The sequence below is a fragment of the Chenopodium album genome, chromosome 4 (assembly GCF_948465745.1).
Source record: "Chenopodium album chromosome 4, dcCheAlbu1.1, whole genome shotgun sequence".
NCBI lineage: Eukaryota > Viridiplantae > Streptophyta > Magnoliopsida > Caryophyllales > Amaranthaceae > Chenopodium > Chenopodium album.
In genome coordinates this window covers 77,936,930-78,009,018 of record NC_137837.1, presented here as the reverse complement: position 1 = coordinate 78,009,018, position 72,089 = coordinate 77,936,930, and the positions used below count along the sequence as shown (strand labels likewise).

The following is a 72,089-nucleotide window of genomic DNA, read 5'->3' as shown; positions in this document are numbered from 1 at the left end:
CCATTGACTTTACACATAATTCATGGTGCACAACTTTGCAATTACTACTAACTTTAATTATTCATATAGTTTAAATTTTTTAAAAGTTTATATTATAAATACTACCTCCGTTTAATTTCTTTTTACTCTTGATTTATCCCTTTATCGTGTAAGACAAATACTTTTATACCATTATACCCCACTACATGATCCAAAATTATATAAACTATCGTCTAATAATATATTTAAACAAATTTCTCTTTTTAATCTAATTCATCTGTTATGCCCTATATAAAAATAAGAGTGTCAATTTTAACAATTGATACATTAACTTTTGACATTATTTATGTAATACTCCGTATAATTTAGCTAAAAACCGAAAATAACCACGTTTGATCATTTTAGTTTTGTTTTCCATATGTAATTTCAAAAACCAACTTTTTATACAAGTAAATTTAAATAAAAGTAAAAATTTGTTAAAGATAATATAGTTGAATTTATGCATAGACAAAAATGTTAACTTAAAAAGTACATAAGAAGTAAAATACAAAATAAAACTAGGCTTCTTTACGTATATTGTTTTATTATGAATGATTGATATAAAAATTATTAAATAGCAATTCTTGTTTACAAGCAGAAAATTTTTGTGCACAAGTACTGGAAAGACATCCAGAATTAATCAAAGGAGTAGATAAAGAAGGATCTACAATAGTTCATAGTTGGATAATAAGTGACAAAGAATGGCTATTTAAATTCATATTGGAGAGCAAGTGGAAAGATTCGTTTGTAAAACTTGTTGATGTTAAGGATTACAATTATCAAAACAATCCTTTTCATGTTGCTGCGAAGACCACTCATGAAGCAACAAACCAGATTGTACGACTCATTGTTGAAGCTTACAAAAAAAACAAACTTACTTGGAGCGTAAATGATATCAACACATTGCCGTGGTTTGCAAAGAACAAAGAAAATGAAGGAGCTCTACACTTGGCATTACGCAACAAACGTGAAGATCTTGGACTATACATATTGTCACTACTTCGGGATGATCAAACTGTGGATAAACTGCTTGATTATTACAAGCCAAAGCACTCGACTTTGTTTCTTGCTATACATAACAATTGCTCTCAAGTAGCCGAAGCCATGTTGAAAAAGTTGGATAAGAGAAGCAGGACCAAATATCTAAAAGATTCCTCGACTGGTCGGAATATACTGCATCTTACCACAAGCTTAACAGGTATTATTAATTTTTCTTTCCTTCATTTAATATTACACATAATTTTACAAGATAAAGGTGTATATGTTATTGCATTTGTTGCCCATCAGTTGCTACTTTGTGATTAACTGATACTTCTAATTTAATAATACCTAAAGTTACAAATAATATAAAACTGATGTAGTATTTTAAACTTTGCTTTATTCTATTTATGGTAAGAAAATATCCACTTTTACTACTCTTTATCCACAATATTATCCACATAAATTAAAACTATATAATAATTCCAATTTTTTACACAAACTTTTTCTCTCCTATCTAAATAGTAATTGAAAAAAAGGGAGGGATGCACTTACTATTTTATTTTACATAAACAGACTAGTAAATAAAAAGATAATAAAATAAAAGGACAAAGGGAGTATATGCATATAGTTTCCCCATTCTCAAATTATTGTGCTCTTTTTTAAAACTTTACTTTTAATTTTTATTTTTTTATCCAATTCAATTGGAAAATGACAACTTTAGTTAAGAAAAGACAAGTCAAAGGAAATGAGATTTTTATGAAGACAAACTTAGGCTCATGTCATGGGATGTGACGAAGTTTTATACTGGCTGTCACTGGCCTACCGTAACCCTCCTCCTTTATCCAGGCTTGGGACTGGCAGCGGGAAACCCACTGGTAGGGATCGGAATAAAACATGATTCTTATATTTACTTTTTTTTTATAAACTATGAAATTAGATGAAGAATTTGGGACATGGCTAGTTAATGAAGCGCCATAGTTCATCACCGAAGAGGATATCAATGGACAATCACCATGGGATACAGCATATGAAACTGGTCGTGCATGGTTTATAAAAGCTGTACTGAAAAAGGACCCGTCTGTATTCAATAGAGCACCCCTGGCTTGGATTAAAGCATGTGAGCACGGTCATGTCTCGGCTCTTCGTGCCTTCATTGACCATAATCCAGCCGGTTTTCGAGATCTTTGTATTAAGCACAAGAATACTCCTTTGCATCATTTGAAACCTTCAAGTTTAACAGAATACGAAGAGCTTCTTACGATTCCACGCATGAAAGATCTAATCAATGTTCAAAATTCTGAAGGGAAGACACCTTTACACTTAGCAGTACAAAATCGAATATTACCCTTGATAGAAACATTACTCGGCATGGAAAAAATAGCCTATAACATCATGGATAAAGACCAACACACTCCCATTGATTTGTTGGAGCAAGCTTGCAAAGACGACAGTGAATGGGTACGCTTTTCAATTTTTCTACTTTCTCCATTACATGTTAGTTGCAACTTTTGAATTTTTTTATATCTCACAAATAATATCCCAAAGTTACTTTAAGTAAATAACGTTAAATCTGTTGTAAATTAAGCAATTTAATTAATTGATTTGGAGAGAAAGTGTTCTGCAAAATACTTCATTCATTTTCAATTAAAAACTAGCCATTAAATAGGCTTTACAATAACAAACTCTAGCAATAAAATAGGAAATGATAATGCTAAGTGGGTGAACATGGCCCACATAATACTCCACTAAAATTGACTAACTACTACTGCTGATAACTTCTTAGTCCTAGGATACTACTTTTATTTAGGAAAATAATCTTCCACTAAGTTACTAGATAATAACGACTAACAACTTAGTCCACTAATTTTGGGGCATTAACAAACAAAATCACAATATATGTGTACGTGTTGTTATCAATTTTAACGCAAAGCATGTGCAGGAAGAAATGTGCCAAAGAATCGGGTTTAATCCATGGATAAAAACATCATACTTCCCGCGCAGGACCAATTTGTTAGAAGTACGAAATTCACTATTTGTGGTGGCGGCTCTATTAGCCACTATTACATTTACTGCTGGGTTTACACTTCCAGGTGGATTAAATCAAGAAAGCGGGGAAGCACTTTTAGCCAAGAAGGTTGCTTTTTTGGTGTTTCTGATGTCAAATACATTGGCTATGTGTACTTCCATGTTGGTGTTGATTTGCCTCGTATGGTCCATGGTCCAAGACTCGAGTAATAAGTCATTATTGTTGATTGATCGAAGCATGTGGATACTCATGGTAGCGTTTTACTCCACATTATTGGCGTTTATGACTGGAGTCTATGTTGTTATATCCTCAAAGGTACTTTGGGCAGCCATCATTATCATCATAATGTGCACTCTGATTGGAGTTTCGGCAAACAGAACCCTTTTGTACAAAGTACTACGGATCTCTTCAGTGAAGAAGAAGCAAAATCACAGAGACCCAATGTCTCTGCTTGAATTGGTGAGCTCTTTGTCGAAGATAATTTTCTTGTTATTTTTGTTTATGTTTTTAACTATAACTTTTAAACAATACTCTATAAAAATGTTTTGACATCTTTAATAATTTTAGTGGATTATAATTATGCATAACTTATTTGATGAATCCATGACTTTCAGGGTAAAGCTTTTCCATGTTGCGAAGGCAGTAGCAGCCAGAAAGTTGAGTGAGCAGCAAATAAATTCAATAAAATTCTTCTTGTTATATTTGGCTTAACGTATTCTTGTGATGTTTAGCACTTATCATGAGTACTTGTATGATACATATATATATCTTCCAAATAAAAAAATGATACATACTCGTATATATTTATTAATCATACATTATTTGTTTTCAGTGTATTATTGATTTATCATATACTCTGTATGTTTTACTTGATAAAGACATTTCTCCTAATTTATCGAAAGCATACAGTGTACTTAATATATCGATATAAAATACATGATGTTGATTGAATTGATTTAATTTACATGTATATTCATAAATCATGTACTCTGTACTTTCATGAATTGTTGATTGAATTGGTTTAATTTACATGTATATTCATCAAGCATACAGTGTACGTAGTATCAAATTTTTGTACTCTGTCCTTTTTTTACTAAATAGTTAAGATATGCATTGTAAAAGTTACTCATTGCTATTTAAAGTGTTGCAATTTTTACATGTATATTTGATGTAGGTGAGGCCTGAAAAGGACCAACTCACTTTAAAAATCCTAAATTTGGGCGATTTACTCTGAAGTTCTAAATAACCCCAACTTTGCAAGTTTTCTTATAATCCCACCTTTTTAGTTTGCCTCCAGCAAGCTCAATCTATCTCGATCATGACTTGCTGTAAGACCCCTTTTGGGCCATGCGCGGCATGGCGTGCCTAGGCAAAGGCACACTGCGGCTTGGCTATGGTTCTAGGCCTTGTACATATTATTGTAAGACCCTATGATGTGGTTAATAAGTAAATAAGGGCATATGGTTGCCTCTATATGTTAGCTTGGGAAGCTAAGGTTGTTTGGATGGGCATTGGACCCAAGGGTTGGGGCCAATAGTCCATTATTGTGTTACTGTCACTGGCGTGTTCACTAGTATTATAAGCGCAGTACAATATAAAGCTCTTTAGGGGAAGGGTGTCAGTCATGGCTTGATGCAGCCATGGACGCATCATTGGCTAGGGCCATGGTGCATGGTTCTAAGGATGGTGTGGGCTATCTAGGACTTGGACACAAGGTTGGCTTGATACTTGTGGGCTAAGTGACTTGGGTGTGAGCAAAGGCTCGTGGCGAGCCTTTGTCAGTTAATGCTTAGCGTTGGCTGCGAAGCAACGCGTCGGTTGGGGAACTGGCGTCATTGCGGAGCGTAGCAAGCCAACGACATGGCACAGCGAAGCGATGCGTCGCTTGGGCCATGGTGCGGTTTGGTGAAGCAACGCAACGCTTGACTAACGAGGCGTTGTTGCAAAACAACACGTCCCTTGGACTCTAGCACGGTGCTGTGCTTGATGGCAGTTGGCACGGGTGTTGGGAGTTAATCCTTATGTGAAGAGATGCGATGGGAATGCGAAGCAAGGCGTTGGTTGGAGCAAGGAGCAGTTATTCGAACGGTTGCCTTATGTGGATAAGGATTGGATGCTCAGCCAAGGCGAAGTGACACTTCACATTATGGATTGAGGGCAAAGGCATTCTGGATGAAGCGAAGAGACACGAGTGATAATGGTGGAGATCCGCAACGATTGGCTAGGATTGTTGATGGTGGCAATCCGCGACGGTTGGCTAGGAATGCTATATGTGATGCTTCGTTAGGATTGCTGACTTGTAATAGTTTACGGTTAATTATTGCATGAGTGCCACTTGGCGCTCATGTGTGCTTAGTGTCTGTTTGTATTGGAGGGGGTTTTCCTCCTTTGCCTATAAATAGATGACTTTGGGGTTTGTCCAAGGCATCCAGAAATTACCGTGTAAATATGTTATTAATGATATTAATAAAAGTATGCTTTGTGATATATTCTAAGTGTTCTATCGTGTTCTTTATGTTGTGCATTATTATATAAGTTAGTGAGTGAGTTGACTAGTTAGTGAATCTAGCATCATCATAGTTAGTGAAAAATTAACTGTGACAATTTGGTATCAGAGCCGGTTTTTACGATAGACTTGCTGCATTTTTAAGTCTCCTCCTAAGAAGATCGCTAAGAAGGTTTCCCGTCCCGTTGCTCCTTACTTATGAGAAATTAGGAGATTGGAGAAGGAAAAGTGTCGTCGTTACAAGGCACTTGATTATCAATTCAAAGACATTGTTCAAGAAGGTTTGGATTTTCTTTACCCAGATCATTGTGGTTATTCAATTCATCATCCTATATACAATCCGATCCCGTTAAGTGTGGTTCCACCCCCACAAAGTCCTGGCCCTCAATCTTAGTCCCATAAAACTAGCATTCTTTCGAAAACTTTTATTACTTAGCAAACGTAAGAAAATGGTGAAGTTCTCTGAAGAAAGCAAGGCCTCCTTGGCCAAAATCGAAAGGTATTTGGGTTTGGGAAATGATGATCTTCCCCCAAGTACGGTGCGTGAATCGGTTCAGTTACTTTCTGAACAACTGAACGAGATGAATGGGATGATACAGAATTTGGTGGGAAAACAAAGGGAGATGTTTATCCCTAACGGTACTCCTTTGTACAAGGAGAAGGCCAGGAGATTGAAATGGAAGCGGAGTTGAATTATTTAAGGGAAGAACTTTCCCTTATTCGAAAAGCGGTTGAGGAAAAAAGTTCTTCACATTCGTCCGGAGATCGTGCTAAGGTTCCAGAACCGAAAGCATTTGATGGATCTAGGGATTCGAAGGCCCTAGAAAATTTCATTTGGGATTTAGAACATTACTTTAAAGTGACAAATCGGGGAGATGGTGACAAAGTTGATTTGGCCGCGCTGTATCTTTCCGGTGATGCAAAGTTGTGGTGGAGATCTCGTCAAGAAGCAGACAGATTCGCCAGAAAAGACCCCATAACTTCATGGGATGTTATGAAAGATGAGATTAGAAAGCAATTCCTTCCCAACAACACGTCTTAGGTTGCAAGGGATAAACTGAAAGATTTAAAGCACACCAACACAATTCGTGAGTATGTAAAACAATTCATGTCTTTAATGTTGGATATCAGTAACATGTCCGAGGAGGACAAATTGTTTCAATTCATGTCAGGTTTGAAGCCTTGGGCCCAAACCGAGTTTAGAAGACAGAAAGTCCAAGACTTGAACGCTGTGATCGTTGCCGCTGAAGCATTAGTTGATTGGAAGTCGTCCGGTGTTGTTGACAATAAGGGCGGAAAGGAAAAAGGAAACGATCGTGGAAAGAAAAGGAAGTTTGGGAAAAGGAAGGGCCTCAAAAGTGGTGATAAGTCGGGTCAAAAATCCGACAATAAGAAAGAAGATAATGCTTCAAACAAGAAGACTCGATTCACTGACGGGTGCTTCATTTGCAAGGGTCCTCACATAGCCCGTAACTACCCTAAGCGCCAACAACTTTCCGCGTTGTTGGGTGAATCAAGTAGTGACGAAGAAAATTCAAGGGAAAATGAACAGGAAGAAGAAGACGTCGCACCACGAATGAATACTATGAAGATAGTATGTGCTGCGATAAAAGGGGAATAAAAGGAACTAGTCGATGGCCTTATGTATTTTAGGGTTACTGTTAATGGTTCCGAGATGTGGGCTATGATAGATACAGGGGCTACCCATAATTTTCTGAAGGGTGGTCTTGTTCGGAAGATGGGGTTGAAGGTTCAACCTTCTTCGCATATGATTAAGACGGTGAATTCTGCCGCTGCAGACTCCGTCGGTATTGTGAAAGATGTCTCCGTCAAAATGGGGGCATGGAAAGGAAAAGTAGAGTTGCTTGCTGTAGAAATGGATGATTACGAATTGGTTCTTGGTAACAAGTTTTTCAAGCAAGCAAAGTTGATGGTTGGGCCCCACTTAGGCGGTGTTGTGATAACCGATGAGGCATATCCATGCTTTGTCCCTGGTAGGTTATCTACTGCTAACGTTACTTCAACTGATAGTTTATTGTCAGCAATGCAGGTTAAGAAAGGTATTAAACGTGGTGAACCTACGTTCTTGGCCGCTTTGGTTGAAATAAAGAAGGATGTGATCGTTGAAGTACCAGATGAAATCGCTGATCTGTTGAAGGAATTTGAGGGTTTGATGCCTGAAGATCTGCCCAAGAGACTTCCACCAAGGCGTGAAGTTGATCATGCAATAGAATTGGAGCCCGGTACGAGGCCACCTGCCAAGGCACCGTATCGGATGGGGCCATCAGAATTGGCCGAATTGCGCAAGCAACTTGATGGTTTGTTGGATGCTGGTTTTATCAAACCATCAAAGGCTCCATATGGCACGCCAATGCTGTTTCAAAAGAAGGCTGATGGATCGATGCGTATGTGTGTCGATTATCGCGCACTGAACAAGGTAACAGTGAAGAATAAGTATCCCATTCCAAGGACGGAAGATTTATTTGATAGGTTGTCAAAGGCTACTTATTTCACTAAGCTAGATTTACGCTCTGGTTATTGGCAAGTTAGAATAAAAGAGGGCGATGAGCCCAAAACTACTTGTGTAACTAGATATGTTTCATATGAATTCCTTGTAATGCCGTTTGGGCTAACTAATGCCCCGGCTACTTTCTGCAATTTAATGAATAATGTTCTGTATGAGTATCTTGATATTTTTTGTGTCGTTTATTTAGACGACATTGTAGTGTATTCGAACAGTTTAGATGAACATGTTAATCATCTTAGGCTAGTTTTCGAACAATTGAGAAAGTACGAGTTATATGTGAAAAAGGAGAAATGTGAGTTCGCAAGAACAGAGATTATGTTCCTTGGTCACAAGATTAGCAAAGGAAGAGTTCGGATGGATGAAAACAAGGTGAAGGCAATCGTGAATTGGGAACAGCCAAAATCGGTTCCTGAGTTGCGATCATTTTTGGGTTTAGCCAATTATTACTGAAAATTCATTAAGGGTTATTCTCAAAAGGTAGCACCGCTCACTGATCTTTTGAAGAAGGGTCAAGCGTGGGCATGGTCAGACAAGTGTGAAGATTCTTTCAAAGGTTTAAAGTTAGCCATTTCATCCGAACCAGTGCTTAAACTTCCGGAGTTTGATAAATCGTTTGAAGTACATACTGATGCTTCGGGAAGAGCCATTGGTGGGGTTCTGGTCCAAGATGGACATTCCGTTGCTTTCGAAGGGCGAAAGCTCAAAGAGGCGGAGGAGAAATACTCTGCACATGAAAAGAAATGCTGGCAATTGTTCATTACCTTCGTACTTGGCGCCATTATCTGTTGGGTACAAAATTTACAATTTTGACGGATAATGTAGCGAATACATTCTTTCAGTCACAGAAAACGTTGTCGCCAAAGCAGGCTCGATGGATGGAATTTCTTGAGGAACACGAATTTGCTTGGCAGCACAAACCAGGACGCCATAATTGTGTACCCGATGCACTAAGTAGGAAAACGCAAGAAGTGTTTGCGGCCCTTACTAGTGTGCAGTCTGATTTTACACAGCGTGTGCGGGATGAGTGTAAGGACAATGCAGAGTACGTGAATTTATGTGAGTTAGTGAAGGAAGGTTCTGTGCGAAGGTATTGGCTAGAGAACGGGTTGTTGCTAGCACAAGGAAGGCGTTTGTATGTCCCATCTGGAAAATTGTGTCAAGAATTGTTAAGGTCAGTCCATGATGTTGTGTGGGCTGGACACCCAGGAAGGGAGAGGACGCAAGCGTTGTTGGAACGCAGTTATTTTTGGCCTAGAATGCAGGCGGAAGTGAAGGCGTATGTGAAGTCATGTCATATGTGTCAATTAGACAAGACTGAACGTCGTAAAGAAGCAGGTTTGTTGCAACCATTGACTATTCCAGAGAAGCCATGGGTTTCGGTTTCGATGGATTTTATTTCAGGGTTTCCCAATGTTAACGGGCAAAAATCTATCATGGTGGTGGTAGATCGATTTTCGAAGTATGCTGTGTTTATCCCGGCTCCTAATGCGTGTCCTGCCGAGGAGGCAGCAAAGCTATTTCTTGGGTATGTTGTTAAATATTTTGGTTTACCGCAAGATATTGTTAGTGATAGGGATACACGGTTTACTGGTCGATTTTGGGTTGCTTTGTTTAACTTGTTGGGTTCAGAATTAAAATTCTCAACTGCCAATCATCCACAAACGGATGGGTAGACAGAACGGATCAATGGGTTACTAGAAGAGTATCTAAGACATTATGTCACAGCCTCCCAGAAGAATTGGCTGGAGTTGTTGGATCCTGCTCAGTTTTGCTATAACCTCCATAAGAGTTCGGCAACGGGAATGAGTCCCTTCGAACTTGCTATGGGTTGGCAACCACTTACGCCACATGAAGTCATCAAGCAAAGTAAGGATGTGGGCTGCCCCGCAGCACATCGGTTTGCTACAAATCATCAAGAGTTGATGGAAGAGGCGAGAGATAGCCTAGAAAAGGCCTCTCATCACATGAAGAAGTACGCTGATAAGGGAAGGCGTCCGTTAGAGTTTAACGTTGGGGATAAAGTATTGCTGAAACTGACTCCTCAGATTTGGAAAAAGATTAGCATCAAAACGGCGCAAAGGGATTTGATCCCAAGTTATGATGGTCCATTTGAGGTGTTAAAGAAAGTGGGTGTTGTTTATATCGGTTGCAATTACCTAAGAGATTAAACGTGCACCCAACCTTCCATGTAAGCTACTTGAAGCCTTACTACGAGGATGCGGAGGGTCTGCATCCCGCCTCGAAGAGGAACCCACCAACGATCAGAAAACAGTTCACTAAGGATGTGGAAAAGATTTTAGATCGGAGGGTGTTGGGCCAGAGTAAAAAGAATCGTCGAGTTGAGTACTTGGTGCAGTAGAAGAATTGCCCCGAAGCAGAGGCTTCGTGGGAACGTGATACTACGTTATGGCAATTCGAGGGTAAGATTGAAGAGTTCCTAACGAGGGCGTCAGGATCTTCAAGTGGGGGAGGTTTGTAAGACCCCTTTTGGGCCATGCGCGGCATGGTGTGCCTAGGCAAAGGCACACTGCGGCTTGGCTATGGTGCTAGGCCTTGTACATATTATTGTAAGACCCTATGGTGTGGTTAATAAGTAAATAAGGGCATATAGTTGCCTCTATATGTTAGCTTGGTAAGCTAAGGTTGTTTGGATGGGCATTGGACCCAAGGGTTGGGACCAATAGTCCATTATTGTGTTACTGTCACTGGCGTGTTCACTAGTATTATAAGCGCAGTACAATATAAAGCTCTTTAGGGGAAGGGTGTCAGTCATGGCTTGGTGCATCCATGGACGCATCATTGGCTAGGGCCATAGTGCATGGTTCTAAGGATGGTGTGGGCTATCTAGGACTTGGACACAAGGTTGGCTTGATACTAGTGGGCTAAGTGACTTGGGTGTGAGCAAAGGCTCGTGGCGAGCCTTTGTCAGTTAATGCTTGGCGTTGGCTGCGAAGCAACGCGTCGGTTGGGGAACCGGCGTCATTATATTGCAGAGCGTAGCAAGCCAACGACATGGCACAGCGAAGCTATGCGTCGCTTGGGCCATGGTGCGGTTTGGTGAAGCAACGCAACGCTTGACTAACGAGGCGTTGTTGCGAAACAACACGTCCCTTGGACTCTAGCACGGTGCTGACGGGGAAGCACGTGGGTGCTGTGCTTGATGGCAGTTGGCACGGGTGTTGGGAGTTAATCCTTATCTGAAGAGATGCGATGGGAATGCGAAGCAAGGCGTTGGTTGGAGCAAGGAGCAGTTATGCGATCGGTTGCCTTATGTGGATAAGGATTGGATGCTCAGCCAAGGCGAAGTGACACTTCACATTATGGATTGAGGGCAAAGGCATTCTGGATGAAGCGAAGAGACACGAGTGATGATGGTGGCGATCCGCAACGATTGGCTAGGATTGTTGATGGTGGCAATCCGCGACGGTTGGCTAGGAATGCTATATGTGATGCTTCGTTAGGATTGCTGACTTGTAATAGTTTACGGTTAATTGCATGAGTGCCACTTGGCGCTCATGCGTGCTTAGTGTCTGTTTGTATTGGAGGGGGTTGTCCTCCTTTGCCTATAAATAGATGACTTTGGGGTTTGTCCAAGGCATCCAGAAACTACCGTGTAAATATGTTATTAATGATATTAATAAAAGTATGCTTTGTGATATATTCTAAGTGTTCTATCGTGTTCTTTATGCTGTGCATTATTATATAAGTTAGTGAGTGAGTTGGCTGGTTAGTGAATCTAGTGCTATCATAGTTAGTGAAAAATTAATTGTGACACTTGCTATAACAGGTTAAATTACATGGCATGTGTTAACACATTATTAATCTAAAAAAACAAACCCTTTACTAGCCACCACCCCCCCTTCCTCCATCATTTAGTAATACCCTAGGCCACCACTAACCCAATCGAATATCGACCGGCCAACGCCCCCCCCTAACCACTGAAAATGGCCATTTGGCCCCATCCACTCCCGAAACGACAACCCAGCAAACCCAACAGTAGCCTCTAAATTAAATCACCCGCATGAAACTGGCCAAATTTTCCCTTCGCCAAAACCCGACAACAATCCCCGCTTAAAAATCCTCATCCCCGAAACTAACCAAAACAACTAATTACCCTACTGCAAATATGATTGACCATATCATTTGTAGTCCCTCCGTGTTTCAATAAGTGTTACACTTTGAGCGGCACATAGATTTAGGCAATTAAACTACATTAAATAAATAAGAGGTAAGCGGAGTTGTTGGAGTATTAAAAAATTGTAAAAACAAAAAAAAAAAGATATTTTGAACTGTAACACTTATTAGAATATGGCCAAATTCGGTAAGTGTAACACTTATTAAAACACAAAGGAAGTATAATAATTTCGAACGATTTCGTGGAGGGGGTGGTGTCAGGGTTTGTGGTAGGGGGTGCATTCTGGTCGGTTTAAGGGGGAGTTAGTTTGGGGTGGGGTTGTGGGTGTACTGCTAGGGAAAGGGAGGGGTGGAGGCTAGGGGTTTACACGGTGGGAAAAAGAGCAGAAAGGGTGGGTATTGGGGTTTAACGGTGGGGCAAGGGGAGGGAGTGGTGGTAGGGAAATGTAGGTTAGTTTTTTTTTTTTAAATTGCGACACAAGGCATTAATATAATTAAAAAAATTACGCATTCATTAGGTAACTGGTCATTTGGGGTGCTAGAGGCAAACTGTAGTAAATTAAATTAAAGGTGGGATTATTAGAATATAATCATATCCCAAGTAGATAAATCGCTTAAAATTGTAATTATTAATATGAGTTTTTCCTTGTAAAACATTTTTTTTTAATGTGAGCAGCAACTAGAAAGCTCAATGAAATGAAAATAAAATACCTCTGCTCTTATTTAACTACAACGTTGGAGTTTTACACTTATCAATTCACTATTTATATTTATTGTAGCAGGAAAAAAACAAAGGTTGATACTTTGAAGTATAAATCAAGACAAATCTAACAAGATCCCACATAATTTTATATTTTCCTACATATAAATCACAAAAGACGGTCAAAAGAGTTATGTTCATGTACGTGAACATTTTAAATTTTGTCAATGTTGAGGACACGGAGGATGTATTATGTCCTCTTTCAAGTAAAATGTGTCTATGAGACGGTAAGTATAATCTGTGATGCCTCACATACTATAATATGCTATATTTTGTAAACGTCATTACAAAATTATTGATGTACTATTCTTCATAGGAAAATTTAGAAAAAATAATCCCAACTTTCATCAATTTTCATAGAATAATCCCAACTTTGGATTATACTGGAATAATCCGAACTTTGGGGGTAGTTCTTTTTCTTCAATCCCAAATACTGGTTACCGGTTCAATGGGTTTTTTCTTTTTTTTTTTTTTTAAATAAAATGACACGTGTCGTACAGCAATTGGATAAAAAAAATTTAAAAAAAAAACAAAAAAAAATTACCCAGCCTGCGAAAACCCCAACCACCCTGAGAACAACTCCGGCAACCCGCCACCACCATAGCCCAGCCACCCAGTTGCCGAACCTTCGTCCCTCCCCCACCACTAGACTCGCCGCTCCGGCGCTTCCCCTTAGCCACAGTCCCCTCCCCGAATCCCTACGCAACCACCTATAAAAACCCTTGAAAACTTCCATCCAATTCGCTTTGAGGGTGTTTAGACGGTGTTTCGAATGGTTGGAGGGGGTTTTCGACGGTGAGGAGGGGGTTGTTGGGGGTTTTCGGGAGTGGGGGAGGGGTTTTGAGGGTGTTTCGAATGGATGGAGGGGGTTTAAAGAGATTTCCGGTTATGGAGGGCCGAAAACCAAATCGGGAAAGGAGGGGATTGGGGGTGGAGGTGGGTCACAACACCGGCACCTGGGGTTTGGGGTGAAAGAGGCGCACGGTTGGGGCAGGGGAAGGGAGAGGTTGATGCGGTCGACGGTGGCAGGTGGTGGTGGTGGTGGTGGTGGTTACGGGGGTCAGGAAGGGGGGATAAGGGTTTGCTGGTTTTTTAAATTTTTTTTTATTTTTCTTTTTTTGGACCAATTGCATTTTGACACGTGGCATATAACCTGTAATATCAGGTCATTGACTTTGGTTGACCGGTTTAGGATTGAAGAAAAAGAACTACCCCTAAACTTCGGATTATTCCAGTATAATCCAAAGTTGGGATTATTCTATGAAAATTGATGAAAGTTGGGATTATTTTTTCTAATTTGTCCATTCTTCATAAAGCTAGCTTTCTGCTTCTTAAGTAGGGCTACATTATAATAACACCTTCAAGATATTAATGATTCTTGCCTTTGCGTGGGAATCAATATTATATGTTTATAAGATGATAAGAACATGCCCTTAATTATGTAATAAAATTAGAAGCTTGTTACCCAATTAATTTTCTAATTTTACACTTTACTATACTCATTCAATATATATATATATATATATATATATATATACTTTCTCTATTTTTTTTAGTTGAAATCATTTTACTTTTACACTATTTACACACTATACTTTAAATAGCTTTTATGATTTCTATCCATTATATTTTGTATAAAATATAATCATGTGGAATCTTATATATTTGAATCATCTCAATATGCATATTTTTTTAAATATCCACTTTGAATGATATTACAATGTCGATATTTAGAGATATATTAATTGTTAAAATAGTGCGTTAACAAGCGTGATAAAAGAAATGTGTCAACTTAATTAAAACACAACGGATGTTGTATCTTCCTAATGTTTAAACAAGTTTGGATTTTATTTGGCTTGCATCTCACTAAAGTTTAAACATATTAGCTTCTACAATGGTTCAAAACATATCAGTTTCTATTTTTTCTTCTCTTCTTTAATTATTAGAATAATAGACTAAACTTATTCAAAAGTGATAGACAATATATATAGCTATTTATAACCTAACATACTAATTCTTTTAATTTGACTTTAAACCACACTTAATTGCTTATTACTACAAAAAAAAAAAAAAAAAAAAAAAAAAAGATTATCCTAGTCAAAAATTTGATTTGAATGATTCGTTTATCACTTGCCTTTTAAACTTCATTACCAATTTGATGATATACTATTCTTCAAAAGGCTAGATTTCTACTAAAGTAGGGCTACATTATAATAACACCTTCAAGTTATAAATGATTCTTGCCTTTGCGTGGGAACCAATATTATATGTTTATCTTTTAAAGAGACGTTGGAGTATGTTGGAATGAAACTAGCATAATACGACGTTGTTGCATGGGTTTGAATTTTAAATGTTCCTACCTTAACCTGGTTTTTATACCTTGCATTGGGATGGGATTTTGAGGCATAGTTAAAAAGCTCTTCAAATTATCAACTAAACGCAAGTTAAGGATTCAAACCATACCTTATACTTAGAATTAGTGAGCCAAATACACCCTAATTTAATTACCAATATCGTGACAAGTACGTGGGGTATTTGGAATATATGAATCCTTTATAAAATTCGTTCCTTGAAATATTTAAAGAGGTTTAGAATCTCTTTTCATTATTATCCTTTGCTTAGGAAATATTTTGAGACTTTTCTCGATTATGTTTAAATGTGAATGACGTTCATTATATTTATCCTTGTAAGTAATACTTGAAAATAGAAAAATCAAAAGTGAAATTAATATGTGATGAAAAAAAATGATGTAGACAAAAGTATATTATTAAAGTAAAAGTGAAAGTTTATTCATTGTAATATTAGACAAGTTTAGAACATATATGTTTCCTATAGCTTTAAGCTATTACCTTGTTCCTAAGTGATAGACAAAACATATATGTTTCCTATAACTCTCACTTAGCTATTTATTAATTAATTGAATTTATAAATAAAAACAAAACCCAAAAACCACCACTCCCACCACCATACCAGCCAGCCACTCCTTCATTTTCCCTCTCCCATGCTAGCTGCCCCCTCCCCTCAACCAAGCCGCCACCTTAAACCCCTTACTCCCAGCGACCCACCTCAGCTCGACCTCCGACAACCCTCCTACCATTCCCGTTTCCCCCTCCCTAAACCCTAACATCGAGCAGGTGCCTCACGCTTCTTCTCCCTTGTCCTTTTCTCTCCTTGACTCACTCTCTCTCCCCCTCTTTCTCGACGTCGTCGCCGCGTCATCGAGGACCTTCTGCCACTCGATGTTGATGTTATCATGGATGTCTTAGTTAAAGAAGAAGTCATCAGTGTTAGGTGATTTGTCGGGGTTAGGGTTTAAGGAAGGGGGAGTTGTAGCGGGGGAAAAGGAAAGGGCACTCTGGCAGTTCAGGGTGGCGACTAGGCTGGGGGAGGGGGGCTGCTGCCACTTTTCCAGAGGAGGAGGAAAGGCTGGCTGGTGGTAGCTAGGGATGGTGGCTGGCTGGTGGTGGGATTGTGGTTTTTATTATTATATTTGTTTATTAATTAATTTAGTTAATAAAGGGCTAAGTGAGAGTTAGAGAGTTATTACACTTATTAGGAAAAAATTAGAGCTTAATCACGTGAATTAGAGGCACATGTTGTCTTCAACAAAAAAAAATCAAACTTTGGGTTTTCTTTTGCCAAAAATCTTTTAAAAAGTTTTTTTTTTTATTTTTTTTATTTTGCAAAATGGTGCGTTTAAAAGGTTTTTTTTGACAAATTTTCCTAATAAATAATACAAAACGTATAGCGAATAAAATAACAAATTTTATCACATACCTTCAAAAAAAAAAATTTGATTTTAAAAAAATTCAAATAAACTGTGACCCGTTCCTACCCGTTATCCAACTAACTTGACTCGATAATTATCCATCTCGATTATAACCCAATATAATTTGGAATGAAATTCGCTTCAAATCGGGAAAACTCGTTTTCAAACCGACCAAGTTCAATCCAAACCGATGATGACCTGAACCAATAATGTCTGGACCCCCGATTTTACCCGATCTGTTTTGAACTGAAACCCATTTTCAAACCGACCAGGTTTAACCCAAACTGATTATGACCTGAACCTATTAGAACCAGACCCAATTAGAACCCGAACTGTTTTGAACCAAAAACCCACTTTAAACTGGCTAAATTTGTTTTTAAACCGACCTGATTCAACCTAAACTGATTATAACCTGAACCAACTACAACCCAACCCGATTAGGACCAGGCCCGAATAGAAACCGCAATAAAAAACCAAACCGAACTGACTCAATGATTTTCAAAACTTACCCAAACCGGCCTGCTAATCATTTCAACCCGTTATAACTCGAAACTAATAAACCCAACCAAATCCGAATTGTTTACCCTATATGCTATATTTTGTAAACTTCATTACCAAATTATTGATATACTATTCTTCATAAAGCTAGATTTCTTCTAAAGTAGGGCTACATTATAATAACACCTTCAAGATATTAATGATTCTTGCCTTTGCATATGGGAATCAATATTATATGTTTATAAGATGATAAGAACATGTCTTTCGTTATGTAATTAAATACGTACCTTGTTATCCATTTAATTTTCTAATTTTCTACTTTAGTATACTCATTTAATTGATGTATATACTTTTTCTGTTTTTTTTTTAATTGACATTATTTTACTTTTGCACTATTCGCACATTATACTTTAATAACTATAGTAGCTAGATTTTATAAATTATATCCATTATATTTTTTAAAATTTATATCCATCGGTATCTTGCTTTAAACAAGGCCATGTTCACTTCACCTTAAAAAATAATATTAAGTAAAAATAATTTCAGCACAATAAAAAATAAGTTCAGTTTAGTAAAATTAATTTTAGTTCAGTAAAAATAATTTCAGTTTAGTAAAAATAATTTCAGTTCGGTAATAATAACTTCACTTCAGTAAAATTCAGAAGAATTATAATAGAAAATCAGTAAAAATAATTTCAATTCAGCAAAAATAATTTCAGTTCAGTAAAATTAATTTAAATTCAACAACATAATTTAAGTTTAGCAAATATAATTTTGTTTCAGTAAAAAAAAATTCCAGTTCAGTAAAAATAAGGTGAAGTGAAAATGGCCTAAATATATCCAAAAGTGATCGACAATATATAGCGGTTTAACCAAACATACTTGTCTTTTAATTTGACTTTAAACCACACTTTATTGCTTATTACAACAACTACTAATACTACAAAACAACCAAAAAAAAAAATCAAAAAAAAAATAAAAAAAAAACAAACAAAAAAAATCAAAAGGATTATCCTTGTCAAAAATTTGATTTGAATGATTCGTTTATCACCTGCCTTTTAAACTTCATTACCAATTGTTTCAAAAAAAAAAAAAAAAAAAAAAAAAAAAAAAAAAAAAAAAAAACTTCATTACCAATTTGTTGATATATTATTCTTCAAAAGATTAGATTTCTACTAAAGTAGGGCCACATTATAATAACACCTTCAAGTTATAAATGATTCTTGCCTTTGCGTGGGAATCAATATTATATGTTTATCTTTTAAAGAGACGTTGGAGTATGTTGGAATGAAACTAGCATAATACGACGTTGTTGCATGGGTTTGAATTTTAACTGTTCCTACCCTTAACCTGGTTTTTATACCTTGCATTGGGATGGGGTTTTGAGGCAAAGTTAAAAAGCTCTTCAAATTATCAACTAAAATCAAGTTAAGGATTCAAACCATACCTTATACTTAGAATTAGTGAGCTAAATACACCCTAATTTAATTACCAATATCGTGATAAGTACGTGGGGTATTTGGAATATATGAATCCTTTATAAAATTCGTTCCTTGAAATATTTAAAGAGGTTTAGAATCTCTTTTCATTTTTGTCCTTTGCTTAGGAAATATTTTGAGACTTTTCTCAATTATGTTTAAATGTGAATAACGTTCATTATATTTATACTTGAAAGTAATACTTGAAAATAGAAAAATCAAAAGTGAAATTAATATGTGATGAGAAAAAATGATAAAGACAAAAGTATATTATTAAAGTAAAAGTGAAAGTTTATTCATTGTAATATTAGACAAGTTTAGAACATATTTGTTTCCTATAGCTTTAAGCTATTACCTTGTTCCTAAGTGATAGACAATAATATATGTAGCTATACATAAATTTTTTGTTTTTTTTTTTTTTTTTTTTTTTTTTTTTTTAAAGAAATATATAAATAGCTTTATATATCCAAACATGATTTATTTTTAATTAGACATTAAAGCACACTTAAATACTTAATTACTTGGGCTCTGAAAAAAAAAATACTTAATCACTTATTCCAAAAAAGATATTTCAAAATAATTATCTTAGTAATGACTTATTTATCACCTCTTTAGTCTTTAGCTCTCTTTTAAAATATAACTAGATGAAAGCCCGTGCGATGCACGACTTTTTCATGTATAAATCTCAAGAAAATATATTTTCGTATAGATTCTATGTTTTTTTTAATTATTTGATTTATTTTACTATCTAATAATTTCAAACAAAAAAAAAACATAATATTTTAATTAAAGTGTTATGGCCTACAACAAAAGTTTTTTTTAAAATGTAATTTATAACGTGACTTTGTTTATTGTTGTTTTGTATTTTATTGTGGTTGATAATTATATAACAATTGGATTTAAAAATATGAATAAATTGTAAATATGATATCTTTCAATAAAAAAATAATAATTGTAAATGTGATATTTTATCGGTTACATATTAGGATAAAATCTTTAATGTGAAAAGATATTTTTTATTTTTAAATAATTTAAATCCTAAATCATTATTCGTTGTTTTTTAAAAGATACAAATATTTTTTTAAAAAATTAAAAACATGTATACTATTTATCTTCTATTTTGATAGAATCACCAACTTCGTTCACACCCATATCTCTTCCATCTAATCAAAATGGATAAATAAAACATGTTAGCAAAGTTGTACAAAGTTGGTTTTAATTGAGGCATGAACGCAATCACCCTGTAATTAAAAATAAAAATTAAGTTAATTTGAGGACTTTATTATGCTACCTAAATCACAAAAAAATTATTTTAATATTATAATTAATAAAAATAAAGGTTTATAAAAAATTTAATAAATGTAAACGATTTATAAAGATGTAATACCTCTTCGTACTTTGATTTTCCAATCATTTTTGCTCGAATTTAATTCTCTAATTATATTAGATCTACATGTAAAACCAAAATTCGGTAAACAAAACATAAACATATAATCATTAAGTATTCTAAATAAACACAATGTAAGCAATAATCACAAATTTACATTAAAACATGGATTTTAAAAATTAAACTAAGAATTACGCAACCATTGATGAAATAAACTGACAGAACTGACACAAAATTCGCTTGATTTGGTTATGTATTGATACGAAATTTTATTGGTGTTGTAGGATGCGTTAATTTATAGTGGTAGGCATAACAAATTTTAATTTAATTATAATTAAGGAATAATTTTTATTTCTTATTATAAACACTATAAAGATTATCTTAGATATATAAATCCTATATCTTAAGATGATTTTTTTAAAAAAAGAATTTTTAGTTTTTAAAATAAATTAAATCCTATTAAATCATTATTCGTTGTTTTTTACCTAGCAAATTTCTTAAATCTCATTCGTCGTTTTTATGTAGGTGGCAAGTGAATTTTTTAATTCTAAAATAAAATAGAAATCTAATTTTTAATTGGTCAAAAATATACCTTTGCTTATGGGGCGCGCCGAATGTTCTCCAAAAATGCCTACTTTATTTATATATATATTAGATTAGCACTTTTATAATATGCTAAATAAAAAAAACATACTTTAGATACCACTTTTAACAAAGTTAAATAAGAATAATGGGAGGAGTACAGAACAAGTGAATAAAAAAATTTATACTGAGGCTTCAAGCTTGGACATTATATATATAAATGTGGACGTTATTAAAACTTAAAAAGAAAAAGAAGCCAATCCATAAAGTGCTACCATACATTACCCTTCTTTCAAATCCCAAAACACAAAAACCCAAAACACAAACCTGAAAAGCTTCATTATTTGAAAACCTCATCGAAAATGGATGAGGATCTGAGAGATGCAGCCCTAAGTGGAAATGTAGAGTTCCTTAGAGAACGTGCTGCTTCCAATAAACCCATCGAATACTACATGACTTATTGTCGTCATGGGAATATCTTTCACATGGCGGCATTCAATAATAGAGAAGAGTTTATAAGAGATGCTATTCAAATCTTACCTTCCGAAAACACTCAACAACTCCTCCTTCAACCACGCGAACCACTCAACGGTAACCCTCTTCATGTAGCAGCTGAAGTTGGCAATGTAGAGATAGTAAAGATGTTTCTAGATGTTTATCGTTGTTTACCAACGTTACCATCTGACCATTCTCAACGACCCTGGTTATACCAAGATACCAATGGAAAAACCCCTTGCCACTCGGCTGTTGTAAGAAATCACGAGGAATGTGCGTTGGAAATATTAAAAATGGATATGAAGTTGATTTGCAATAAGCCTCATAGTCGCGGCTCCTACATAATTTATGATGCTATACTTAATAAGTTAACAAAATTAGCTTTGGAGATATTGAGGTCCCCCCATTCCATTTGTTGCTGCAGACCCATGGGTCATTATAATGCGCTCAACGTAGTAAGTTGTTTAAATGATTCAGGTAAGGTTCATGTTTTTTTAATACATCCTCCGTTATTTTAATTTTGTAAAATTGAATTGCACTTTTAACACTATCTAGACTCTCCTTTATAGCCACATATAATAAATATAGTCATATACTACATATATTTTTATTACATTCATCTCAATTTACACTTCATTAATATCAAAAAATTATATTATCACTAATAACTAAAGCTGCTAACCTCATAGCAGTAACATTTGACATTTTAAGTTTTTGTTGAGTGTCGCACCAATAAGCGACAATTATGCAAACATATGCCATAGTAGTTTTAGCTAAGATATCAAATATATTTTTATGATAAAAAAGTTATTTTAGAATTTTATTTTTGTTAAAATTTTATCACTAACATTGATCATAGGTCCATACACATGGGTGTATGGTACACCCAAATTAAAGCGGAAAGAACATAGCTTATAAATGTAAAGAACATCACTTATATAAAAGAACACATCATTGAAATATAAAGAAGAAAATTTTGTGAAAAACTACCTATTATAGTCCAGAATTAGTATAGTACCCGTGCAATTGCACGATTTTCATAGTTCAAATACGTAGTATTAAAGTTCATAAAATTAAAACTAAAGTTAACTTAATGCATGATAGTGATATTTCCTTACATTATTTAATTATTCATTCACAATAATATAAACCCATCTTATCATGATATTGCATATCATAAATTTAACAATGTGTCCTTGAATGTCATCTTTTACAAAATTTGACACTTGTTCAGCATACTTGCCCAATAAAGTAGTTTTCAATTTGTTTTCCCTATCAATAGTATTGAAGAAAACTATAAATTTAAGCATACACTACTAAAAAAAGGGAATAAAGAACGGTTAAAATTGGCCTTATAGAACAACTCAGAGGCGTTCTTCTGCTAAGCGATGTGTAAAGTTTATAGAACGGGTACAAGAGGCGTTCTATATGCAAGGGAAAATAGAACGGGTACAGAAGGCGTTCTATATCCAAGAGATAACCATTCTCTATCCTATTTTATATGTTTATATGAATAAAAGAGAACGGTTCTCTTTGTCGATTTTTTTAAAAAAAAAATATTAATATTGCATATTAGAGGTTGCGTATATATACTAATCAACACCATTAATTAATAAATCAAATCAAATAGAATTGAAATGGTAAAAGTCAAATATCAAATTAAGATCCTTTATATACAAATACATAGTAATTACATCTCAACTCTTTATTTTGATACAATTCTATACCAACTTAACAATTATCAATGTGCTAAACTGCTAACAACTTTAAAAGTGCAACTTGAATTGCCCATGAAATTCGAACCACCTCCACCTTAATAATCCAATTCAACCGATTCAACCGCAGCGGAGCTTCAACAACCAGAACCACCAGCAGCGCTTCCCCCAAATTGAAGCACTAGCAGCGCCTCCACCAACCTCGACCATTGCAGCATCTGATCTCCACCAACGTCAAGCACCGCAACATCTCCAACAACCTTAACACCGCAGCACCTCCAGCAATAGTGCACGCAAATAGTGAAGCCGCACAAAACACCCACAAATCAAAGATGAAAAATCAGAAATTATAATCCAAATCATAACATAAAAATCAATTGATGAAAGTTATAGACCTAAAATTAATAATTTAGAATTAAAATGCACTTCATAATTTGCACACCTCCAACCACCTTAAACGACCCACCAATCAATTCAATCTCAGCCACCACCTACCTTGAAACAGAGCACCGTACTGCATCAAGACCCACACTGCATAAACAGAGCAAAATCGAGATTTTAATCGGAGTTGGGGTTGGAAACAAAGCGATAAGATGAATAGGATAGTTGTTAATATAGGACGAAGATGACGGAGAAGAGGTTAATCGGACCTCAGCCGGAGTTACTAGGATCGGACTTTGAGGGATGAAGGTAGAAGATGAGAAAGGAGTAAGGGTTTCAAAGGAGGGAAGAAGTGCTTGAGAGGATGAGGAAATGAATGACGGATATCTTAATTAAGAGGAAGGAGGAGTTAGGGTTAGAATTTTGGGCCTCTTGGTAGGTTAGATTTTTATTTTTATTTTATTCTTAAAAAATAATGTTAAACAAATAAAACGGTTAACTAGGGGCGATCTATATTGTAAGTGTAAAATTTAGATGTATCAAATAGAATGGTTAACTAAGAAATTCGTTCTATATAATAAAATCACAATTTAATAAAAAAAAAAATCAAATAGAACGGTTAATTAAGATAGGCGTTCTATATGATCCTAGAGAACGCATATCTAAGTTAACCGTTCTATATCTTGCGTTTCTTATTCTAGTTTTTGTAGTAGTGATAATTTATTGTATATAATTTTTTTTGTAAAAGATATTATACACAATAAATTATCTCATTGTTGATCTTCTATCTCAAGTGGCAGCTTAAAATTTGGTGTAGAACCTTTCGACTCATCTATCATCTCACCTATTCCCGTAATCGTTCCGATTACATCTATAAGACACCGCAAAATATATTAATTTTAAAAAAAATTAAATTTTTAAACAAACAGAAATTAAAAGGGACAAAATACGTGTCATTTAAAAGGTAATATGAGATTTACTGACTAAATAAATGTCATTTAACTATTTTTCAAGTATTTTGTGAAAAGGGACTAAATCTAATCCGTGTAAGGAGAGCCCAACTTCTTTGCAATCTTTGATTGAAGTCTTACAAATAAAATTGATTTTATAAGCATGACAAGTTGCTCTATACTTTCCATAATTTTTTCCTACTCCAAAGTTAGAAATGATGCAAGTTGAGCCTTCATTCACAAGTTTTCCAAATTGCTGAATAAGTGTTTGTTTGATACTGGCTTGCCTCTTTGATCCCTGTGATAAAAATTGTAGTAATTGTTATTATGTACAAATAAACAGAACGCATTAGTAGTTTGAATAAATTACGAAACAATAAAAATAACATTGTACCTTTTCATCAACCAAAACGAAATCAATTGAACCAGTTTTTTCGAGTTTATTATAGTCTGGAACATATTAAACTCTCACAATCCTAACTTTGATCTTCCAGTTTTCTTTATGAGGGGTGATATCATTCAACATGGTGTACGCCATTTAGAATTTAATGATATAAAATACAAACTTTTGGTTCTTGTATATCAATTAGAATGATAAGTGTATATTTATATGTTTTTTTACACTCAAATATAGCGTCTATTAAGTTAAGGAAGGTAAGGGTTGTAACTATGTCAACACTATATTTTATTAAATAATCAATCAACTATATAATAGTGGGATGTTGAGATTTTACTAAAATAATTTAGTAAGGAGATTCGTTAATTGTGGAATATAGTAAATTTATTGTTCATAAAAATGATTTGTCAAATCTCAAAATAACTATATTCCACATATTCCACTATATTTGTAACATATGATTCTTACTAAATTTTGTGAATATTATTACATAAAAATCTATATGATTCTAACTGTATGATTCTTACTTTTTGTGATTCTCTGCCTTTTCACATAAATGTAATAAGATATAATCATAAACTTTTAGAGATTTTTTGCCAAGTACCAATTTTTCCAAGTAAATAATAGTATATATATATATATATATATATATATATATATATATATATATATATATATATATATATATATATATATATGTGTATATATATATATATATATATATGTGTATATATATGTGTATATATATATATGTGTATATATATATGTGTATATATATATATATATATATATATATATATATATATACACACATATATATATATATATACACATATATATATATATACACATATATATACACACACACACACACACACACACATATATATATATATATATATATATATATATATATATATATATATATATATATATATATACAAATCCCTTGTTTTCTAGACGCTATTGGCTGACGCTATGTGTGAGGCGTCAACCCAAAAATAGATTTCCGCTTTTTTTTGACGTTTTTTTGTGTCGAATTAATTTCTCGACAATGTATAGCGTCGAAAATATAGAATGCATTGCACGTGACTCAATGCAACCCACAACTTTAAAAAAAGCGGTGTACAGGGAATTTAAAAAATAAAAAAAAATTCATAAATTTCCCAAACACCCTAACACATAATAGAGACCTAGCAAACCCCCCCTCCCCCACCTCTCTCTCTCTTCTTTAGTTTTCAGATCTGAAAAACTTCATACACTAAATCGAATTGTTTCGGGTGAAAACAATGGGACCTTGCCGAAGGTCCAATGTAATGGATGAAGACTAGTCCGGTCCAAATGATGTTGGGCCGAAGGTTTCCTGCACAGAGAACACACGTAAACTGGCCTCGGGGGTGGATCCGAGGAAGACCCCTCCGATGCCGAAGTCAAACAGTGTTTAGAGAGAGAAAGCTATGCAAGAGAGTTAATGCTTGAGGCTTTAATTGTGAATGGATGAAAAATGGTGCAATTGAAGGCTTGTATACCTTAGCATGACAAAGAAAGGAGGATGACTGGGCCGGACCTAACCACGGGCTGACCATGACAATTTGGGCCGCTTGACCTTATGCTGACTTGGCTTAATGGAGGCTTGGGCCTTGACCTTGGAATATTGAATCATTTAATGACTAGGCCCAATTGGCTTAATTGGACCCAAACAACTTGCCCCCCAGACCCGATTTGGAAGGATGACGGGTCGGGTTTGAATCCAATAAAAATGGAGGGAAGTAAATGATTTAATTAAATCAAAAGATTTAAATTTTAAACAGTCATTAACTAAATAACTGTAATTAGGATAATTAGTGGGAAGTTGAACGGATAATGGGTATTTAATTGGAAGGAAGTGTGTTTAACGGTTACTTAAGGAGGCATTTAAGAGGAATTAAACATTTCGACCTTCGAAATTCCTTTTTCTGCAACTATAAGGCCGAATTTGTTCTCTCTCTCCTCATTTTTTCACCAATTCACATTCGAACTTCCATAGAAACGCCATATCCCGCTTTGAAAACTTCGCGCAATATCTCCGAACCAAAGATCGGCACTTGAATTTGTTGCTTCGACTGAATTAATCGGCGCATTTCGACCCATTTAAAGGTAAATTTCTTCGAATTACCCTTGATTTTCTTGAATTTTTAAAAGAACTCCCCTTTTTCCCCACTTTTCTCTTTCGAATTATACTATGGCTCGAGGAAGAGGGCGTCAACCTGGACGGCGGGGTCAAGCTAGGGACCCCCGAGACCGTGCCGATGTTTGGAATGGGGAACGAGTCGAGGAAGACCCGGAAAGGGGGATTCTGGCCGTTCCTCTGAACGTCGCGCCACCCCAGCAAGACGCCGGGGCCGATGATGCAGAGCAGGTAGAAGATTTGCCTGCTGTGCTCTGGGACTTGCTCCCAGGGCATGCTGAGTGGCAAAATGCCGAAGCCCAGCGAGCTATGGTAAAAAAATGCCCCTTACTCTTGGTGGGTTAGGCATGCCGAAGCCTATCGTTTTGCCGAACAAATAGAACTGCACTACGGCATTTTCGAGGAGGATGGGTACCGGTGCCGAAGGCCTTCGCCGACTGACAGAATTCATCATCCCCCTCCTGGGTACATAGGGGTATATACTTGGCAGCTGCAGTATGGGCTTCAGTTCCCTCTTGATCCCTTCATTAGGGACATTCTAATCAAGTACAGGATCTCCCTGTGCCAGTTGACGCCTGTCAGTATTCGGCAGGTGATGACCTATCTCTAGGTATGTCGGTTTTTTGCCGTTGAACCGAATTTGCACTGTTTCCGAAGGATGCATCAGCTGGTGCAGAACACCCAGAGCGTATACAGTCACCATGGGCCTGGCTAGTGGCGAATCGAGAGCCATCCACAATATTTGACTATGTGGCCAAACGATTCTTCGGATAAGGATTGGAGAGGTCAGTGGATCTGGGTAAGGGTTCCCGCTGATCCGGAGCACCCCCATTTTTTCGGGGCTCCTCGTTATCTCTCCAGGCCCGATCCGAACATGCAGGATTTGGGCCCCGAAGACCCTGATGTCGCTCGTCACCCCAGCTATGAGCAGATTAGCTTCTTCGGGAATCAGAAAAATCCTGGGGGGACTGGCCGAATGAAGTTCATCCAAACCAGATGGCTTCCAGATAACCATTACGTCTTCCAAGAGAAGATATTGGCGGTTGTCGGCCTCATCCGAAAGCACAGAGGTAGTAAGTATCTTCGGCTGGGGCCGAGGACTTGTTTTATTTATTTTTTGCTTATTTTAGCGTCCATTCCCTCAGTCTAACCTTCGTTTTGCTTTTTCAGAGCTGAGCGAGGCTACCTCGGGTATCGACTACAATCGGCTAGGGGTGAACGCTGAACGGGTCATCTTAGACCGAGTTCCAGCGATCACAGCTCCGAAGGACCGTCCGTTCCATTTGCATTCAATGGGCCTTCAGATCGAGGCTGTTGTAGATTATACCAAGCAAAAGCCTTGGTGGGAGAAGCGAGATCCCCTGAGGCCCCTATTACCCGAGGAAGCACAAGCTGCTCAGACAGTCGAAGACGTGTCCAGGGCGATTAAATCCTTGGAAGGAGGTGTAGGAACGTCTGGTGCTGTCGAGCAGGGTACCTTTGCAGCCGAAGCTCAGCCGAGGGTTTCGGTAATCTCCTTAGCTTTTGTTTTGTTGTTGTTTTTTTTTTTTACTCAAACCTTTACTGCCCCCCATTTCTGCAGTCCGAGGAAGGGAGCGGAAGGAGAGAAGGGAAAGCACGTGCTCGTCCTGAAGATTCGCCTTCGTCTGAATCTGAAGAAATGGACGAACAGCCCTTGGCCAAGAGGAGGAGGAGGATAGCAGTACTGGGTCCTCGTCAGTTTCAGACGGGGCTGATGCCAACTGGAGGCATACACATAAGGGAGCCTAATGAAGGCAGAGGCTCGCCAAAACTCCCCCTCCATCAGAAAACCCGCCTCCTCGAACCCCTCCTCTACCTCCTGAGACTCAAGAAATGGAGGTGGACCAGAAAACTCCTGATCCAAAAGCAGGGGTTCAAGGAGAAGATCTGAACCAAGGGAGTGCTGTAGGGCACTCTGCTGAAGCCGCTGAGAAACCAATTGCTGAAGGTTTCTCAGGCGATATTGATAGGGAGGTTGACGCCTTGATTCGTCAACCCGAATTGGGGGAAGAAGAAGAGGTCATTGTTGTTGACCCTAGTAGAGACCACCTAGGCTCCGCCGAAGGGGAAAAGAGTGTTGAGCCGGATAAGGCTCAGGAGGTTCCCTCGTCTTCCTTTCCCTCTTTCCAGACGCTGAAATCTGGAGACCTGGGTTTCTTGACCCCCCGAATCACAATCCCCGAACCCGTTTGGGAACGTATTTGGGGCCAGAATCGAGAAGGAGTTGCGGGCTACTTCGGCGACCTTACTGGTATGTCCGAGGTAGATCGAGCTAGGGTGTGGTCGCTGAAGGCCACTGCTGGAATGGGTGAGTCCAGCCGAAGGGTCTCTGACCCTGCCAGAGACAATCAGCGCTTGCTGATGCAGGTACTTAACCGTTTATGCTTTTTCCTCTCTTAATTCAGCTCTTCTTTTTCTTCTCTTTTTTTTTCTTTCTTTTTTTTTTTTTACTGATGTGCTCCTGTAATCAGGTTGTGCACAATCAGACTCTCACTGTAGAGCTGATAGACACCCTTCATGACAAACTGGAGCGTGCCTGGGAGGAAACCAAAATCGCCCAGGAAGAGGCAAATTTGGCGTTGCTGAAGCAGCAGGCTGCTGAGGAGAAGCAGGCGGCAGCCGAGAAATATGAGAAGCAGGCTGCACAGGCCCTTCAGACTTTCTGCCGCGCCATGGAGACTGAGGTCTTCCCCACTCTAATGGCCGAGGAGAGAGTCATCAATGAGCTTGGGGCTTTCGACATCCCTAGTTTCAGGGCGGCCATCTCACGCCGAGTGGCTACTGAAGCTGCTGGGCAGGTCCAGGAGGTGGAGTAGAGGCTGGAAGCCCTTGAATCCAGCAGGATGGCTGCTGAAGAAGCTCATCAGGCCAGGGACAATCAACTCTCTACTGCCCAAGTTGCTGCTGAAAACCAGGTCTAGAAGCTGAAAGGCTTGGAGGATCAGCTGAAGGCTAAGGGGGATGATTTGACCCAAGCCAAGGCCGAAACTTCAAAGGTCCAGCAGGAGCTTGACGAGCAAAAGACTTCTTCCTCCAAACTCTCTAAAGAATTAGAAAAATCTAAAAAAGATTTGGAGGAGAGTCAGAAGAAGTTGGTTGATGCTGAAGCCCTGCTCCGGGTTCGCCTCTACACCCAAGAAGAGTAGGAGATGGGCTACATGAATGGGTTTAGGGTGGCCCGGAGGCTGGCTCTCCATGCTGAGCCCTCGCTGGATTGGGCTAAGTGCGCACTCTGGGTTCAGGATCCCGAAGACCCACATATGAAGTACCCCACTCCTGCTGAGCATGAGATCCTGCAGGCTGAAGCAGCCAAGGAAGAAGCTGAACGAAGGGAGCTGGAGGCTGAACAGAGAGCCGCTGATGCCTAGACAAGAGCCCAACCTGCCTCCTCTGCTGCTGGAACTGAGACTGCCCAGGGACCAGGCACTGCTGACCAGCCTGACCCTCCGGCTGAAGCATAGGAAATCGGGCAGTCGTCTTTAGAGTCTTGCGGATCGACATGTGCTTAACTTCAGACTAGCCGCTTTCTGAATCTCTTTTTGCCTTGTTTTTTGCTTCAGCTTGCCTTGATGTACAAACAGTTTATTTTTGTCTTTGTACGTATTTCGGCAGCTGTTATTTTCCGATTGTGGGCAGTTGCCGATATTATCTTTCACTTTGTTTAAACACTTATGTTTGTGGCTTGTTATCCGAGCATAACTCTCATCTATGCATTCAATGTTTTCCTCTTATTGCCTTGCTTTGGACTTGCATGCTTGAATATGATTTTTATTATTATTTTTTTTACTAAGTACAAAGCTTCGGCATAAAGGTTTCCACTGAGGCAATCTGCACTCACTGTGCTTCTTGCCCCTCTAGAGATTTGAAGACTTGATCTTCAGATTTCTGAGATCATCTTTCTTTTCCTTGTTTATTTTCTATCAGTTATGCTATTGCTCTTAATTTTCTGTCCATCTGAAAAAATGGATATTTCAAACACAGGGCCAGCTGAAGGCAGTGTTTCAAATAATGGCTTTCTGGGATACAAGGTGATAGGCGTGTGGCGTACCTAACAAAAATAAACCTAACTAGACCACTACTATGTAGACGGGCAAGCAAGGGTCGGATCCCAAGAGACTATGGTTCAACCAGTTAAATAGAATCAAGCAATTACCAAGCAAGTAACCAAATAAAATAAATGGGAATCAATATCTAAAGAACTAATTAAAACGGTAAAATCTAATAAAATGACGATTCAATGCTAAAAACATCCAAGATCAAGCTTCACCACGAATACAATTAATGCAATAGTCGTTCTACCCCTAACACATAATTTAATTGATTAAAGAGGAAAAGCAATCCATGAATAATACCAATGGTCTCTCCCGAGTTATCAATGGCTTCTCTAATCACAATCAAGCCTACTTCCGTGGAATCATGTAAATTAAAGACCTTGAGCACATTACTCTAACTTCCTAATCATCCATTCAACCACTCCCGTGATGAACTTCAAACCCTTAATTGATTTATTCAAATCCATCAAAACCCAACTCCCGTTGCGATTAAAACAAAGGATTAATAACAATACCAATTATCCCTAATCTAGTATTGGCATAAGCATAATCAATTAAGCATATCAATTACAATTATTATAAGAGAATTTAAAGAATTAAATCATGCATTAATCATATTCGGGATCCGCTAGATCTTGGAATAAAGAAACTACTCACACATATTAACGAAAGCAAAAACAATATTCAATGAAGAAAACATGAATAATAAGCAATTAAGAGTAAGAGAAGAAATAAAGATGAATACCAATTGCTTGAATGAAGAAAAGTACCAATTGTTGATGAATAAAGATTAAAACTTGAAAGTGGAATGTAATCTAGATCTAGAGAGAATATTAGGGTTCTAATGAAGGTTTAAAAGCTAGAATATAATAACTAAGTATGTCTTAGTCGGGGTTTACAAAGGGTATTTATATCCCTCAATTAAGAAATCTCGAAAAAATACGAAAAATGCGGTCTTCGACACATTGCCCAGGCTGACCGGGCAAGGCTGCCCGGTCGGGCACGCGAAGCAACTCCTTTTTGCACTTCTTCATATGGCCTCTATTGTACATTTCTTTGTCCGCCCGGTCTGCCAGGGCAATGCTGCCCGGTCCGGGCGAACAAAAGCCAACTTTTCGTACTTCCTCTCTCGTGACTTCTCTTTTTTCCTTCTTCGCCCTGGCTGCCAGGGCAATGTTGCCCTCCAGGGCGGACACGGGTAAAATTCTCCTCCATCTTAATAAGCTCTCATGGCTATCCAAAACAAGTCCAAATCATCCGAAAATCTTCATGTGCCTACAAAATCAATTAAATAGACCAAGCCACACTAGAGAAGAGAATATTAGCGAGAAGTAACTCCGTAGAGCTCAAAAACCATACGAAAATAGCTATAAAATGAGGGTAAAATATGGTATAGAACGTGTACATCACAAGGCTCAGTTAAGGCAATATCCCAGATTTGTCCATGGACTCATTGCCTTGTAGAACAAATCTTACTGAGGTTTCCGCCTCTGCTGAAAAACCAGTGTTCTTTAAAAAGGCGAGTTTATCGGCAATCTGAAACGTGATGCCCTGTGGGCGAAGGTTTCAGACAGGGCCGAAGGAAACCCTTAAAGAGTAAATAGAATTAAGAAAAGTTAACAGAGTAAAGATTGTAAACGTTTATAGAAAATAATGGCTCGGAGGCCTTTCATTAATAATTCAAAATGTACTTACAAAGATTGTTCTGCCCCGAAGGGCTTACACATGAAATTTTTTAAGTACATCAGCATTCCAGTGATTTTTCAACTCAGTTCCATCCAACTGCCGAAGTCGGTATGTTCCCGGCTGAAGCTCATCATAGATTTCGTAGGGTCCCTCCCAAGCAGCTGAGAGCTTCCCATGAATTTGGCTTTTCTGTACTGCAGCAGCATTCCAAAGGACGAGGTCTCCAATTTTAAGAGTCCTTGCCTGAACTCTTCGGTTGTAAAATTTGCTGATTCTCTGCTTGTATGCAGCCATTCTGACTCGGGCCGAGTCTCTTACTTCATCAAGGAAATTGAGAGATTCCTTCATAAGTTGCTCATTCTCGGTCGAGAAGTGGTGCACTCACAGGATTTCAGTGCTAATTTCCACTAGAAGAACGGCTTCGGCGTCATACACCAATTCGAAGGGTGAATGGCCCATTGCTTCTTTTTCGGTTGTCCGAAGGGACCAGAGAGTTCCTGGGAGCTCCTCCGGCCACTTGGACTTTTGATCCTCCACCCTCTTTTTGAGGGCATTTAGAATTTGTTTATTTGCAGCTTCGGCTTGTCCGTTACTTTGCGGGTGGCATACTGCTGAATATGCCAGTTTGATGCCGAACTGATCTGTATATCGCTTCACCGGCAGATTATCAAATTGCCTTCCATGATCAAAGACAAATGCTTTCGGGATGCCGAAACGAGTGATGATATTCTGCCAGATAAATTTCCTGACATTTTGCTCCGTAATGTTTGAGGCTGCTTCGGCCTCAATCCATTTACTGAAATAGTCGACACCGACTATTAGCCACTTTTTCTGGTATGCGGCATCCGGAAATGGGCCTAGGATATCCAACCCCCATTGGGCAAATGGAAGTGGACTCAGCTCGGGCTGAAGCTCCTGAGCTGGCTGATGGATGACTGGTGCGAATTTTTGACACTTTTCGCATTTTCTGACCAGCTTCTTAGCGTCTGAGATCATGGTAGGCCAATAGTACCCTACCCTTAATGCTTTGTGGGCTAGGGTCCTTCCCCCAATGTGGTTCCCACAAATGCCGAGGTGGATTTCCCGAAGGATATAATCTGCATTTGTCAGCCCCACGCACTTCAGCAACGGGGCTGAGAAGGATTTCTTCAGCAACTCTCCCTTGAAGACAATGAACCTTGAACCGTTTCGCTTCAACTTGGAGGCCAAAATTTTGTCTTCGGGAATTTCTCCCCGAAGCTTGAAAGCCAGGATGGGATCCATCCAGCTTGGTTTTTGGTCAACGCAGCACACTTCAGGTGCTTCATCGACGCTTCTTTCTCGGCGCACCTCCACATAAATAGATCGGTTCAGCTCAGTGAGAGTTGAACTAGCAAGTTTGGAGAGTGCATCGGCTTGAGCATTCTGACCCCTTGGGATCAGCTGAACTTCAAAAGTTCTCAGCTTTGCAATAACTGATTTGATCTTGGCAAGGTATGATATCATCGAGGGCTCTTTGGCCTTGTAACTGCCACCAATCTGATATGCAACTAGTTGAGAGTCTGTCTTCAGACAAACGTGCTCGGCTTCCAGCGAGATGCACAATTCTAGGCCGACAATGGCCGCCTCATATTCGGCTTCGTTGTTCAAAGCTTTGAATGAAAATTTTAGTGCATACTCGAAGAACTTGCCTTCAAGAGAGGTTATAACCACCCCTGCCCCCGAACCATTCACAGTGGAGGATCCATCCGTGAACACAGTCCAGGTTTTCTTTTCATCGTCTAGCGTCTCCTGGTACGAGCATTCGGCCAGGAAGTCCGCCAGAGCTTGAGCCTTTATGGCCGCTCTCGGCTGGTAGCTGATGCTGAACTCTGTGAGCTCGAAAGCCCATTTGGCCAGCCTACCAGATTTCTCAACTTTGCCGATAACCTTTTCCAGCGGCTGATCAATCAAAACCACTATCTGATGACAATCAAAATAGGGTCTTAACTTCCGAGCAACTACCACCACTGCATAAGCAACTTTTTCGAGCAAGGGGTAGCGGTCTCGGCATCCGTCAGAGTGTGGCTGACGAAGTAGATCGGTTGCTGTGTTTTATTTTCTTCCCTCAACAGCACTGCACTGATGGTGGCAGGGCTGACATCCACGTACAAGTACAGGGACTATCCCTCTACTGGGCTAGCCAGTGTTGGAAGTTTAGATAGATGCTCCCGAAGCTGCTTCAAGGCTTCTCTTTACTCGTCCTCCCAGACGAGCTCTTTTGTTTTCGGGAGTTTCAGGGCTTTGAAGAAAGGTAATCCCTTATTCGAGGCCCTGGAGATGAACCTCGAGAGGGCTGTTATTCTTCCGGTGAGCCGCTGGACATCCCTTTTTGTTTTCAGCTCGGGAAAGTCGAGCGCTGCCTTCACCTTAGCGGGGTTGGCATCAATCCCTCTTTTGCTGACCATGAACCCAAGGAATTTCCCTGACTTCACGCCAAAGACACACTTCTTCGGATTCAGCTTCATTTGGTGCTTTCTTAGGGTGGCGAAAGTTTCCGCCAGATCCTTAACATAGTCTTCATCTTTTTTGCTTTTGACGATAGAACCGTCGACATAGACTTCCATGTTTCGGCCTTTTTGATCGGCGAAGACTTGGTCCACCAGCCTTTGATATGTTGCCCCCGCACTTTTCAATCCGAAGGGCATCATTTTGTAATTGTACACCCCGGCGTTCGTGACGAATGTCGTCTTTGCTCGGTCGTCGGGGTGCATGAAGATCTGATGATACCCAGAAAATGCGTCCATGAAACTAAGCAAAGCATGTCTGCTTGTCGAATCGACTAGCTGATCGATCCTCGGCAAGGGATAGAAATCCTTCGGGCATGCCTTATTTAAGTCCGTGAAGTCAACGCACATTCTCCAGGTGTCATTTGCCTTCTGAACCATCACCACATTGGCCAGCCATTCTGGATACTGACAGGGCTCGATGAAGCCTGCATCCAGCAATTTTTTACCTCGGCTGCGATGTCTCGGTTCTTATTTACGGAGTAATTTCGCTTCTTTTGCTTAACTGGCCGACACGTTGGGTCGACGTTAAGCTTATGAGAGATGAGGTCTGGACTTATCCAGGGCATGTCAGCTGCCAAGAAAGCAAACACATCTCGGTTGTCCCGAAGGAGTTGGATGAGCTCAACGCGGACTTTCGGATCAAGATCCAGCCCGATTGTAACGCATTTTTTGGCGTCTCCTTCGGTCAACTCGACCGTTTCGGTCTGCTGGTCCAGCTCCATTGCCGTGGGGTTGGACTCTTCGTTTTCTGGCCTGTTGTCTATGTCAGCAGGAGTCCCAGATTTTTTCTTCTTCGGCTGGCTCTCTGAGTCTTTCGGCTCAGATGATGAGCTAGCCTTTTCTTTTCCTGGCCCTTTTTCTTTGGTCAGGTCTCCTTGAGCCGAAGCACTTAGGCCTTTTGGCTTCTTCGCGCTCGGCTGCTTGTCTTTCTCCTCCTCATCCTCGTCGTCCTCCTTTGTACGACTAGTGGATGGCTTGAGGTAGTTGCACCTTCGGGCCTCTTTTTGGCTGCCCTCGATCCTTTCGGGGTAGCTGGCATCCGAGACATAGATCATCAGTTGATGGTATGTCGAGACTGCCCCTTAGATCTCGTGAATAATGGGTCTCCCCATGATCACATTGTACACAAAAGGAGCATCGATGACCAAGAATTCGGTCATGACGTTCCTCGCTGCCTCATCACAACCGATGGTGACAGGAAGTGTTACCTTCCCGTCTGGATAAGTTGAAGCCCCATTAAATCTGGATACCGGGTAGGGTACCGGCGTGAGGTGCTTGGGCTTCAGCTTGAATTGGTTGTAGGCCTTTCGGAACAAAATGTTTTCTCCGCTACCACCATCAACAAGGACCTTGCTGACATCATGGTTGGCCACCGTGGCGATGATCACCAATGGATCCTCGTGAGGGTATGTCACCCCCCGACAGTCGGTGGATGTGAATGTCATGTTCGGCACCGGCGACTGAGGCGACTGGATGCTATCATTATTCACCTGATGGGTCAGAGCCCTAAGGTGACGTTTATGCTCCCTCCGAGAACATATTCCTCCCGAGATAACGTTGATTAGAGGAAATTTTCCCTCCGCATTTTTGTCGTTCTTTCGGGGGAAGTTGAGTTCTTGCCAAGAGTCCTTTTCAGATTTCTCAGCCTCTTTTTTCTCGCGGTGATCCGCGATATATTTTTTCAAATACCCCTTCCGGACCATATCCTCGATTTGGTCCTTCAGCTGGATACATTCCTTAGTGTTGTGTCCCGATGATTCGTGGAACTCACACCACTGATTTTTATTTTTGCGCTGATACCACTCTGGGAGCGATCTCGGCTTCCTGTAACTCTTCTCTTCCTTCATCACACTGTAAATTTTAGCGTGCGGAAGGGTCAGCGGAGTGTAGGATTCGTATCTCCCCGTGAAGGGAGCAGATTTTTCCTTCTCCGGCTCGTTGGCCGAAGATTGTTCGGAGGCTTTCGCCTCCCCATTCGCCTTCTGGCCTTGGCCTTCAGACGTTTGTTTTTGCTTTCCACCCCCGGATTGGGGTTGGGATTTTGTTTTGTTCCACTCTTCGGCTCGGATGAATTTATCGGAGGCGTTCAGAGCCTCCTCAAGGGTCTGCGGGGTATGCATGACCATGAAGTCAAGGAACTTCCCAAGCTGAAGGCCATTCTGCATTGCGAAAACGGCCAGCCCCTAGTCCAGCTAAGAAACGCTTGATGACTCGTTGCTGAAACGAGTCAAGTAGTCTCGGAGACTCTCGGTCTCCCCTTGCTGCAGGCCCATGAGCTCTGCAGTGGTCTTCTCTCGGCGGTTTGCCGTGGAGAATTTGCTCTTGAACTTGGTAGACAGGTCGTCCCACCCTGTTATAGAGCCTTCCTTCACTCCCTTGGAGATCCACGCTTGCGCGACCCCCTTGAGAGTGGTGGGAAAATATTTGCACCAGGTCGCTTCGGATCTGGGGCAAAGATGCATGTGCCCCTCGTAAGAGGCGATATGGTCCTTCAGGTCTGAAGTCCCATCGTATGTAATGTGCGACAGTATTTTAACCGTCGACACATGCTCTTCCAAAATCCATTGCTCGAATGGAGAACTGGTAGGAAGCATCACGGCCTTGCCCTTATTTCTGGCTGAAGGGACCGCGCTCTGCCCTCTTAGAGAGGTAGGAGTGGTTTTCGTCCCTGGCTGGGAAGTTCGGGCCTCGGCTACAGGGAATGAGAGGCGGCTGTGCACACTCGGCTCCCTGCCGCCGAGACGGTCGAGGACGCTTCGGCGAACAGTCTCAAGTCGTTCACGGCGAACAGTTTCTGGCCGAGAGGCTGAGCTGCTGCTTTTGTGAGTTTCTGGCCGAGAGGTAGAGGATCCTTTGAAAAAATGAGGGTTCTTTTTCCTCTCTTTTTCAATCCTCCAAGTGTCCTCTTCCCACTCTTCCCGCTCCCTGAAGAAGGGAGGTTTCCCCCCTCTTGGTCGAGCTTCCTCCGCTGATGTCTGGTATGCGGAGGAGTTCGGTCACAAGGTGGAGGTATATTTTGTGCCCTCATTGCTTCCATGAGCACCGCCAGCGCTCTTGCCACCTCTTCCGAGCTAGGCCCCGTTAAAGGGGTCCTCGGCTGAGTGTGAGAGTGAGAGTGGACGGTCAAAGGTTTGCTTTGAGGCACTAATTGAGTCCTACGATCGGACTGACTTCTGTTAGACTGAGGAGGACTCGGTCTATGATGAGATTGATGAATTATGGGAGAAAGGGAATCCTCCCGGTATAATCCTCTCGAACTGGCACCCTTAGAAGAGTTCCGGTCCGGAGAAGGTGATGGTGTAGGAGTCTTAGGCCTTTCGCCCGCTCCTTGACTTAGTCGCTTGTTCTTGCGGTTCTTAGCCATTGCTACTAAGATTTTTGCAAGATGATTTTAATTGGCTTAAAGATGTTTTGAAAGTCTTCCCCACAGACGACGCCAAATTGTTTAGGGTGAAAACAATGGGACCTTGCCGAAGGTCCAATGTAATGGATGAAGACTAGTCCGGTCCAAATGATGTTGGGCCGAAGGTTTCCTGCACAGCGAACACACGTAAACTGGCCTCGGGGGTGGATCCGAGGAAAACCCCTCCGATGCCGAAGTTAAACATTGTTTAGAGAGAGAAAGCTATGCAAGAGAGTTAATGCTTGAGGCTTTAATTGTGAATGGATGATAAAATTGAAGGCTTGTATACCTTAGCATGCCAAAGAAAGGAGGATGACTGGGCCGGACCTAACCACGGGCTAACCATGACAATTTGGGCCGCTTGACCTTATGCTGACTTGGCTTAATGGAGGCTTGGACCTTGACCTTGGAATATTAAATCATTTAATAACTAGGCCCAATTGGCTTAATTGGACCCAAACATATATATATATATATATATATATATATAGAGAGAGAGAGAGAGAGAGAGAGAGAGAATTCAAGTTTATCTCGAGATAAACTTGAAGTGTTTATCCAACCCTAATTTTGTAATTTTGCGTTGCAAAAGCAGGGGTAAAGTCGGAAAGTAAGTTTTATACCACTTGACAGTACACAAACGTTTATCCACGCCTAGGTAACCTTGGGTTAAACTAACCCAATGCCCATTGTCATCAATTCATCATCAATCACCGTAAACCTCCATCATTCTCTCTCCACCCACCGCGTTTCTCCGACAAACCCACCTCCCGACACTCTTCTATAATTCACTTTGACCTTCCATTATCACCAAAGTTTCACGGAGCTTTCAAGATGGTTTCAGATGCTTTTTTTTATTCCCCTCCTTTTTCGGCTGATGGGAAGGTGTGGTGACTGAAAAAATTAAAAGTCCATATTCCAACTTACAAGAGTTACAAACACGCACAAGTTGTAAAAAAATGAGCATGGCCATTGTTGAACCTCTCAATTTCACTCACCTTTTCAGTGTGTTTGCAGAAAAAAGGGGAAAAAGTAAACTGAAAAGTACTATCATCTTCTAACCATGGGTTAATTTAACCCAACATCGTCAATTCGAATGTAACAGACGTTACTTTTCGTATATGACATGGCAGGCCTACTTTTTCTGATTTTGCAAGTTGCTTTTGTACAATTTATTATTTTTTATTCAGATTTCAGGACTTATTTACGTTTATTGCCATGGGATATACATGGTTTGTTAATCGGGGAGATAAATGGGGACGTGCTTATATATATATATATAGGCGGACTTAATATGTAAAGGGCTGATATATTATAATTGTAGTCCAATAAGATAATAATGGGTAAAAATGTGAAAGGCCCAATAAAATACAACTAGGAGTAACTGGAAGCCTTTTTTTATTTACAACTAGGAGTACTAGAAAGTAGAAACTACAGTAGAAAAGTCTGACTACACTCCTGACTCATCCCTCTAACCGTTTTCAATGATGCTTTTCCAATTTCCAATGTATTTCATATTTTCATGATTTTCGTCTACAATAATCACTTTATCAGGTAATTTACAAGTTACGGAGTATATTTTCAATCCATTTTTTCATTTAAAGAGTCTTTATTTCATGAATTCTTTTTTTTTTTTTTTTTTTTTTTTTTTTTTTTGTGTGTGTGTAGTCAAATTAGTACTCTGACTAATTTTAACACTCAAAAACAAATTGATAATGGTAGATGCTAAGATGATATTGAGGTAAAGATTGCTGACTTAAGATTATAGAGTTTTTTCTTTCAATATATCATTTAATTTTTTTAATACTATCTATCGATTGTCAACTTGTCTACAACGAACACTTTTGATTTGTGAATTGTGATGAATTGGTAATAACGAAATTAAGTCACTGATAAATATATGAAAGTAAGGCATATACATTCAATTATTAATTTATGGGTTTAATTGTTTAAAGGTAGTTTCTTGGTTTTTTTCATACTATAATTCTAATATAATTATTTTATTGTACATTCGTTGTAGACATATATTTATGTTAAAAAATAATTGGCCCCCGATAGAAAAAGGTTCAAGATTCGCCACTGTATATATATATAGCATTCCTATTTATAGTATTTATTTCTCACATAATAGAAAGAAGTAGGAATGTAATTTAGGGACGGAGGGAGTAGTTATTTTAGTTTTATACGCTACAAAGTATATTGCTACTTGTCCTAATTTCTACCGTTAATATGGAGTTTTTTTTGTATTATAGAAGAAGCAGAAGAAATCTTTCGACAATTGCTTCGAAGAGAGCCAAGCCTAATTAATAAACAAAGAATTGAGGGTTCGTTGTCAGTATTCCATATGTGGATCTTTGGTGGTTGTAAAATGTGGCCGTTTAGATGCCTTCTAGAAAGCCATGATATAATCCCTGATGTAAAGAGGACTTTTGTCAACTTGGTCTCTTCAAGGGGCATCTATGGTGATAACCCTTTGCATTATTTGGCTGAATGTACCTCTAATGAAGAAGATGCTATTGAAATAGCAAAATTGCTCATAGATGTATACAAACAAGGATCATCGAGCATCTCTGAAGATGAATTTCCTTGGTTAGTACAAGATCATAGGAAAAATACACCTTTGTCCTTGGCCATTGCACGTCGGTATGAAAAGTTCGCAATATATATCTTGTCAGTGGATGAAAATGCAGTCATTAAGATTGAAAGTAATGTATTGTTCTTGGCTATTGAGAATGGATGTCGTGAAGTTGCCGTGAAGATTTTGGAGATAATAGATAAGCAAGGTTGGACTCAACTTCTTTATAAGGATAACAAAAATGTATTGCATCTTGCACCGTTATGCAAAGGTAAGCCTACTTCTCTTTCCTCTTGATCACTTTTAAACAATTATTGCAATGATATCCATATTTCTCTTTTCCTTTCTTCCATATAAATTTTGATCGCAGACAATAATCACAACAAATTGTTCCAAAAAAGACAGCAGATTACAATTTATATGGATGATTATATTATGAATTATGATGATTAATATTTTAGGAAAATCACGCTAACCTGAGAAAAAAACTTATATTTATTAATAAAGAAAAATAAATAAATAAATAAATAAAAAAACTTAAAATTTAAATGATATTTTATGTACAAACCACGCACTACCTTGCCCATATTGTTACATGCAAATTAATTTGGTAAAATAAACTAGAAGCTTCCTTTATCGAGTTCATTTAAGATCAACCAATGGAACTTTAATTAAAATAAACAATTAAATCAAACTATGTGAATGAAATGTTATTTGCAAAGTTAGGGTGCTTTTTTCGTAAAATAAAATGTAAATAAATAAATAAATTAGAGTGCCTTCACATATTAAAATTTCAAATTACATTTTTTTTTTTGGTAAAAAAGCACTCTCAATTATATACATTGCACTATATATATGTTACTTGTAACTAATATTCTCAAAATTAAAGTAACGTATCTAAAATTTTATACTTGTATAATAGTTAGTAGTATTTTTCTTTAAAAGCAGAAGACTTTTGTGCACGACTGATAGAAGGGCATCCCGAGCTAATCAAAGGAATAGACAAAGGAGGGATTACAATATTGCACAATTGGGTCAAAAACGGTGAAGTATGGCTCTTTAAATACATTTTAGAGAGCAAGTGGAGGAGTACTTTTGTTAAGCTCTTACATAGTGCAGAATACAATAACTGGAACAACCCATTTCATGTTGCTGCAACGATTACTACCAATGAAGCAATAATCCAAATAGTTAAACTTCTAGTACAAGCTTACAAAGAAGAATTTCCTAATTGGAAGGTGAACAACGTTAATGTGCTGCCATGGTTTATAAAGAATAAAGTCAAACAAGGACCTCTGCACTTGGCAATACACAATCAACGTGAAGAACTTGCGTTATACCTATTGTCATTGCATGAGAAACATTATATTAATGAGCTACTAGATTATTATGAGCCAGAACACAGTATTATGTTTCTAGCTATACAAAATAATTGTCCTGAAGTAGCTAAAACTATAATGTCAAGATTGGATAAGGAAAGTTGGTCCAAATATCTGAAGGATTCTTCTGATGGCCGTAATATATTGCATCTTGCTACAAGTTTGACAGGTAATAAGATTTGATCTCTCATTGTTATGCTTAGTCCTTAATATTATATTTATTATTTGCTCACTAAAAAAACATTTCGTGCATTGCAATTACTTACTAAAAAAAACTAATTGTTACATAAAAATAAGGTTTGTATCTAAATTATGACTTAAGTTTATACAAAATCTAGGATAAACTTCCTCAAATATCAAATTACCCATTATAACTATTACATGTTTAATTAATTTCTTTCACACATACTTCGTATTTCATACTTTTTAATATTAAGTCTATTCATAACATTTTATATTAATTTTTATTTGTAAATTCATTGTCATTATAATTATAAAACAACCGTGCATTGCACGAGATTTAATCTAGTTAATGATAAGAGTATACATAAGTATATAGCAATATTGGGCTTCAACCAAAAGCTAAAGAAGAGAAAGTTTAACATTTTATAACATCCCTGTCCAAAAAAAAAAAAAAAAAAAAAAAACATTTTATAACAATAAAGAGTTGCTCCTCATATTGTCATATGGTTTTCGGGCATAGAGCACACCATCTTTGTCCTCATTGGAAAAAGAAAGAACATCCAATAAAGGCCGCTTAACTAATAGCTTGATAAATGCCCAGTTATAAAAGGCCAAACAACCTAGCAAACTAAATAATTTTAGATTAATGGTAGGTTGAAGTCTAGGATTTATGTTATACATTCTATCCATTATAATAATATCTCAAATAGCTCCCTAGATTAGTTCAACATTGTTTCCCTGTATACTAACTCTTGGTTATAAATAACATTCAAAAACAAAATGAAAGCAGATGAAAAGTTTGGGACATGGCTAGTTAATGAAGCACCAAAATTCATCACCCAAAAAGACAACAATGGACAATCAGCTTGGGATAAAGCGTATGAACTTGGTCCTGCATGGTTTATAAAAGCGGTTTTGGAAAAAGAACCTCCTGTGTTCCGTAGCGAACCTCTAGCTTGGATTAAAGCTTGTGAGAATGGTCATGTACCAGCTCTTTGTGCCTTCATCGACCATAATCCAGGAGCGTTTCGAGATCTTTGTATTGCAAACAAGGATTCTCCTTTACATCATATAAAACTTTCAAGTTTAACAGACTATGAAGAGTTTCTCAAGATCCCACGCATGAAAGATCTTGTAAATGTTCAAGATTCTCAAGGTGTAACACCCTTACACAAAGCAATACAAGATGATAACTTATTCTTGACTGAAACTTTACTCAGCATTGATAAGATCAACTGCGACATCAAGGATAATAAAGATATTTCTGCCATAGATCTGTTAGCTCAAAAATGCATTGACAACCACGTCAACCAGCAAGCATGGGTATGATTTCTTTCCGATAAATTTTTCAATCAAAGATATTTCCTTCTTTTTTAATTGACATCACTTGATTTTTATACTATTTACAAAGTATACTTTGACTAGCTTTTGTGATTATAATTACGATAGAACTTAGTCATGTTGGATCTTATTTGAATCGTCTCAATTTACATTTTATTAATATTTACTTTTTATGATTTAACAATGTCGATAATTAGAGATATTAATTAGTAAAATAGTGTGTTAGCCAACGTAATACTTCCTTTGTTACATATTATCTGCAACAAATAGGTTGACACGGACTCCAAGACAAAAGATATTAAGCCTTGATTAGTAAGATTGAAGGGTAAGTAATTATGTGAAGGAGAGAGAGTGGTATGACTAATAATCCACCACATCACCACCAACTAACCCCCCTCCACCACCATTATTATATTCGTACTCCATCTGAACCCCCTCCACCAGCACCACAACCAGAAACTCCACCATCAAAAACTCTGAAACCCCGACCACGACAATCGCCAAAAACTCCGAAATCCCAAAACCCTGACCACCACCACCTGAAACTCCACCACTTGAAACCCCGACCACCATAAACTCCGAAATCCACCAGCAAAATCCCTAGCTTTAGATATGAGGTCTTAGCTTAAATCTGAAATCCACCGGCGAAATCGCACACTCAAATCTCTTTCTCTTTCGTTTCGATCTGAGATCCTTAATTAAGACGAAGAAGAATGCGGCTAGTGGTGGTGGTGGCGGCGGTAAAGAAAATGAACCCAAAATGAAGATAAAGAAGATGATGTTAGTGGTCTGTTACGGTGGTTCTCATGGGTGGTTGGTGATGATGGTTGTGGTCAGTGATAATGGTGGTGGTGGCAGTTGTAGGCAAGGGAGAGGAGTTTTTTTAATTATTAATGTTAAGTAATCTAATTATTTTAAATTAGTAACTAAAATTATGCTATTAGTTCTTAAACAGGGGGTATTATAGTAATTTCATTTAAAAAAACTTACCATAAAAGGAAAGAAAAGTTCGTTGCACTTAATGTGTAGTTCACTTTTTGGCAAATGTTTCATATAATACGTAATGGAGGAAGTATAAGAAAGTTGTGAACTATATATATATAAAAAAAAATAAAAATAAAAAAAAAAAGAAAGAAAAAAAAAGGGAAAAATGCACTTTGATAATCCCAACTATGGGCGATTTAATTTTAATAATCCCAACTAATGTTTATTTTTTAATAATTTCAACTATGTTATGTGTTTGCTTCCAATGATCCCAAGCGATCAATACTAGGTCAATGACCTATTATAACAGGTTATCATGACACATATCAACACGTGATTGGTCCATATTTTTTTAAAAAAAAATATAAATATAAAAAAAAATTAAAAATTTGACCCATGTCTTGTTCTAAGTGGTCTAATATTTTTTAAAAAATCAGAAAAATAAATAATTTAACTTAATCAAAAATTAATTATTTTTCAAAAAAAAGGCATTAGTTAAACATTAAACCCAACCACCCTCCCATCACCACAACCCAGCCCATCACCCACGTTGTTAGCACTAGCGACCGGATACCCACACTTGGCTGGCGCCTAGAAAACTCCTCCCTTCGACGACCCCTTCCCCTTCCCCATCGCCCTTCTTCCTCCCTTATTACCCCACCACGAACACAATCACTCAACCTAGCCCAAAAAACCCCAACCACCCTAATTCCTCCCTTAAACCATCACAAAATAGCCACCACTTCCTTTCTTCCTACTCGAAACGGCCCCTCCTCGCCGTTTCGGAGTGTGGAAAAGGGAGTTAGGGGTTGTTTTAGGTGGGAGAAGGAACGAGAAAGGTTGTCAGGTTTCGAGAAAGAAGGTGGATGCAACAAGGGTTAGGGGGTCACCAGTGGGTTAGATTGGGCGTTAGAGGACCGGCCGACCGATTTTCTGCGAGTTTAGGGGAGGGGTTAGGGTTTGGCAGCAGGGGGAAGGTTATTTTTAAAAATTTTGGACCAATCGCATGTTAACACGTGGCTAAAACACTACTAGAAATAGGCCCATTTCCGACGAAAAAATTCCGTCGAAAACATCCTAAAATTCGTTGGAAAAGGGGTTTCCGTCGGAAATGGTTGTCGCAAAAGGGTTCGTGGGAAAAACGTCCTTTTTAGACAGAAATTCCGTCGGAAACACTATTCCGACGGAATTTTCCGTTGTGAGACAATTCCCCAACCAAACCCACTTCCTAACCCTAACCTATCCACAGCACGACCCCCGCCCATACCCAGATCCACAGCACCACCACCACAACCACCCTAACCTATCCACAGCACCACCACCACCTTACCCTCACCCTGACCGAACACTAACCAAAACCCCAGCACCACCCATTCCCAAATCCACCCAACTAAAACACCCAAACCCTAACCCAGACCCGACCGAACCTGAACCCACCTAAGCCCAGATCTAAAAGCCACTACAAACCATTGCCAGCCACCACACGCACATCAGCCACACCCACCACCACCATCGAAATCCAAATAATCGGAAACAAAATCGAAAAATTAAAACATAAATTAAAACATACCTTATATTGAAATAAATTGAAATAGGCTTCAAATTTCACCATGAAATTGGTTTAACAAGGCCAAATTCGAACATAAAAAGCCTAGATCTAGAATTTTATTGGTCGAATTTGGCCTAAAAAACCTTTAAACCATGTAGAATAGGCGTGTCGGTGGGTTTATCGTCGTTGAATTACATAGACACCTTGAAATCGCGGCGGTGTTGATGTTTGTGGTTATAGTTTGGGTGAGATAGAAAGAGGGAAAAAAGAGGAGATCGAGAAGAAAGAGGAGAAGAGGCGGAGTACAGAGAAGAGAAGGGGGGGAAAGAGAAGAGAAGGAGGAAAGAGAAAGAGAAGAGTGAAAGAGCGAGAAGGGGAAGGAGAAAAAGAGGCGGAAAGTTAAAAGGGGTAGGGGGATCCGTTTTATGGTTAACTTAAAGGGGATTTTATTTTTTTCTTTTAAATACATGTTTCGATGGAATTTTCCGTAATAAATTTCCGATGGGAATTTATTCTGTCGGAAAGTTAAGTTTCCGACGGAATATTCTGTCGGAAAGTACAAATATTACGACGAATTTTTATTCCATCGGAAATTTCCGACGGATAGTTTAAATTCGTCGCAAATAACCGACGGAATATAATTCCGTCGTAAAATTTGTTTTTTCTGACGGAATTATGAGTCCGTCGTAATTTGACCTGATTCTAGTAGTGAAAAAACAAAAAAAAAAAAAACTCGTTTAGCAGGTTACCGTTAATTGAGAGTAATGGAGGCAAAGACGTAGCATAGTTAGGATCATTAAAAATAAATCCTGATTAGGATTATTAGAAATAAATCGCCCATAGTTGGAATTATTAAAGTGTATTTTTGCTTAAAAAAAAAAACTAAGGTAATGTAGCTGATGCTTCTTTAATGCAAAAGAAATAAAATAAATATTTTGCTTTTGTTTTTTTTATTTATTTTATTTATTTTTTTTTTTATATCATTGTTGCAACGCAAAAAGAAGATTAGGTTGGCAATAATTTATGTGGACTAGGCCGGCGACTAGCATACTTAGTTCTTTTTAATTTTTTATGTCATATAGTTGCTTTTCATTTGTTGTTGAAAACTACTGTAGAAATGAACATCAAATGTGAATCATTTGTAGGACCAAATGTGCAAGAGAATTGGACTTGATCCAAGGATTAAAACCACATACTTTCAAACTAAGACGACAAATTTGTTGGATGTACGAAATTCTTTGTTTGTGGTAGCTGCCTTATTAGCCACCATTACATTCACTGCTGGGTTCACTCTCCCTGGTGGATTTACTCAAGATACCGGGGAAGCAATTTTGGCAAAGAAGGCAGCATTTTTGGTGTTTTTGGTATCCAATACAATAGCCCTATTTTTTTCAATGTTGGTGCTGATTTGTCTCATATGGTCCATGGTCTTTGATAGTTCTAGTAAATCATTGACAATGATTGATCGAAGTATGACGCTACTTCGTTTAGCACTAAATTTCACATTATTGACGTTTATGACGGGAGTCTATGTTGTCATAGCCCCAAAGTCATTATGGGCAGCTATTCTCATTATTGTCATCGTGAGCTCTCTCATTGGAATATCACTCGTCAGCAAGGATCGCTTGTACAATGCTCTAGAGTATCTTGACAAGTTATTTCCTTCTCCGAGTAAGAAGTGCATAGATCGACTTCGTGTGATGGAATTGGTAAGCTTTGTGTTAAATAACTTATACTTCGTTTGATTTCTTCTATCTTTAAAATTAATAATCTCACTTATATTTTAATCTTTCGTTAAGGCTAATGTTTGGAGTCTATTATAAACATTTGAGGTTGAAATGGCGTGGAAACTGTAGACACATAAATATAGTTTAATTTCAGCTCTGAAATTCTTGTATATGTGCACCCAATAAGTTTATAGATAATTAGCTATTGAAAAAATAATAGAAATAGTGCAGAAATAGAGAAAATAGAAGGTACAAAGAGTGGTTAAAGTGCAATAATCATTTCAAAAATATGTAGTAGTATGCATGTAAAATACTAAAATTATTTGAAATGAATGTTTAATCTTACCTGTACTCCTAGAATATATTAAAAAAAAAGCTAAGCTAATGCATGCACATCTAATACTTAAATCAATGTTTGGATTGCAGGGGTGCGTCCCTAAGACTGAGTAGAGTTCGTGCTTAGTTCTTGATACCAGAATTCGAACTGATTAAAGGTCGTTGATGTGATTTACTGTATTAAACTAAGTTCAATTCATGTTTTATTTATACGGAGTAGAAGTGCTTGAGAAAAGTGGAAATAAAATTCAAGTGTGTGTTATTTGTTGTAATACTGTATGTAGTACATGAGTGCAATATTATTAATGTCAATTATTTAATTTAAGCGATTGTAACTTTTTTTTCCTCCTTACCTTTTAAAATAGTAAATGGTGTTTGTATAATGATATTCTTTAAAATGGTTATTTACTTGTTTGCCTTCGTTAATGTTAATTGTCTCTTTTTAATTTTATCGAATATTGTGCATATATTTTTTGACCTAAATATAATAGTATATTATAAATTTTCATATGTGGCTGGTCACACAATGTGGTCGGAGTTATTCGGTCATGAGTTACTCAAGCGACGAGAATTTACCTTGTTAAGGATTATTTGGTCAATCAGAGGTTGTACAGTTGGGATTAATGGGTTGCTTATGGATTACTCAGCGGTCATGGGTTACCCGATCAGTGTTACGCTTATTTGATGTGATAAGTCACATTATACAGCAAGCTGACACATACCAAAACACTAATAAATGAGTAACCCTGATCAAGTAATTATTGACCAACTGAGTAACCCTAGAAAAATAAACGTTGATCGAGTAACCACCGATCAAGTAATTATAATCAAGTAACTCCGGCCCATTGTGTGCAACTTGTGAAAGGCATAATAAATCAAACCATTTGTGTATTTACATATTTTCCCTGGATGTCAAATCTATTATTTGCACCGTCATTCATTGTTCAAACTTCAAACCAAACCCATAAAACGTACTGATTACGATTGTGTCAAATAAATTCAGATTCCTCCTTAGCTAATAAATCCAAAACTCTCTTCTGCATTAATCCTACCCAAAAACAAAATCACTCTCAAATTTGAGTTTTCAATTGCATCATTCACTCTTCAATGGCAGCTCAAACTCTTTTCAAAAAATTCTTCATATTTTTTTCACTAATTTGCATAATTTCAAATGCCCAATTACAATTAAAACAAGATGGGTTTATTTCTGTATCAATTTCAGAAAAGGGTCTTGATTTTCTCAAAGATTTATTGACTGATAAAGCAATTTCTTCTCTAACCCCACTTGAACTTCCCCCAATTGAGAGAACTGTAAGAATTTTACTTGTGGGAAGAGTCAAAATTGTTCTTTCCAACATAATAATTTATCATATTGATGTTCTTTCATCAAATGTTGAAGTGGGTGATGATGAAATTAGAATCAAAGCTTCAAAAGCAACTGCTAATTTAAGTATGGATTGGAAGTATACTTACCAGAATTGGTTTGTTGAAGTTTCTGATCAAGGAAAAGCTTCAGTTGAGGTATAAATTTTATCACTCTTCTTTTGTTTTTACTATGTCATGATGTTTAATCGATGAGAGTTGTCGAGTTTATAACGGTTATAATTTTATCATTCCGGTATGATTTTACTGTAACTGTTAACTGTTAGATGAAACTTTAGGCATATTTGCAATTTCCTCTTTTTGGGAGGGAAATATTTATAGACGAAAGCAAAGATTAGTCTTTGTTGGAATGTAGTTGTATTAATGGATTGCTAGAAATTGTTGTATTAATGAATATTTGATCGATTTAGCTGGACTACATAGCAGGCAAAAAGCTTGGATTAGACTTTTCTGATAGCTATTGTCAGGTTTGTTGATTTGAGAAGATTGCAATTGACTGTTTTATGTTCATTAAGAATCTGTAGAGAGCAGTTTTTCCAGCTGTTTAGACTGTTTGGAGGTGATTTGGTGTTAGAATGTATGCTTATGATTCGGCGAAAATCCTACTTATGTTGTTGGTGCTGTGGTGATTTGTGTGTGGATATGGTTTCCTTCACAAGTTACAAGAGTAAGCATTCGGAGCATATGTTAGCTAAGAGGGAATGAGTGATGAGTGATGAGTGATGAGTGATGAGTGATGATTCACTTGACTTGTAGTGATGATGCGTCTTACAGAGTATGTTGCAGCAGGTTTAAAGAGAAAACTAGGGCATTCTTCTTGCTATATTTTGGAGAGCCTGATTAGTAGGTTTAAGGAGAACTTGTAACATTGTTTGTTATTTTCTTCTTGTTCATATTTTTTGTCTAGATTACTGTCAGATGAGCGAAATTTGCAAATGGATTGAGTATTTCTTAACTATCTTTCCTGATTGATCAAGATTGATTGATGAATATTAGAAACTGTAGGCCTATCTGTAGCTTCCTCTGTTGGAGGGAATGAGGGATCAGGTATGATATAGACAAAAGCAAAGATTAATCTTTGTTGGAATGTAGTTGTATTAATGGAATGCTAGGGACTGTTGTATTATCAAAAACTCAATTGAATTGGCTGGACTGCAAAGAAGGCGAAAGTTTGGTTTTGACTTTACTAGTAGCCATTGTCAAGTTTGTTTAATTGGGAAGATGAAATTGACTGTTCGTTGCTTCCTGGGAATCTCTAGAGAGCAGTCTTCCTAGCTGCTTTAGACTGTTTGGAGGTGATATAATACGTAGTATAAAAAATTTATACACATGATTTCATGAAAATCCTGCTTATGTTGCTGCTGCTGTGTTGCGTTGTGTGTGTGGACATAGTTTCTTTTACAAGGTACAGAAAAATATGTTGTCGAAGGTTTTAAGGTGAACTCGGTCATTTTTTTTCCACAAGATTTTGAGGAGCCGTCATATTGTTTGCTTTATCTACTTGTTCAATTTTTTTTGTCTAGATACTGTCATATACGCGGAAGCATATGTTGCAAATGGATCAATTTCTTCTTAACTAGATTTCCTGATTGATCTTGATGTTGAATGGTTTAAACATAGTAGATGATATCTGACTTGTGTTATTAGTCCAATCGAATCAAAGCAAATTAAAAATATATCTTAGTAGATTCCTAGTCAATGACTGAATGTACAAGTTATGATCTTTGCGGAAAAAGGAATATAATGTTGATCAATCATTACCTACCTCTATAAGTTGATACTAGGATATATGGAATTGTATTTTTACAGAGTCCTATGAAGGATTTATTTATTTTTTTTAAAAAAAAATTTATTCTCTATTATCAGTTCTCGTGAAAAGTAATTGATGAATGTTACTTTTCCAAAGGTTCAAGATATGGAGGCGGGCTTAAAGTTAAGCTTGGAGAACCAAGGTGGTGGTCTTAAGTTGTCCCTCCTGGATAGTAGATGTGACGTAGATGACATCGATATTCAGTTAGATGGTGGAGCGTCATGGCTGTATCAAGGGTATGGTTTTAAGATCTTGTACTTAAGATCTTAACTCGGTATCTCACTTTAATTAATTTATTTATTTATAATTCATGAGCTATTACTTCTCAAATAAGACTCCAAATATTGTGGCCTTGAAGTCCCTGAACTGTTCATAGAATGGTTTTAACAGAGTGCATGACTGCATGTGATGCTTAACTCGCAGGGTGGTGGATGCCTTTAGTAACCATATCGAATCAGCAGTTGAGAATGCTATTGTAAAGAAACTTAATGAAGGGATCTCAAAGATTGGTTCCTTGTTGCAGTCTCTTCCTACAAAAATAAAAGTGGATGATTCTTCTGCGTTAAATGTTACCTTTGTTGGAGATCCGACCTTAAGTGATTCTTCCATTGGTTTTGTGATAAATGGGTTATTTATTCCAAGGAATGGAGCTCTGGCCACCCCACATCAGCACCGCATATTACAAACTTCAGTTCCATGCTTTACCCCTGCTAAGATGATAGCAATGTCATTGCATGAAGATGTTTTCAACTCTGCAGCTTTAGTGTATTTCAATGTAAGTCTTTTTGGCTTGATATTTTCGTCTCTCGTTCCTCTGGGTCCCATTATGAGTTAATCTTGATACCTTTCTGTTGCCAAGGCATGCTGTTTATAATAAACTTCATTACTAACCTCTTGTCAATATTGGTTAGTTATGCTTGGTTTTTTTTTTTTTTTTTTTTTTTTTTTTTTTTTTTTTTTTTTTTGTGAATTATTAAACAATAAATAACACAAAAGCATTAATGAAATGTATATTGAATTGTGCCTTGAGGATGTAGTTTTTCTATTTAAAAACTATGAAATATTACGTATCGCTCATCTTTGCAAAAAACACATTTGGAAGGCAAAGCTACAATCTATGATAAACTCAAGAACTCATCTCTTAGCATTGCAGATATATGATTGAGCTCTTCTAGTTTCCATTTTCTAATATATTTGGCTTGCACACTTGTAACAAGCTGAATACTACAGACTTTACCAGTTCACTGTGTCAAACCATCTTGCTCAACTCCCTTGCAGCATGTGATGTAGGGCCGAAATTAACTACATTTTTCTGTAGTTAGGCAGGTCTTATGGAGTGGAGAGTTGACAAAATACCAGATCAGTCTCTTTTGAATACTAGCGAGTGGAAAGAAGTTGTACCCCAACTTTATGAGCAATATCCCAATGCCAAAATGGCTTTGGACTTATCAGTGGCTTCTCCTCCGTATGTGCACGTGTTTGATGATGAAATGGAAGCAACTATCAATGCAGAAATAACAATTAATGTTGTGAGTGATGGGGGAGCGGTGCCAATTGCTTGTGGATCTGTGGTAAGTTTATTTATATAGCTAATGTGGTGCCTTAGATTACATACATCTTTGCCAGTATTAGTGCCAACCAAGGAATATTTTGAATTTTCTGCTGAACTACTTGTCCTTCCTCTCTTAACTAGCATGACATGATTTGAAACATACCATATAATACTTATTTCTGAAATCTAAATCTTAGACATAATCTTTTCAGCACACATTTAATGGGCTAAACTTGCAAATTTATGATGCAGGTAATTAGTTCTTCAGGTTCCGTTGTAATCTCAGGAAATAACCTGACAGGCAGCATTGAACTGGATAAGTTTAATTTGTCAGCTAAATGGAGTAAAATTGGTGATCTGCAGATTGATGTAATTGAGGTATGCCCTCTGCTCCCATAGCCTGCATGCAAGAGTAATGGTGAATCTGTTAGCAATCTGGTCAAAGACAGAAACCTTATGCTGTTATTTTTTCGTTAATATAAAAAAATTACAATATGATGTTATGTTTTACGCAAAAAGCTTTTCCTGAGTACTGGGTTTGGGAAATTGAGGATGCTTAAGAGAGGAGGGGATCTTTTCAAAATAAAAATAAAAAAAATAAAAAAAATAAAAAAAATAAAAAAAAAGAGAGGAGGGGAAGTCACCGATCCCTCATGTTTGTACATTTAAGAAGCCGAGGGCAGTGGAAGCTAAGGGAAGATAAGAGATGTCCTATTAGTACTTAATGTCCTTAGTGTTAAAAATCATGGACCCGGGAGGGAAGTAAGATTACATTTGAAAGACCAGATAAAGAATAAGAAAACCTAAAATGTACTTAGCCAATTACAGGGAAATTCGACACCTACAAGAACATTTAGGTCATACTTGAATAGTTGTATAAAGGTTTCTTGTAATATGTTTGGATTCAAAACATAGTGTCTAAATTTAATGGTCACTTGTATTATTGTTGGATGTCTGAAAAAGTTGTCACGTCTTTTATAGTATGGTTTATGATTGAATTTTTCCTAGTATGCCCTTGCTTAATTTATTGGGAGAGTTTAGATTAGAAATAACATCACTACTACTCTACTAGCTTTTGTGTGAATGCACAAGTTAAAAAAAATGAAACATGATCAATATAAATTATAATAATTTATCGAAATCTAAGCAATGATCTAAAAACTTTATTGTCTTTGTAATATAATTTTTAATGTAATCCTAGTTTTACCTCTCTAGATGTCTGGTTTATTACTTCACTCTTAATTACCTCGGATTTGTGGTTTTCTAGTATGGTGACTTGGTGAGATTCATACGAGGATAGGATTATTGGTACCAAAGATGATATAATGGAGAACCTTGCTCTTAAATATATCTCCAACTATGTCTAAGAGAGTAAGACAGTTATAACTTATAACGTTATGTATCGTTTAACTATTATATGGGCACTATATTGCAGCCAGTAATCGCAGAGGTGCTAAAAGATGTGCTACTGCCACAATTGAACACACGCTTGATAAAAGGATTTCCTTTGCCACTGATCCATGGCTTCACTCTTCAAGATGCAGAGATTGTCTACTCTGATTCTGTAGTTACTGTTTGTAGCAATGTCGCATTTACTGAAGATCAGCTTCTGGCAAAACATAGCTTTAGAGACATGTTTTCTTTCCGTTTGTTCATGTGAAATATACTTCAGTATCCATTGTGTCGTTGTCCCTATTGTAACTTTTTGTATCTGTAATTTCCTTCTCCTGGTTGGATATTTCTGTATTGTAAAATCAATAAATCAGAGAAGTCGTCTGTACTCGTTCTTTTGTTAATACGAAGTATCCCTTTTTTTCACCTTAATTCATTTTTTGTGTGCTATGTTGAACAGACATTGTTAGAACCGAACATTTCCGTGTTTTCCACATGAAGCTCCTTTCATGGAAACTTGATGGCTAAGCGCCAAATTGCATTTTGAAGAAATAAAAACAGGGCTTAACTCCTTGGAGAAAAGTTGTGGCATTGGAATTCAATTGTTCATGCAAAAAAAAAAAAAAAAAAAAAAAAAAAAAAAAAAAAAACCATGGGATTTTGTTATAAATGGGATTCAAAACTCCCATTCTCCATCCCACATTCCAACTTACCAAACACCCCCACAAGGTCTGCTTACAAGGGGAGGGATTATTATTATTGAAGGGTATATTTCTACTAGTTAAAGGCAAGTTTGCCCTTAATGAAAGAAATGAAGAACATTAGTTAAAAGGATATTTTGGAAATTTCAATAGTTATTTCCAATAATTCTCATAACAAATCAAATGAAAAGTTTGTTATAATGAATGTCATAAAAAAAATATTAATAATAATAACAAATAAAAAAACAATCATTAAACCAATAAAGATAGCAGAAATATAAAGAGATATCCAGTTATAATTGAGAATTTATTCTCGGTTTATCATCCATAACTGAACCCCAAATCCGGATTAGACTAAAGGGTGAATCGGGGTGGGAGAAGGGTGTGTTTGGTGAAGAGCTTTTAGCTTATTTTGTCCAATTAGATATTTGACTAATTTAAAAAGCTAATTTGGGTGTTTGGTAAATAGCTTATTAAAAGAGCTCCTTAAATATATATATATATATATATATATATATATATATATATATAAAAGAGCGTATTAAAAGAGCTTTTTGGGCTCAAAAAACTCTTTTAGAAAAAACTCATTATAAGAGCTTTTTAAAATTAGCTTATTGTACAATTAGCTTTTTTTCTATTAAATACACTAAAACAACTAACAATTAACAGCTAATTACCAAACATTTTTACACAATCTGCTAATCATAATCAGCTAGTCAAACCAGCTATTAGCTAATTACCAGACAAGCCCACACACAAACACCAAAAAAAAAAAAAAAAAAAAAAAAAAAGTAAAAAAAAAATAAAAATAAAAATAAAAAAAAATATTACGACTCTGTATAAAAAAGGCCAGCCTTTCAAAGATGGGCTTGCAAGAAACACCAATCCAACTCAAACTAAAACCCAAGAGAAATAAAACAAAGTCCAAAGAAATAAATCAATAAATAAATATAAAAATAAAAAAAACCCCTAAATTAAGTTTCTCTCTCATCAGTTTTCAACTCACCTGCCTTTTTTTCTCTCTCTTCTTCGTTTTTGGTTCAGTAATCAAATACTACTACCAATCTCTCCTTCAATTTTTCCAGACAATTATACTAGTACTACAAATTCCTCTCATAATATCAATTTTACCCGCCAAAATAAGGTTTTATTTTTGCTCGATTCTTTATTTTTAATTTCTCAATTTTATTAACGTCTTTCTTCTTCCTCTTTTTTGAGTTTTTCCCTCTCTTTCTCTCTCCTCCTTCCTCTCACTTTCTCTCTCTAGGGTTTCCTCACCTCTCACTTTCTCTCTCCTCTTCCTTCAATGGCGGCTTATCTCTCTCTTTGCTTGTTTTTTTCTCCATTGCAGGTACTTCGACCTTTGTTTCTCGCGCTTTCTTTGTCTTATGGATGATTGTTTGCCGATTTCCGGCGACATCGGCGGCGGCGGTGGCGGTGGTGTGAAGCGAGCGATGGAGGTCGAGGTTGCGATTGACGGCGGCGGATGTGGTGGTGGTGGTGAATTGGTGACGGCGAAGAGGAGGAAGAAGGATGTTGTGGAGATGAAGAGAGTGGCGGAGATTGTGCTTGTGTTGTCTGCTTTAGGAAGGATGAGAGCTGGAAGAGATCCGACGGTTGCGGAGAAGGCGATGATGGCGGAAGCTAGGGGTAAGGTTGTGTCAATGTGTGAGGAATTGGCTCCTAAAGATATTCTTCCTACCGAAGCTTTTGGTGCTGTGATTGAAGATTTAGGGCTTAATCGATTGAAGGATCGAAATGTAGGGTTTCGTCCTCCAAAGATCTCGATTTCGGATAAGATTGCTCTTAGTAAGCGCAGGGTGAGGTTTTTGTTCATCGTTATTTTATGAATTTGAGTTTTTTTGGTTTTGTTTTTATACTTGCTAGTGATTTATTTAAGTTTGCTATTGAATTAATGTTGTAATTTATGCTGAATCTGAGAAAGAAGGGTGCTACTTGTTTGATTTAAAGGTTGGAGGAGGACAATGTAGATCATTTAAAAATAATTGAATCTATGTGACCAAAGCTTTGATTAAAGCATTAGGTTTAAATTTGATAAATTTCGTGTTTGCTCGATAGGGTGTTTTATTAGTACATTTGTGTGTAAATTTACATTCTTTATGCTAATTTACTTGGCAATGCCCCACATAACTTATTGTTATTGTTGCATTTGTTTATTACTCCGTCCGTTTCAAATTAAATGCCCTTGTTTGACCTATGCATTATTCACACACACCACTTTGACCTTTGTTTGACATGATCGTGACATTTATTGTCCGTTAAAATATGAGGTTTTAGAGATATTGATTCATTGTACTTGTACTTGTTAGTGATATGAAATATACTCAATACAGGAAAATATATTTGTGTGATATATTGCCTTTTTCATATTGATATTGGGTTAATTAGGATATCTCTAGGATATTTACTTATTTAGGATTTAAGTTCTGGAGAGGTAAGGTGTTATGATTGTTTCCTAATCACCGAGATTGACTAGGTTATGTCTAGTCTATATACTTGATGATTTATTCAGTAATATGAGAAACCATACTCTTAACTCTTTACCCCAAACTTGTGAAAACATATATATTCAGGCATATTTAAATTTAGTTACTTAATTTAAGTTGCATTTTGATTACCTCGTACCAAACGAGCCATTAGTTATGTTGAGTACTGACTACTGAGGCCAACCTGAGAGCTATTCGGCTTTAAATGTAGAGGTATTTACTTGTCTGTTTGGGTCTGCTCGGTCCCTGGAATCTAGAACTTGTCATTAAAGCTTTAATATGAAAAATCAATCTTGCTGAGTGTCAATCTGTGGTTGCTATTAGCTTTGCCTGTTTGTTTGACATTATAGTTCTGAGTAGCATGTGCTGTTTTTGATAGGAAAAATAATCATTGACAGTTTTGTTTGGCTTTTTGTGTGGTCTATGATAAATACTACGGTTTTGGTTTTAGTATTAGATTATGAAGGAGTAGGATTTTTTATTCCCAGTTCAGGATAAGAATGCAACTGTCTTTTTGCTCATGTTGTGTAGTAGGCTGTGCTGGTAAATATAATTTGGAATTGCTTGACCTGATAGTTCTATTCTGTTTATATTGTTTATTTTTATTACTAATGCTATGTTCTTTGAGATAGCCCAGTGAGGATAGTTAAATCTGTCATGCATGCAAAGTTGCAGACCTATTAGCCCTGATCAGACTACTCTCTGTTCCTTTGATATATATTGTAGATGGAAGAATCCAAGGCGTTTGCTGCACAGCCTTCTACATTTTCATCTCAGAGAGTGCAAACTGCTACTGGGGCTGTTGGTGAGAATCGTGGACCAACTTCCGCTGTCCGTGGGTTCCCTTCTGATAAAGTGGGTCATGTGCCTGTGTCCACAGGAGCATTTCAACCTCCTACTACTGTTGCTAGTGTTTCTTCTGCAGCTTCTATGCCCGTGCGGAAACACCCTTCTGCCACTGAAGCTCGCCCTCCAGTTGTTTCTTCAGTTCCAAATAATATGGGAAGGGATCCGACGTCTGTGATGCCTCCTAGACTTGATAGAGCTCACATAAGACTTGACGTCAGACCGAATGGGCAATCTTTGCCTCATGTTCCAGGTTTGTTATTTGCCGTTGCCCATCTATTCTGATAAAGTTCGATTTTATTTATAACTCTTTTCCTTCTTTGTTAGATGTGTTGAGTCATGATTGCATGATGAGCTAGTTGCCTAGTCATACTGCTGCTATTGACTTGTTCTAAGTGCTTTAATTTTTTTTATTGGCTGTTTACATTTCTATAAAAATGCATAATATTAAGCATTTGTTGCTGAAACTATAGGTGTAATAAATTATTTTCTATTGTGGCATCAGATTTCATTTAGTTGCCTTTTACAGATGTATAATCTTAATAATTATGACATATTCAGTAATTATGGTTTTTTAAAGGTTCTCTTGTGGTTAGTGAGTTTTGCTCAGTTATAAGGACAATTGCACATTTTTATTGAGATGTATCTTACAGTGTAATGGTTTGAATGTGTCTGTTTTACTGAATTTTTGGGTTCTTTTGTTTTACTGAATGTATTATACATTGGTTATCAGTTTTCATTTAGTGCCTTAACAATTACTGAATTTTAAGGTTACTGAGATATTACTGAGTCCTAATAACTGATCAAAATTCACTAACCACAAGAGAAATAAATTAAAAAATTGTTCTTTTTTTTTGAAGCACCAGTCACCTGTTTTCGTACTACTAGACATTGATTAAGAAAATAATTGATAGGATGATTGCCCATTGTATCATAATATGGTTCTTACACCATTATATACCCTTGTTTTACTATGAGTCACATTATTGGCCAGGGGCATTATTCATATAAATGACATCAAGTTTGTAAGATACAAAGGATTGCTTTATTTGATACTTCATGAACGTGCACTATACAGCAATGTGTTATAATCATCCTAAGTGTACACGCAATTTTCTAGATGTATTAGATTTTTATCTTAGGGTGTGTGTATGTGTGTGCGTGCTTGTGGCATTAAGAAAGTTTTTTTTTTTTTTTTAATTATTAATATCCCCATGTAGAGAATATAGGTCCCCTTTTTTTTTTTTTTTTTTTTTTTTTTTACCTTTGTTGAAATAAGGTCTTAAGTATTATCACCTGCCAAAGTAACCTGAAATCCTGTGCAGCTGCTGGTTGTTCTGGTACCTGATATGTACACATATGATGAGCTATAGTTTAGAAGGCGCTTCATTTCTTAGAAAGGTTTTGTAAGTTTTTGACACAATAATAGTGCTAGAAACAAAGCGCTGAAGGGGGTTTCTTCCTGTAACAGGGATTGACTTAGCAAAGAGGCTTCCTGAGGAAGTACAAGTTTATCACATCAAATGGCAAAACTATAAATTAATCAACAACTTTTTGTTACATATAGATTGTTGATATAATTACTAGGATGCCATATTGATTGGACATTTTTGTTGATTTATCTATGGTTTTGCCACTTTATAAACGAAGTTTTGGCTCCCTTAGGCTTCAATTAGGAAGTTCACAATTCACGTTGTTTATTTATTTCTCTCTTCAAACCTCACTTTTTCTCTCTTCAAACCTCATATTTTGATTTCTCATGCTATAATGATTATGCATACACTACTTTGTGCCTTTTACTTTGCTGCTTAAGCTTACCTTGTTAGTTTGCCACAATGCTCTAGATATCATTTGATTCATGGTGATTTTATTTTATTTGTTATTTCCAGCATTTCTCATTTAATTGTATAATTGTTCATATGTCACGGTTATAGATTATGTGAACTTTTTTTTTTTTTCTTTTTTTTTTTTTTTTTTTTTTTTTTTGCAGATTATGTGAACTTCAATCTATTGTAGTAATTTTAGTACCTTAATTCATGTAGAGGTTGTTGAATAGCTGCAAACTTATACATATATACTTTCTATTTCTCAGTGAGCTCTGCAACTAATCAACATATGGTGAGGACTACTCCTGTACACCTGCGACCTCAACCTCCAATGCAGGTTAATGTTGGAACAAAGAATGTGGTACCAGCTCAACTGCCTGCAAGATCTGACATTCATGTCAGTTTAAGTGGTCCACAAGTGACATCACAATCAGCTGTTGGTCACATGCCAGGGGTCATCGTCAGTCACTCGGTTCCTGGAGCTCTGCCTACTATGCATCACCCAGTTCAGGGTATGCCATTTGTTCATACTCCTGCTGTCAATCACCATCTTGAGGTGTCTAGGATAGTGCAGAAGTTTCTGAACCCAAAGCCTCCTCCACGTTCTGTGTGGACTCCTCCTTCAAGGGATTATATGAACAGGACATTAATATGTCAGTTCTGCAAGCTAGCTATCAACGAGGTTGAAAATATGGTGGTTTGTGATGCTTGTGAGAAGGGTTTCCATATGGGATGTCTTCAATCACACAATGCAAAAAGCATTCCTAGAGGAGAATGGCATTGTCCTAGGTGCTTGACAATGAGCCATGGGAAACCGTTTCCTCCTAAATATGGCCGTGTTACCAGAAATATGAATGTACCAAAAGTCCTTTCGAACACAACTGGAGTTCAATTGCCTTCCGAGAGAAAGGCGGGATCCTTGGATGAGAAGGTGAATCAGCCAAATGCAGTTATTGACAGATTTCAAGATTTTAAAACACACTCTCAGATGAACCAACCAAATGCAATGATAGACAGAATCCAAGATTTTAAACCACACACTCAGGTGAATCAGCCAAATGCAACGACAAATGGAAGCCAAGATTCTAAAGCGCACTCTAAGGCTATTAAAGTTGTTGAACCATCGTCTGAGTCAATCCTGCGACGTGGGAGTGAGATTGATGGAAAGGGCATATCGAAAGGCTTGAAGGAAGATGAACCTAGGTCAAAAAATTGCTCAAACAACACGACAGAAACTGCAGCAGATCCCTCTTTATCAACATCAAATGAACCTTCTAGTGATAAACCTTCCCTGCAGGTGAAATCTGAAAAATCTTCTTCTGAAGATAGGTTGATGTCTGAGGCACATCCCAAATTTCCAGCCATACCTCAAGCAAATAACAAACTTGATGACTTAATAACATCAAGCAATCAAAACAATGTTGATCAAAAAGTGTTAGATAGTGTTGAAACTTCACTACATCAACACAGTGACAGCAATGGCGTAATTGAATCCCCCCAGCGTGACATTGATAATAGCGATGAAATAGATGCTGCGCAGAAAAATCTGGTTGAGATGGAGAGGATTAGTGACCTTGCTAAGGAGTTTACTGACACTTCAGAGAGTTGCTTGCATAAAGCTGACTGGGTTGGTGACGCAGATAGAGTCGTAGATGAAAAGAAGTTTTTTCGGTCTTGTCGCATCAATGGAATGGTATATCAATTGCAGACTTATGTCCTCCTCCGTTCTAAAAATGGCAAATTGATACCTGTAAAGCTCCAGGTAAATGTTATCCACATCAACATCTTGATGCCATTTAGCTTCTTGTGTAGAATGCTATTTTTACTCAACTTTTAAAATACAAGGTTATATTTGATCCGTAATTTTCATACACCTATTTAGCTAAATCATGTTTTGGCCGTATAATGATGTTTCTATTATGCTTCAGGACATGTGGGAGGATATTCAAACTGGTTCGAAATGGCTTGTTGTCCATAGGTGTTACTTTCCTGATGACTTGCCAGAGGAGGTTGGCCGCCCGGGTGCTCCTCAAAACAATGAGGTACTTTTTATAAAAAAAAAAAAAAAAAAAAAAAAAACATATTTTATATAGAAAATTTGTTATCATTTTCTCCTTTTGACTTTATAAAGGTCATAGTAAAGTCTGATATATAATTATACAACATCTAGAATGATGTTGGCCATTGCAACTTTGCAAGTATGAAATTTGGGTTATGACGGTGGATTTGCCATGTATGTTTCTGGTAGGTCTATGAGTCTACTCATGATAGCAAGGTGCTGGCGGGTTTAGTTCAAGGCCCATGTGAAGTCCTTCCATTCAGGAAGTTTGGAGAAGACGCTGAAAAAAGTGATCAAGGCTCTCCAATGAATGACCAGAAGCAGCCAGTTTTTATACGCAAGTATGTGTGTTTAGTTATTTATGGCTGTAAATGTTAAATTTGTGGCAATATTGGAATTATTGGATGTGTGTGATTTGTCTGTTGAGAAAGAGAGATTTCGTACTAGGTTGTCGTAACGGGGTACCTTTTTTTCTTCTTCTGGATGTCAACCAAGGTTCGTCGTAACTATGTACAACCTAACTTTTTTCTGGTGCAAACATGTATCAGTTAACTGATGCTGTTACTTGTATTGAATTTAAATAAAAAATGTTAGGTAGTGTTTCCTGGTTGTAGGCATTCAGGTTTTTCTAATAGTTATGAGCATAGATATGTGTGTTTTCATCATATGAGACATCTACCAATGAAGTACATGGATTACGTAATGTATACATTTATCTGTGCCGTAATAGTTTTATCCTGGGTCGTACATATCCCAAGACGAATTAGGAATGAAATTAGTAAGAAAGAAATGCTATGCAGAAGGACAAGAAAGATACAAAGAATTTGGGGAGCTGATAAACAAGTGGATAAAAGTACCAAAGCAGTGGTTCCTTCCAACTGAAGTCCCTAACCCCCCCCCCCCCCCCCTCCCCCAAAAAAAAAAAAAACCAAAAAAACAAAAAAAGGAATGTTGATTGGAATTTTTTTTTTCCTTGTATCTTTGAAGTGTTATGCTACATTTGTAATTATGTGCCAATGTCTTGCAGTTGGTTCTATGATGAGACGAGACGAGCTTTTTGCCCCAACGCTAGCTGATTGGATGTTGATTAATGTTGTACCTGATGCTTTCAGGACCTTTCGTGGCATACAGCTCATATGTCTTCAGGTATTATACCTTGTAATGGTTTTCTTTTGAATCAAGTTGTATTTGATTGTTTTTAGAGATTGGATAGGCTTTGTCTGTTTTTTTTTTTTTTTTTTTTTTTGGGTGGGGGGGGGGGGGGGTAGTGGAGACACTGAATTTTATTAATTACAGTTATATATATAAAAATAAAAGAATACATGGTATTATACCTTGTAATGGTTTTCTTTTGAATGAACTTGTATACTTTTCATTTCCTTAAGAATTATTTAAATTCAGTAACATTGTAAGTTTCACTATAATGAACATGGAAAAAGGAACATAACTGAGAGTGCATGGTGCGTTTGGATGTAGCATCTAAGCATTGTTGTACATTTGCAAAATATTAGTCTGGAACTCTGGGTGATGTGGTTTAGGTAGTTTCTGAGTGTCTGAAGTGATTGCTTTTGTCAATTGGTTATAAGAAGACAATCAGCATGAGGCATGGACTAGTTGCTTTAACCAACATGAGAAGCCTTAAAAAGTTGGTGATCCATAAATTTAGAGCTGATTTGATTGTATTAATGTTAATTGCTGGTTATGTCATGGGAATACTGCAAATCTGTTCATCAGTCAGACATTGTCTGAGAATACTAAAAAAAAATCCTGGAAATTCCTGTATGAAATTAGGGTTTTTTTTTTAAGGTTAGAATACACATGACGTAGTATAGAAATTAGCGAATGAGGTTAGCAAAATCTATCTGTTCTTGTTTCAAATACTCAGTATTTATTTTATCGAGTTATGTAAGTCTTTCTCATAATACTTTCCTCTCATCTCCAGGTAAATTATTGCGGATGAAGTTCTCAGCCTATAGGGTAGTCTTTTTCTCCTCTTTTGTACAATATGTAGCATTCCTGCGGTTATTTGCGCTGTATAACATTTCTTTCACAGCCCTCTAGATTAAATTTGTACAGGGTTTGCCCTTAAATTTCGGGTGCCCAAGCATTTGATGAATAATGATATCCAAAGCCTTTTTTTTTCTTTAAATTTTTGCTGAGTTAAGTTTGGAGCTTCCAGTAAGTCCATGATCATCTTCTGGCCATATAAGTTTGACTCCTTCGTTTTTGGTTTTGTTGCTGTTATTGTGTTTTGATCCTTTGATTGTCATTGAAGCTGATTTTTTTTTGTGGATAGTATGGGTGAATACTGGAAACGTACGTTATTCATTTGAAGTATTAGTCAATTTCTGACTGTATTTAAGATCCAAATTCGGAAAATAATTATAAACGCGAACTATTTTTTAATCTATCAGCATGATTTTCATGCACATCTAGTCCCAAGGAATCTGAGATGAGTTATATACTACATAGCCATGGCTATAATCAATGCATTGCATCAATTACAGGTTCTTTTTGTCTCTTCCCTTTCTCTGATGCATTTGTACGTTAGTTATCTAGAATATTTGTTTCTGTAATTTGTAAGTGATATAACATGGTTCCCTCACTTTAGTATGTATATTGTATTTACTCTTTTAGATTGTACTCTGATCCGAAACATAGGCGGCATTTGTAAACTTCACACATGTACGTTGATTTAATTTGTAGACTTGCATGCAGTTATTTGGTTAAATTTGTAGTTTTATACTTGGTATTAAAGTGAGATTATATATTTAAGTGACAATTTAAGGAGTGGGATTTCCTTTCCTTTTCAGCTTTCCTCCGCTCTTTTAAATTGTCTAGCCCGCTAACTCGGGTGGGATTAACTCGTGAGGGGTTCCGACTTAGTAAAGTCCTTCATCTTATCAAGTAAAAAAAAAACATATTGAGGAAAATGATTTACTACAAACAAATTAGAAAGCTAATATACGTGAAGTTGAAAGTTAACAAAAACTTCAAGTGTCAACTTAACACTAATGACTTTAGATTTATATTTTTAAAATATCAAGCTTCATAATTTACTACAAGATAATTGAAAATATTGATTGTTGTTAGATTTCTACATTGATAAGCATATAACTATAAAGTAAATGCAATTAAAGAGCAAAGGAAATTCTATATTACTGAGTTTTAACTTAATTCATACTTGAAAAACGAATGAGTATGATAAAAGAATCAAATTCTAATAGCTTCAATCTTGGAAAATATGATACTCTGTAGCATTTATAATTGCTTGTAATTATATTAAGAAGCCAATTAAAAAAGCTTCACCCCCATCATAGGCAAGGACCCTAAATTAGGGCAGAATGGTTGTGCATGTTCGAAACATTTCATGAATTGATGTCAAGATATTAGAAAATTATTGGTTTCCTAGACAAAGCTATGCCTTAGGATAAGTCATATTTCAACTGATTTATGTTTTGCAAAAGCATCAAACTTTAATGAATTATTTGTCCTTTGTTACAGAGTTTTTCTTGGTTGATGTAAAATTTGTTTCCTATGTCTCAGTTGACAACAATAGGTCATTCTTAATCATGATTGAATCCAAAACCAAGAGTTTACTTCTAAATAATGGCCAAAGATGGTTGTCCTAGCTCTTGAAGGTGTTTGAAAAGTCCGTGATCTTTTCCCCTACCTTTTTGGTACGTAAGACCAAGGGTCTTAGGCTCTTAGCGAGTTAAAAATTCTCACAAGTTAATCCAATCCGAGGTATATAGAACTAAGCACTTTGAGAGTGGTGGGAGAAGACGAGTAGTTTATGTGGTAAGTGTTGGAGCTTATGGTTGTGTATCACCTTCAAATTTAGCGTAAAAGCTACTGTAAATGGTTTCCCTACTTTTATGGGTGAAGTTATGATAGAAAAGTAGAGTTGATTAGTGTGAGGACTATTATAGGCAAATACAAAGTAATGTTTTAATACCCTATAATTAATTCGGTAAATGGTCATAAATCGCAAGAATGATAATAAAGATTAAATTTTATTTATGTCTATCCATAGCTATGTAATTCCTTTCCTACCAAATTATCTTCATAATTATCATCATCTTTTCATTACTGCTTGAGAGATACTATTGAGTTGTAATAAAAAGTAGACACTTTTTGTGATGGATTTTTATTACTATGATAATCCGCAAAAAACCTATACTCATATGAGATTTTTACTAATAAATTTATACATAAAATCACTATAATCACTCAATTATAATTACTTACCAAATACGAGTTGATCATGGAAAAAAAATATACGTAATAGTAACTTTTTTTTATATATATATAAAATTATGTTATTTTACCTCACCTTCTTTTATTCTTTCTCCTTCACCCGACATCTTCTAATTATTGCATCCCCTTTGGATACGGTGTAAACTTTGAATAAAACCATCCATGATGAAATCCATAAAGCTCACTTTGTCCCTGCTCTTAATCCAAAAAATATATATATAAATAAATAAAATTATCTACAAATTGAAAAATCATCAAATAAACCACCAAACCTTAGTTAGAAATCTTAAACAAATGAGAGGGCCCAAAGAATCACAAAATCATCTTTGATTTTTGGTGGAATAATATGTAAAGACTTTTGTGATGTTAACATAATTATTAAATTAACCATCTTTTTGACTATTTTTACCTAACTACATCTTTAATAATTGCTTTAAACAATCGTCAAACGAGTATGAAAATTTATTCTCTTCTACACGTTCTTCACTCGCATTTTGCTCCTATCAAAACCTTAACCCCTAATTATTTCCTAAAGGCCCTAATTCTTCATTAAAGTCTTAATGCTTTCACGACTTTATTCTTACTAGGTTAAAAGGGTCATCATCAAGTTATTATCGATTCTTAGCTTCAATTTCGATGTCATTAGCTAGGTTTGATGATTTAACTATACTTTTTTTTAGTGGGACTAATAACGTTATTTTCACCTGTTTTTTAGTGGGACTAATAACTTATGTGCTTTTAAAAATTAATAAAAGGTTATGAAAGACATTAGAAACTTAAGTATATATACATACTTAATTACATGAAAAAAATTTAATATCACAAAGGAAAAAAATGACATATTTTATACTTCTAGTGACAAGTTAACAACCAAGTATTTCAAACCAAGGGCTCAACTTTGCCAAAATTAAATTTAAATAATATCTAATAATTAATAAATCAAATACTCCCATCAATTTCTATCCAAATTTCATCCATTATACAAGTACTTGCAGATTTTGTCACAAAAGATTCCTTTGTACCAACTTTTGAGTATTAGTTTGACTAGAAAATAAATAAAAATCACTCTTTTTGACTATAAATTTGAAGAATAACACTTTTTTTTTTTTTGAAAGGAAGACAAACACTTTTAATTATTCAACAACCATGAAATCAAAATACTCCTTTTCCAATTAATTATTATACTAGCTAATTAACCACCTTTTCTATCTCATACAGTATCTAACGTTCCATCCTCATCTACCCTTACATAAATTATTGTTTGCTTAATTTACTAGATCAAATTGAGAATTGTATCATTTTTCTTCTCTTCTAGAATTTGTACTTCATGAAAACATTGAAACACGTACCTTTTGTGATAGTAATTACTATTTTGTGTAATTTAAATTTGTGTTTTTATAGGGTAATATGGAGTACTTAAAAAACGGAGATAGTATTGCATTTTTTTTTTTTTTTTTTGAGGAGATAGTATTGTATCTTACTCTGGTTGAATAATTGTTGTTTTAAAGCTTGGTTAGCTTTTGACTGCCCAAAGCTAGTAATTAACAACTGAAATTAATTAATTATATTATAATCTAATCTTAGATTAAAAAAAAAAATATTATAGTTTTTGCTTCTCATAAAACAAGAATTATTTATGATTTATTTACAAGTAATTTAATGGAGTGTTTGATTTGAAACGAAACGAGTCAATTGAGTGATGAATGTCATGATTTGAAAATGGGACCATATAAAATCATTAAGCAATATAAGAAGGTACTAATCACATTGATTAGTCTTCTATGATTTGTTTACTTTAGTATTTGCAATGACTAATCAAAGTATTGAGGCAATAGCAAAAATAAAACAATAAACAAGGGAAAAAAAAATTAAAGTAATTGGCTGACAGTTGAATCTTGCTCCAACTGTTTAAGCTATGTAATTAATGTATAATAATATCACCTCAAAAAGTGTTTAGTGTTAAAAATTGGGGTTCGTTGGTAGTTAAAGAAGTTAGAAAGCAAAACGCTATCAAGGCCTAGAGTCACGTGATCAGCCGATTTTCACGGATTCCTTCTAAGGAATTAAGGACTACCGAAAGTGGGGAAGAATGATTAAATGGCTCAAGATTACTTATTAGTCTTATTACCATGATTTACTTCGCAATAAAGATGGTTATGGACCGTGTTAATATTGTTTTGAAATTGAGTGTCTAGACACTTCTCAACTCATGTCAATATTGCATTGTCATGTTTATGGGTTTAAACTAAGTCACTTTTTATAAATTTTATTTATTTTATTGTGTTGTGTTATTTCAGGCTTTTCAGCTATGACCACAAAAATTGTGCCTCAGACATCTTCTAGAGACACAACCTAGTACCCGGTGTGGCAACGTATGCACAATAACATGTTGTGCTTGTAATATAACTTGCTTTCTCATGATATATTGTGTATGTCATGCATGTCTCTAATAGGACATTTGACCATTATACAATAATGACTTAAATTTTGGGGGTGGCTAATTACATGCATATGTAGGGATTTCTTTATATATATTGATGGCTTGACGGTCATTTAATTTATTTTAGTATACAACGGAATTAATACGATGGATATCAACTAGATAAATTAGTCGGTAAATATTATGGTTGACATGTACATTATACCTCCTTTTGAAATTAGGGTTGTGATTCCTAAGAGGAACCAACCATTAGCTCTTTGAATATAGTCTATCAATATGATACATGCATGCATGATAAGTTATTCTTTTAATTGTCATGTACAAATTGAGTTAATTTTCAAAGATACCATTTTTCATAAAATTGAATGGGGGGCACCCAAAAGTTAAGGGGAGGGACCTAGAAATTAAAAAGCATCAACCGGCAGCATCAGAAATAATTAACAAAGGCAAAATAGAAATTAGAAACCCTAAAGAAAAAGGCCAAACAATAAAGGATGAAGAATTAAAAAGGCACATTCTCATGGCCATAAAATCTAAAAAGTTTTCTTATTATAATTTCTTTTTTTCTTTTTTTTTTTTTTTTTTTTTTTTTTTGACAAAGAGAACTTCTTATTATAATTAATATATATATATATATATATATTTGCATGGTCAGAAACAAGACTTTAACTTTTCTGTTAAAGCAAAAAAGAAAACATATTATTTCTTCCTTTTAAGCCAAGGTACAAAGATTAGAAGACATGCAATACAATAATAAACCTTCCCAAGGCTGCAATGCTTGCCTTTCTTATTGGTCGAAGTATGATGGAATTCAGTCATGGATTTGGAATTTTATTTGAATTCGTTTAATAGTGTTTGACTCAATTTATCTTGTCTGAAATTGAAAATTCAAACATATTTGAAATAATTTTAATCTATTATATTTTAACTTATATTGTCTAGAAACAAAAACTTATTTGTTTAAATTAAATCATCTTAGGGCCTGTTCTAATTGACTGAACTAAGCTAAATTGAGCTTAATTGAACTGAACTGAATATTTTATGAGAGAAGGAAATTAAGAATTGAACTGAAATGAAAATAATCTGAAGAGAAGAGACCATTAGTATTTGTTTGATTTTGTTTAAAATTGTCTACACAAAGAGTATATACGTAGTATTATGAAAAATGATAAACATAGCCCTTTACTAAGGGCTATGAATAAGTAACCAAAAGTGGTAATAATTGATATAAGCTTATGTAAAACACATGCAAATCTTTATAAGTAGGTGGTCACACTATGTGGTCAATTATTGGGTTACTAGTGTTATAGGGGTTACTCAATTAGTGTGTGTTATAGAGATTACTTTGTTTTCTTACAAGTTGCTATATAGTGTTGTCAGCCACACACAAAATGCGGTGTATTCTAAATTATCGATCTGAATATATTTTACATAAATTAAGTCAAAATAAGATAAATTCAACAGAACCTAAGAGGCCACATGGAGGCTAGCTAGGTATAGATTGTTCAATTTGAAATCCAACAAAACATTTGGGGTTGGTAAAGTTCTTATAAAAGACTACTAGTTGTATTTATATTGTGTAAGAGACTTTCAGATTAGTGGTAGTGGGAATGGTTCAAACTTCACTTTTAGTTAAGTAATGGAGCCTATCTGTAATACGTGATTATATCGATGAGAATCAGAATTTGCAAAGGTGGTGAACTTTTTCATCCTGCATGCACCCGTATGTTGCGAGTTACCAAGTACTTCTCTGTTCTTTTTTACTTGACCAGTTTCTTTTATCACGCTTGCCTATGCAAAACTTTAACGATCAATAACTTTAATTCTCGATAAGTAAAAATTATATATTATGATAGTACTTGTTGAGACGAATTTAAAAATATGTTAAAACAAAAAATTTGTTTTTCTTTAAATATTATTCACAAAACACGGTCAAAGGAGGAGTGGTGAATATGTAAAAGTCAAAGCAGGTCAAGTAAAAAAGAACGAAGAAAGTATATTTTTACTAAGGAGTGGGTCAGAATACTTGGGTTGGGCAGGGCATGTATCTTATGTTTATATTGAGATGAATATAACAAGATCGCCTATTTTTTTTTTATGTTTTTAATTACTTTGTACGCATAAATTACTAATAATGATATAAGGTGATTGGATTATATAAAATTTGTCAAAAATCATAATGATATGTAAAACTAAAAGGAAAGGAAGTGATATACAAAGTCATAAAATAATGAGAAATGAATGTTTGGTAACTATTATGCAAGTATTAAGATGTACTCATATAAGACAAATTATTAATTATTATTGCCACCACATGAATTTATATCACACATTCAAATCATGAACTGTATTATATAATGATTCAAACTATACTAATTTACTACCATGTCTACCAATATGACATTTATCTCAAACACCTAAATTGGGATATTTTGTCTAGCTAGTTTACTTAATTTAAAATCAAGTAATTAATTGCTTTAACTCTTTAGTTTAATTTTAATTAAAACTAGGTATGTAGCTATTAGACAGTAATATATTGTAGCTATTTGCAATTTTGCATGTTGTGTGCTTATAATCAACTTAACCAAAACTAGACATTATTCCAAAAATTAAGCTAATTTTATTTCATAGTCACGTTGGAATTTAACTCATTTTAGATTTAAGTTTCAAAATTAATGCAATATATTGTAATAATATAATATCCTTGGGATGTGACTCTAGCTACCTACTTAACTAAGTCTAATATCAATGAAAAATCTTGATAATTGACCTACAATTTGA

At 36.5% G+C, this 72,089-nt stretch overlaps 4 protein-coding genes across 4 annotated transcripts in view; all 4 read left to right on the top strand.

The window, feature by feature from the left end:
• The window catches only part of LOC145628263 (uncharacterized), a 4,412-nt gene extending 660 nt beyond the window's left edge, over window positions 1-3,752 (top strand). Inside the window, exons 2-5 of the mRNA XM_081680560.1 lie at window positions 617-1,110; window positions 1,978-2,457; window positions 2,939-3,484; window positions 3,640-3,752. Coding sequence (XP_081536686.1) covers window positions 617-1,110; window positions 1,978-2,457; window positions 2,939-3,484; window positions 3,640-3,690 — 1,571 coding nt within the window. The 3' untranslated portion in view covers window positions 3,691-3,752. The remainder of the gene's footprint in view (window positions 1-616; window positions 1,111-1,977; window positions 2,458-2,938; window positions 3,485-3,639) is intronic.
• Window positions 3,753-20,972: 17,220 nt separating this feature from the next.
• On the top strand, window positions 20,973-48,803 carry LOC145627410 (uncharacterized). Its single transcript, XM_081679804.1, has 6 exons — window positions 20,973-21,638; window positions 40,711-41,304; window positions 41,982-42,581; window positions 43,386-43,918; window positions 47,615-48,178; window positions 48,623-48,803. Exons 1-6 carry the CDS (start codon window positions 21,029-21,031, stop codon window positions 48,644-48,646), a joined length of 2,925 nt encoding a protein of 974 aa, XP_081535930.1. The 5' UTR covers window positions 20,973-21,028; the 3' UTR covers window positions 48,647-48,803.
• Window positions 48,804-49,480: 677 nt separating this feature from the next.
• LOC145627409 (putative BPI/LBP family protein At1g04970) lies at window positions 49,481-55,101 on the top strand. The gene is made up of 6 exons (XM_081679803.1): window positions 49,481-50,053; window positions 51,822-51,961; window positions 52,149-52,500; window positions 53,048-53,296; window positions 53,530-53,655; window positions 54,713-55,101. The coding sequence occupies exons 1-6, from the start codon at window positions 49,640-49,642 to the stop codon at window positions 54,935-54,937; spliced, it is 1,506 nt and encodes a 501-aa protein (XP_081535929.1). The 5' UTR covers window positions 49,481-49,639; the 3' UTR covers window positions 54,938-55,101.
• Window positions 55,102-56,360: 1,259 nt separating this feature from the next.
• Window positions 56,361-64,801, top strand: LOC145629423 (uncharacterized). The gene is made up of 8 exons (XM_081682020.1): window positions 56,361-56,514; window positions 56,722-57,190; window positions 58,604-58,976; window positions 60,816-62,311; window positions 62,478-62,591; window positions 62,798-62,949; window positions 63,636-63,754; window positions 64,551-64,801. The coding sequence occupies exons 2-7, from the start codon at window positions 56,759-56,761 to the stop codon at window positions 63,682-63,684; spliced, it is 2,616 nt and encodes an 871-aa protein (XP_081538146.1). The 5' UTR covers window positions 56,361-56,514; window positions 56,722-56,758; the 3' UTR covers window positions 63,685-63,754; window positions 64,551-64,801.
• Window positions 64,802-72,089: the final 7,288 nt, after the last annotated feature.

Excerpts from the sequence above, each read along its gene's own strand:
- LOC145627409 (XM_081679803.1), top strand. The coding sequence starts at position 49,640 with ATGGCAGCTCAAACTCTTTTCAAAAAATTCTTCATATTTTTTTCACTA. Across the intron at positions 52,501-53,047 it reads CAGCTTTAGTGTATTTCAAT|GCAGGTCTTATGGAGTGGAG; the intron begins GTAAGTCTTTTT and ends TTCTGTAGTTAG. Across the intron at positions 53,656-54,712 it reads TGCAGATTGATGTAATTGAG|CCAGTAATCGCAGAGGTGCT; the intron begins GTATGCCCTCTG and ends ACTATATTGCAG.
- LOC145627410 (XM_081679804.1), top strand. The coding sequence starts at position 21,029 with ATGGATGAGGATCTGAGAGATGCAGCCCTAAGTGGAAATGTAGAGTTC. Across the intron at positions 42,582-43,385 it reads TCTTGCTACAAGTTTGACAG|ATGAAAAGTTTGGGACATGG; the intron begins GTAATAAGATTT and ends AAATGAAAGCAG. Across the intron at positions 48,179-48,622 it reads GACTTCGTGTGATGGAATTG|GGGTGCGTCCCTAAGACTGA; the intron begins GTAAGCTTTGTG and ends TTTGGATTGCAG.
- LOC145629423 (XM_081682020.1), top strand. The coding sequence starts at position 56,759 with ATGGATGATTGTTTGCCGATTTCCGGCGACATCGGCGGCGGCGGTGGC. Across the intron at positions 62,312-62,477 it reads TGATACCTGTAAAGCTCCAG|GACATGTGGGAGGATATTCA; the intron begins GTAAATGTTATC and ends ATTATGCTTCAG. Across the intron at positions 62,592-62,797 it reads GTGCTCCTCAAAACAATGAG|GTCTATGAGTCTACTCATGA; the intron begins GTACTTTTTATA and ends TGTTTCTGGTAG.